The sequence below is a fragment of the Thermobia domestica genome, chromosome 4 (genome assembly GCF_964235325.1).
Source record: "Thermobia domestica chromosome 4, izTheDome1.hap1.1, whole genome shotgun sequence".
Lineage (NCBI taxonomy): Eukaryota > Metazoa > Arthropoda > Insecta > Zygentoma > Lepismatidae > Thermobia > Thermobia domestica.
The window spans coordinates 263,009,218-263,081,306 of NC_137457.1; the positions used below are offsets into that span (position 1 = coordinate 263,009,218).

The following is a 72,089-nucleotide window of genomic DNA, read 5'->3' on the forward strand; positions in this document are numbered from 1 at the left end:
CAGATATGCAACCCAACATAACACGATTATTAATCTCCGTTTTCCAGCGTCCTCCTTCTCCAAACAGTTACTACAGAAACAGCTAACTGAATGGCGCGCCTACCAACTACAACAACGATTTGGACCGTGGATTTATTACTGGCAATTAGAACCTATTCCCACTAAGAGAAAATGGGAGGCTCTCTTAATTGGACAAGAAAACATCGTTGTTTATATTCTCGCCTTTGCCTTCATACTGCTCAGACGTCCATCCAGCGATATAAACAACACAAATGCCCCTCTCGTTTGTGTTATTGTGAAGAAGGGTTTTCTATCGGGCACCTGAGTTTTCAGTGTTCTTTAACGCATGTTTGCCGTCCGATAATCAACACATTCATTCACTCTTTATTTCACTAGTACCCTAACAGCAGCTTTCTTACTCGCTAACAAATACTTACTCGTTCTTTATAATTTGCTTACAATGTTACATAGTGAAGAACTACTATTTATAATGTGGTCAAAGTGTACAACAGTGGAGAACTCTCTTTTCCCACTGAAACATGTGGTATATAGTGTCTCCGACATAGTTAGTATTTCCTTTGAAGTGAGTGGTTATATTGTGCGTTCTCACCACTTGTATTGCCAATTCTGAAGATATAAAATAGCAAGGTAGCAATCTAAAAGTAGCGAATTTGAACTTTTTATAACACAAACAAAAATTAATTTTGTAGCTATACACATCTACGAATTATACATATATAATATTAATATTAATTATATAATATTAATTATAATGTTTGGCCTTGAAATGTTTCTTCCACGTTTCTCGATCTTTAGCTTCCTCTTTTAAATCTCTATATTTTCTTCTATTCTTCAAATCATCGATCAGTTCTGTACTACTTCAGTAGTCATATCGAAATATGTCCACATACCTTCAACACAGGGTGCCTTTGTTATAACAATAGAAACCTATTGTATTTGTAATAGTGAAGCACCAGTGGGGCGCCCGTAGACAATGGGAAGAGAGTATAGTTGTATAGAAATACAGTATTGTTTAAATGACATATGGTGACAGGTAATGGTTGTTGTACTATTGTATGTATAGTAGTGACACAAAAGAGAATAATAAAAGATGTCAAAGTTGAAAAGATAAATGATTTTAAAAAACCTTGGAAACTTGTTGAACAATGGGAAGCTTGTTATAAAGAATAATAAAAGAAAAACCTTGCAGGTGTATGTAAAGAGAAACCTTGCAGCTGTATGCGTTAAAGAATAATAATTTATGTGTTGAACAATACCGGATTGTTAGAAAAAGATTTTTAACCCGGCCGCGGCGGAAACGCGGACGCGGCACGGGAAGGCGCGGGGGCGCGAACGAAAATACCCGCGTGCGCGGGCGCGAGCGCGTGACGTCATTTGAAATTTTTATTTAAATATTGGTTTTAAAAAATAGACATGTATAGTTTTGTTAGCGATGGAGAACCGTCAGTTTGTAGAAGACGTTGATGTGAAGCATAAGTTAGACGGTCAGAATGAATATCCAGATTCTCCAGATTGTACATTTGATGAAAATGAATTAGAAAGATATGAAAACGATAATATAAAAGTTTATGCAAGTGATAGTGATGCGGGAATAGATAATGAAGTGTATGAATTTTCGCAAGATAATTCAGATTTTGAGGCAAAATCAAATGACGAAGTGGTATCAAATGTGGATACGCCGCCATGCTCACCTGATTTATCAGAATTAAGTTGGAACTGTGAATGTGGTGTTAATTATGTGGATGTGAACTGTGTAAGAGACTGCATTGCGAAATGGAAACCAAATGATTATTTAATATGCTATGCATGTTATTGGGATGATACATGTGAATGGTCGCATGAATGTTTTTATTGTAATGAAGACGTTTTAGACATTCGTGTTTGGTCTGTGTTAGTGAATCCTCGTGTACAGGAGGAATTATTTGATATTTATGCAGAAACACATACAGTTATTACACCATTAACAAGAGATTATTTTAATATTACATTTGGTGAACTATCAGTGGATGTGAATGTACGAAAAGAACTTTTAAGTATTTTCCTTGAAAAAGACAGATCGAACGAGTATAGTGAGGTGTGTTAAGAAAACGTACTGTACATAATGTATTTCGAAAATAATTTTTGTGTATCATGTAGTGAAGAACATATTAGTGAAGTTTGTGTTTTAAAAACTATAAGTGCATACTTACGTTTTAATAATAATATTTCTTGTGAACAATGCTTGCTGCATCTTGAACATCAATGTTTATTTCACGATGATATTGGAACTTTTGCTGTAGGATATTTATCCAACGACATAACTCTTATTGATTTATTTGAAGTGTTTGAAGAACACCATAGTGAAATTTCAAGTATAAACTTTATACGCAAAATGCGTGATTGTTTAAAGAACACTGAATTTGTTGGACAAATTATACCATTTTTCTTAGAACGTAAACATAAAATTTCACCATGTGTTAATGAATACATTATTGACATACAAGGTTTTAAGATTTCAAATAATGAATTTATTATACGTGAATTTTGTTTAACTGCGTGTGATGATACAGTAAATTTGCATTGTTTAATAAAGTCACCAGTAGAATACAATATACTTCCATTAGGTTGTCGAAAACAAATTGAATGGTTAACATTAAACTTACATGGATTAACTTGGAATGATAAATGCGGTTATACTGTATCACACATACGTAACCTTATATATCAACTTTGTAAACAAGATGCAACCTTTTATTGTAAAGGTGCAGAAAAAACACTGGATTAAAAATATTTTTGCACTAGCTAATGTTATTGATTTGGAAAGTAAACAGTGTCCACCATTAAACACAATGCAAGCAAACGTATTTAATGATTATTGTACTTTTCATGAACAAAATATTAAACTTGAGAAAAAATCAGGATGTGCATTTCGTAATGCACAACAATTATGTTATTGGTGGAAGTTTCAACGTACTATAACATGAACTAATGCATTTGCAAAGTTGTAAAGAGGATATATGATATGTTCTTGTAAATAAAAATACAAGATTTTAAATTGTAAATAAAAAATTTATTAAAATAATCTACTTGTTTTTCTTTTTCATTATATTGGATACATGATTGAATACAATTTTATCATTTTGTTTAAGATTATTTTTTCTGAATAAATTTAAACATTCTTGAAAGCTTTTTTTTCGTACAATATGATGCAGAAAGTACAACACAAATTGTCCACACAAGATTGAATTATCATCTTGATATGCGGAACTATTTGTAAAATATATTTTACAATTTTTATTTAAAAAAGTTTTTATTTCTTTTGGAAATGGTAAAGCTAAGCTATCGAAATAGTATCCTCTTTGATTTTCATCAATGAATACACACACCCAGTGTGTGCCACCTGAAGATGAATTGCTTAAATTTATAATAAGTCCAGCCGGTGGTTGTACAGTTTTTGGTATTCTATCAATAGGATAAATGCCATGCACATTTGCACCAGTAAGTTTATCACGAAGTAACACTTTTATTAAATCATCCGTGTACATAACTTTTGTTTTTAAATTTACATCACTTCACTTCACTTTACATCACTTCACTTCACTTCACTTTACATCACTTTATACGCGTATATGTTGGAAGACCTAGTGGAGTATATGGAATATTCTCATTAAACGAAATAATATGTTTAAAATATTCATGACAGATTTTTTTATAACTTTTCCAATAACGATGAATGGTGCTAACGCATAAAAAATACTTTTGAGAAACTTCATAGTATGATACCTTGCAACTCTTTGAATAATCAAGCAAAAATATTACAATATACAATGTTTAACACACTTTGTACCAGTAGGGCGCATGTAATTCATATGCTTAGAAGTGAACAGTTATACTTCTTTTATTAAAATGATACTTTTAAAAAGTATTATCAGTATATATATTTCTATCTTTATCAATTTGAATTAAAGAATCCAACTGAGCGTAAACAATACATGTTATAGGCTCAGTTAAATTTTCAGAAAAGGAAACTTTAACATTTACAGGCGCATCACGCACAAGGTCCCAAGTACAATCATCTAATGTTGCTGTAGGTGATAGAATAAATGCATAAAGAGTATAGCCGTGTGGATATTCTTCAGGAGTAATAGTATGTGCATCATCTTTATAATATAAACCAGTACCGGAAAACAGAGAATGGTAACTTAGAAGGTACAAATTGTTTTGAAAATCGGGGGTGAGGGGACTGGGAGGAAAAGATTTTGATCCAACTTGTAGCTGCAGTTTGTTGACGTTAAAGTGTTGAAAATGAAATGGATTTAGTTCAGATTTTCCATTAAATGCCGAATTGGAAACAAACCCGATAACAACACCTTTAGGTACGTTACCCAGAAAAATATTATCAAGATTGTATGAATTAACGTTTGCAGGAATAGTATACGATCTTGATTGTACTCTTGTAAGGGGATATTTTGCTGTTTCATGATTCATATTAGTATTGATTTCCATTGCCAAATGAGGTGCAACATCAATGCGACGTATATGTAGAGTAACATCTTCAAGTTTTACTTTATAAGAAGTATTTGCAGGAGATAATAAACAAAAAGCATCTTTACTACGATGTAATTTTATACGAAGACCTACTTTATTTACAAGTGCTCTTGGTAATCCAGCAATATCTGTATACAGACGACCATACATTTCAAACGATTTACTATTTTTAATATAATTAGCACGTTGTTGAAAACCTACATTAGCATTACCAATGCTATCAAATTCTTTAGCAGTATCTTTATACCACATACCTAATTTCAAATGTGTATCAGAAGCATCACGGGAATAATTTAATAATGTTTCAAGGTACGCACGATAAGCATAAAATCCTGATGAAGAAGTAATTAATTTATCATTTAATGAAATGTCAATTTGACTAAATAATGAATGTAAGAAATTATTTGTTGGTGCTACAACATCAGTGTCAGCTAATGGTGTATCATCAGGTTTTGTAATTTTACAACGTACGTAAAGATAAAGATATGCAGTATGAATGAATTCTCCTGTTTCACCGGGAATAAAAAATTCAATAGGTCCATCAGAACTTAATGTTGAAATTGGACGGTATTCAGCATTAAAGCAAGATTCAATTGCAGTTTGTGTCATTGGAGTACTAAATAAATCGAAATCGTTGGTACAGCATTCCACACTGTTCGAATTAAGTAGTGCCATTATGAAAATATATCTGTAACACGACTTATTTTTCTTTTTACTTTTCTTTTGCTTTTGCTTTTGCTTTTGTTTGTACGTTTACGTTTAGTTGGAGGTCCAAAACGAATAAGTGTCGGAGCTTTACGCTTGCGTGGCCGTCTCTTACCACTTCCAGTTAATAACTGACCAACTTTGTTAGCAGCTTTTGTCTTTAATGTTTCACCAGCTTGTTTTACACGTGCACGAACAGATTCTTTAAATGGTTTATCTTCTAATACATCACCCGCTACTTGTATTCCCGTTTGTAATGCTTGTAACCTAAAGTTTTTGCACCCTGTTTAAGAAATGGTAATGCAAAACGAAATAATCCTTGGAAGAAACTACCTATACCATGTCCCCGTTGATATACAGGTCCTGAAAAGTATGGGATACCATGTCCGTAATGTCGTTTAAATTTCATTTTTAAAATATAATTAATTAATTACTTTTTTATTAGGAGAGCGCTTAAAATGAAGTGTAACACTTAGTGTCCCAGAACGAAATGGCAAATTTCGTCCTGCATGGTCTTTTAATAGTATTTCAATACTGTTAAATGAAAACTTTGCAAGTGGAAGATAATGAATATCTTGAAATGTTAATGTTTTCACTTTACCGTATTTTACATTTGATATTGTTGCAATACGTAATAAAGGTGCTTTTGTATCACCTAAAACTGATATTGTATGATATCAGTATAAATAAAAATTTGATGAGGATATCCAATATCAACATATGGTTGTTTAAATCCACGTTTATACAAGACAAGATCTTTATGTTGACGAAGTCCTAATTGCATTGCTAATGTTGCTGATAATAAGGCCGATTCAACACGATCACTACAATCTACTTGTACAATATTTGATATAGAAAATTTTATGTCTTTTGATATTTTATTTAATTCATCAATGATATGATGTGCAGAGTGATAATATCCACTTACAATTTTACCTTTTTGTGCTTCTTCATTTTTTATTTTATACCACATAACATTTTCTCCATCGTTAACATTATAACATGTTAAAGGAACATGTAATTCACTTATTTCTACATGCCAATCGGTTTCTGATAATTGAATATTATTTTTAGTTGATTAATAAAATGTGTTGGACTATTTGTAGGATATACATCAGTACTTGCGTTTGATACAAGTGTAATGTAAAAACTATCATCAATACTTTCAGAAATCATTTTCGTTTAAAGTGAAGTGTTAATTTTGAAGTTCCAAATTGAAATGGCAATTTTAAACCGTGCTCATCTTTTAAGTTTACTTCAATCGTGTTAAAATAAGATTTTACAACTTTAACATATTGTGGTGTGTGAAATAGAAAACATTTTACATCCCCGTGCTCAATATTATATGCACTAACTTTACTAAGTACTGGTCCAATATTTTCTTGTTGTTTTACAATATCAACACAAACATTAAAAACGTTTGGTATATTATATTCTAAATTGCATGGAAATTTTGCGCGTGTTACGGTTGGAACATCTTCATTAACTGGTTTTACAAAAACAGCATCTGTAAACTCTGTTGTATTTTCATTTATAAATCCAAGTAAATGTTGCAATCCGCGTGTCATTGCAATAACACAAAAATCTTTTAATTTTAAAGAATGTCTAATTCCAACTTGATTTTTATTTTTATAATATTTTAACATGCGTAATTCTTCAGGAATCATTTCTAAAATGGATGTAATAGAAGTATAGTATCCTGGTGTAATATCAACATCTACAATTTCAAGTTCATCATTAACGATGGTTTCAATTGTAATTTTTTCATTTTTACCAACATTATAAAAACTAAAAAGAACATTAAGTTGTGTTAAGGCAACATACCATTCTCCTTCACTTAAGTGAATAGGTTGTGCTAACTTTACTATAAATGAAGAAGTTGTATTATTAGTAAAAATTTCACTACTAGCATTTGAAGGAAGAGTAACATAGAAATCATGTTCTATCATTGAACTCATTTTGAAGACTGAACAGAATTTGTTTTAATCCATGAATTCATACTTGATGGATATCCCAACCACTTTACATACATCATATCTTTTTTTCGTTTTAGTACTTTTTCAATTAAAAATGTTTTGTTTGAATTTACATTTACTTTTTGTAATTCTTCTGTGTAAAATATTCCTTTAATTTCCTCATCATTCCAATCTTTTAATTTATATGTAATAGGATTTGTCGGAATACATTTATCAACAATAAAAATTTCTTGTGACCATTTTGGTAAATATCCCTTTTCTAATTTATGTTTATATTTACTAACACGCACATAATCACCAGGGTGAAATTTACATGTTAATTTGTTTTTATTCGTTTTATCACCGTACAACGTATTCAAAACTTGATCAACATTAGAATGATTTACATTTGCCGGTGCCATTCTAATACTACTATGATACGAATGATTATAATTTTTTACAAATTGATCTAACACATCTATATAACGGTATGTATTTTTAGCCGTAAAATAACGATACAATTTTTCTTTTAATGTTCTTATAAACCGTTCAGCTAATGCACATTTAATTTCTGAATGTACACTATAATGATTAATTTCGTATTCTTTAAATAAACGTTTTACATGCCGATTATAAAATTCTGTACCTAAATCCGTTTGTACATTAAACACAGGTAGTTTAAAATGTTTTAAATTTTTTTGATTGCTTTTGCCATTTCAGGACCTGTTTTTGTTTTTAAGGGAACACAATACGCATACCGTGAAAAAATATCAATACAACATAATATATACTTATAATTTTTGTTATACTTGGCAATATTTTGCATATCTGCTAAATCCATTTGTAATGTTTCATTTGGTGCACTAACATAATATTGTTTACGTTCAAACACTTTACGTGCTGGTGCATGTAATGTATATGCATCTTGAGATGCTAACCAATTTTTAATTTTCTTTTTTGATAATTTTGTTTTTCCTTGTAATGTTTTAATACTTGATAAAGAAGCAGGATTCGTATAATCATAATATAATTTTGACAATTTTCCCATTTTTATTTACATTTTATATTCTTTCCAGTTTTTAAAAATATTTGTTACTAGTGTTGGACTTTGTGATTTTTTAACTTTGCTATGTGATTTCACTATAGGAGTAGAAATAAATTCACGTGGTACATTAAGATCATCCAATAAATTTTTAAACTCGTGAATGCCTATAAGATTTCTTGAATATTTTCGTGTACGAACAACATCATTTATTAAATCAATAATATTAGAACCTGGTATTATTTTTCCTTGAATACGTACTGTTCCTGATTGATCCCAATGAATTTTATTAGAACTTGTTAACTGTTTTAATAATAGATCTGTTTTCCTTCGTTGTGTTTTTGGTACTGATTGTAAAATGTCCGATACAAAGGGTAAAATAGAATTATTTTTTTCTTCTTCTTGAGATAATAATGATGATGTTTGAGGAACATCTTTTTCAATAATAGGTAATGTAATTGGATTTTGTGAAACTGATGAAGTATAATTTAAATATTGTTGTAATGCTTGCTGATACAATTTCCATTTTTCTTCAATACTAAGATTACGACGTTGTAAAATACTATTCATTTCTTCATCTAAACGCGATTGATGTGTATCTATTGATTTTAAATTCGCATGCATTTGTTGCATTGCATTTTCAGGCACTAATATCATTTTACGAAATTCCGACATACTTATCTTCCAAACAAACTACTTGCTACTGCACCAAGTAATGGTCCTAAAATTAATGGTAAAAATGCCCCACCTTTCTGCAATAAAATTTTCTTTTTCTTATTAAGTGCTGTACGTTGTGCAGATAAAGCACGCAAGATCTTTTTATGTCTACGTAAACGTTGCTTCTGACGCGAATTCAATGGAATGTTTCCTTTTATTGTGTTTTTAGCAACTTGTGAAATAGTACGTATTAAATCACCAGATGCATGTCGTATAATTTGTTTTCGCTTTGCGCTTTTGCATTTGTACAAAGCACGGAGAGTATCAAAGTGTTGTTTCACCTTCAACATCTTGAACTAAACTAAACGTAAACGAGTAAATTACTGTCTTTTACATTTGCATATACATGCAGTGTTTCATTAGGAAAAATATTTGTACGTAATCGTAATGCATCATTTGTTTTTTGAGTTAAGTCAAATAACAAATAAGTGTGAGGTTCACGTGTTACATCTTCGAACACATTCACAACTTGTTTACTATGGCATAATTTGTCTTGCTAAATATTGTATTTGTAATTTATCACGAGGATTTTTAAATACTATAATATAATGTGCATTTAAACTTATATCAAAGCATGTTTTCCTTTTGGAAATAAATTTTGAACAATAAATATTACTGTTAATTTTTTATGATGTGCATATTTTGTAAATAAGTTTGCAACATCACCATTGGTTTCAGACATTAAGTCATCTAATATTAATAATGAATTTTCTTGTATTTCAAAATTATTCATATCTGGAATACCTTCTATAAATCGAATTTCTGAACTTGCATCTAAATTTGGTATGACTGCCCCATAACACCAAACAATGTCATTAAATTTCATAGTAAACATTTGATCACGTTCATTTAATAATCGATTTACAAAACATGTTTTACCTGCACGTGAAGGACCAGCAATTAAAATGGTTGATGGATGTTGAAACTTTAACATCTTGTATTAAACTGAATGCATACAATAGATACTTTACTTTATATATACACTCATTCACACACTCACTCACTCACACAATTAACAACATAAATTAAAAATAAATTAAAAATAAGTTAAACAATAAATATTAAAGCTTGAAATGACTAAAATATGAATGAATGACTAGAATAAATGAATGACTAGAATGAAATGTATACTTTGGTTTACAATTTATAAGTTTGCTCAGCAAACGATGAAATAAATAAATAAATAAATAGTCATACTCTACTAATGATCTGTTAATAAATAAATAAATAAATAAATAAATAAATAAATAAAAACAATCACTTATAAGCCAAGCTAAAATTATTATTGTACATATCCATGAGGTAAACTTTTTGTCTTTGGTATTGGTTCGTCACTTTGTATATCGTCAATACGTTTACGTTTTTTGTTTACCTCTTGGTGTGTTTTTGTCTCTTTACGTGAAAAGATAGTGAAGCCCTGTTTTCGCACAATGCTATTTGGATTTTCTATAATTGTACAATTAATATTTCCTGTCACTAATCCATAGAAACTCTCAAAGTTTATTCTTTGAGAGGTTCTATCATTTAGTGTAATTCCCCGAATTTTGAAAATATTCCGAAATTCCCCTGCGGCATTTTTAAGCCGCATACTATAATTTTTTGGCCCTAAGCCTATAAATGTTACAAACTCCCACCCTTCTTCAATTTCATCAGTGAGATCACCCAAATAGCTGCCAAGCTTTAACGGAGGTTCCCTATCTTTTTTACACGTAAACATAATACTGTCTGTGTCACAATAAATTACGTCTTCAGGTCCTACAGTCACAAGTAAATCATATAATTGTAGCCTGGCCCATGAAGTAATAAATCCGGCAAGGACGACATTGGAAAATTGTAGAGGTACATTTTCAGTTTCCAAGTCTTTATATGTTAGAATAAGATGTTCATCACCAACTGGAATAACACTATGAACCTCATATCTCGGTGTAGCAAGGTACCTATGGAACTCTGTCCCACTATCAATAATTACACACTCTGTCATATCTGTACGCTGTCCCCATTTTCCGTATAAGGAATTGAGGTACAACTTCGCGCATTGTCTAAGTCCAGGGTTCGTCCTAATATTATCTTTATTTAATTTTATGCCTTCGTGAGCATAGTAATCGTCAATATATTTATCTTTGTCTTCTTCCGTTTTACACCAAGCAGGATAGCCTGAAGCTTCCTGCTTCATCTGAAGAAACGTATTCACATAGTCCCGGAATAAACTAGGTGAATTCCGATCTTCAGAACCCATGAGTTCAAATTCCCATATTTCATAAATTTTGACGATTTTATATCCGTTTTGAAGAGCACGGTGAAGCTCTGGTGTACAAAAAGTTCCAGTTAATGCACGTTCAGTATCACTATGTGTGCAATTATCAATAGTTTCTCCTTCCATACATAACCTACAAAGTCCAAATATTAATCGGCTTTGTGCTACATACGGTAAGATGGGAAAAAAGAGTTGTTTAGGAGCCAATACAGTACATTTTACAATCCCATGAATTTTTCCCACATCTGGGAAAACCGGCCCCTTATGCACCTTAGGTGCCCCCACCGGAAGAGGTTTCCTTGCCATTACGTAGGGGTATAACGATGTAATATCATAATAAAGAATGGATTCATCGTCCGCACAATTCACATATGAACGAAATACTTCAGTACGGCCTCCGTTGTAGCAACTCTTAGGAATAAGAAAGTCGGCAGTAGTATCACATTGTTCTTTAAGGAACTTTTGTAAATCTACATCTGTGCGTACTTTATTATCCCAAGAGCACTCCCATATTTCATACAAATTCATTTTTAGAATTTCTGTGAAATATTTTCGCCGGATTTCCGTATGTTCGTACCTTTTTTCAAATGTGTTGTACGGACCATGTGCATTATCTATTATGGCATTACGGTTATTTGGATAACACGTTTTACAGGCATGCCAGTAACATCCCATAAATTCCAACACGGCATTATGCTCTGCATTGTATCCGTCAACATTATACCTTCCAAAAGATTGTTCTCCGTTTCGTCCAGCATGCTGGATTTCTATACCCAATTGGTGTTCCATATACTTTAGCCATTTCATTGCTTTTTCACTGGTTTTTGTTTTATAATGGTACCCCAATGGTGGTATAACAGAAATACTTTCTTCTGGAAGATATGATGTACGATATGTTTGCATGGCTAAACTTGCAATCGTAGACGATACTAGAAAACATTGTAATCCACCCGTTTTCTCTTCTATGATATTACTAAATTTAATAACAGCTTCTGTGAGAATTCTCACATCATTTTCACAATACTCCAGCAATTCCTTTTGCAAATTAAATTGCTCTCTCAATTGCACCCGTTCTTGGTGCCATCCCTCCAACCGCTTTCTTTCTTCACCAGTTCGCGATTAAGGATCATAGTACTCTATTCCCGGATATGGTCCTACATAATTTTGGTTCTCTACTGTATTAAACAAGTATGGGAAATCTCCCTTCTTTAAATTTTCTGAAAGGCCTAACGTCTTAGGTAATTTTGATAATTTTACACCAACAAACAAATAACTATCTCTAAAAATGATTTTATTATGAATAGAAATACTAAAAATCTTTTGACCCTGAATTAAAGTTTTTGGAATGATATGCTGGGACTCAATGAGAGATCTCAAACAGAAAATGCTATCAAAACGACTACCATTATGACTTATGACACATACTTTACTAAATTGGGGTCTATCTAATAAAATATGTGTAATAAATTCATCAATGGTTTTAAAAGAAAACGAGCGGTTACCGTTTTCATCACCACATGTACTGCAGGCTTCATCAATGCCTGTGTTCATACATTTATGACATACATGTCTAGCGCATACCAAGCAAACAACGTGTTCCCGTTCCCCACGCTCATTTTCCGGTTTGAGCATGGTTTCTACGTCAAAGACAATATAAAGAAACCTCTTGATATGAGTAAGTTTTACTTTCTTCACATAACATGAGTGACCTTCCTGTACATGTTCACGACATGTACTGCAAAAGTATTCACCACATGTATGATCGGATTTACGTCTTCTTAAATCATAGAGTGCATTACAGTTGATGCAAACTTTCACATATTCACACACATTCTTGCCAAATTTATTACCTTTTAAGTGATTGTCGAAACATTCACCCCTAGTAAAATATCTATTGCATGCATTGCATTTCATTTTATACATCGTAACATCAAGTTTATGCATATGTTCGCAAGATGAACACATTAACTCACACTTATGAAAACGATTGCCACCATTAAAACCCTTTAAACAATGCAGGCAATACTTTTCTTTTCTTAGAAATGACGTTATTGTACGAATAGGACGGAAATGTCCAATATGTCCCCTTTCATCGTAATAAATATAGATGGGTTTTGCATCCTGCAATTCTGGTCTTTGTACTTCTGTTTCCGGATAACGTACTCTAAATTCACGTTTGCTTTCGGGTACTTTTTCATAAATAATAATTTGATAGTTTGGAGTTAAATGTTTCTGAAACAATTCTACGTCAGTAAAATCGCAACCACCTTTAACGCTAACACCTGCCTCACTACAAAGCTCTACCTTTTAATGAATCTCTAGTTGGATCTGTTAAATTACTCAAATTTTGACGTGTTTCGGTATGCTTTGCTATACCCCAAGCAATACTTTTAGGTAAACAAAGTTTTTCTTTATTGGTTCCCGGGAGCTCAACCAAATGTTGTACTAAAAATTCATTTAAAGGTATATATTTGCTTAGTGTGGAATTATTATCACGTGTTCTTCCAGCACCAAACATCGAATTTACTATATGATATCGAAAGAGGACATGATTACCTAAAAGGACGTCTTCATTACTATTTAACACTCTAGTAATGGAAGCTAACACGGACTTAGCAGAAATGTCTTTGCGGCGTCTCCATGGAACATACACTGCTTTCTTATCCTTACTATTGGAGGAATCAATGTACATTCCAACAAAATCATTAGGTCTCGCATTGTTTAGTACATTATCCAATGCGAAGTTCATTAGGTTTTCAATATAGGCCGCAGGATTTCTAATTTCTTCATTTCCCATTGGCCTTACCGCAATTTCATGTCCCACCAAGTTAAACTTAGTGAAACTTTTTCTGCTTTCATGTACTACTTCGAAATTACCTTCCCCTGTATTTTGAACATCTGTATGTCCGCTACGTTCACTTGGAGGAACGTAGCCGGAGGTACTTGGCTGTGGAGAACCCATTCCGTAACCACGAGTATCCCGTGAACATTGTACACTTGATACCTCTACTTCATTATTTACAACATCCACAGGATTTTGTCCGTTTTCACATAACTCGTTTAATAAAGCCTCCACATAATCAGATGTTCCAAACTCATCGGAATTTACTAAAACTGCGGAATTTTCAATTGTTTGTGTACCATCTGCTGCTTCATTTTCTATTTGTTCATTAATAATTTCATCAATTAAATTAAAATCTTCTTCTTGAAGTATGTTTTCCAAGGGTTGACTTTCTTGGTGGACCGAGGTTACGGAATTTTCAACAGATGGTGACACATTATTATGAACCAAAATAAAACGCGATCCATAATTACAAAATTCGGCTACCTCTGCTGCATTCATCCTATCACCTTGTGCACAATTAAAATAATTAAAATGAATGAATTTTTTCATGTGCCCACTGGTACATGATTTGCTCACGGAAAAATCCGTGTACAAATAACTCAACAATGTCAGCACTAGACATTGCATATTGCAATATAAGTGCTTGATTATCGTGGTAAAAATTAAAAAGAGCTGATAACAAGGTATCATACCTTTCACTGCCACGAAATCCTTGGCGTTGCTTATCCATAATTCTCCACCAGGTCTCCAACACGCGTTCCTTTGTATTCAGGCCTTCTATGACACCAGCCAGGTAAATTTCATCAATTTCGTTAAACTCGATTACGTATGATGCACCGAGAAATTCCCTCTGTAAAATATAAAAACAAAAATTAGTATACATTAAAATAAATACAACAATATATAAAAATATAGTGTTATTCAGTTAACAATATTATTTAGTTTTCTTCTAAGAAGCTCTACTTATTTTTTCTGTTAATAGAACACTCATAGAGTGTGATCATCATTAAAATTCTGCAAGAACTTCGTTGTTAAAATAGAGTGTGATCATCATTTAAATTCTACAAGAACTTCGTTCTTAAAATACAGTGTAATCATCATTAAAATTCTACAAGAACTTCGTTGTTAAAATACAGTGTGAACATTTTAAAATTATGCAAGAACTTTGTTCATAAAATAAAGTGTGAATCTATTAAGAAACATGTTTTGCACAATGGTAAAACAAATTTCGTATGTTTTAAATAAAATATTATTGTAAATATTTAACAGTTTACAATTTTTAAAAATAATACTTTATATACAAATATTTAATCAAAGTATAAAAACATAATCATTCAAATATGTATAGTATGTAAATATACTTACGATGATCTTCTATGTAAATCTGCTATGTATTCTAAACTTGATAAAAATCAGGATTTCTTCCTTCCTTTCTTCTTTTGTTTTTTTTCTTCTTTTGTTGTTTTGAATTTCAACAACTGTAACAATACAGTTAATATTAATACTCTTCTCTAAATATAATATTTTAATATTTCTTTTATTATATTGTATAAATTTATTCACTAACTAAGTAAATGTTGTGTTGAAGGTACGGTTACCAACATTCATATGATAATATTTCCTTAGCAACGGGGGTATATATACACAATGCCTAACAAAAAACAATAAAACCAGTTTAAACCAGTTTAAACACCTGCAGCAAAGCAAACAAAACAAATTCCTAGCATTACTAACAAAGGAATTTTTAAACCCAGTAACATAAGGTACAAATTACATTATATTGTGTAATATTACTAATACTAATTTAAAATATGTTAAAGCACCTGCGTACGAGATTACAAAACCAAATGTGTTTGGGTACGAGACTACAAAACGAAATGCTTTTGGGTACGAGACTACAAAAAACGATTTGCGTTTGCGTACGAGACTACAAACTGTGTTGTAGCCTATACAGGTAATAGTGTTATACTCTACGTTAATATTATAATTATTATTTTGGACGGTAATTAAATTATATTTAATGCAAAGTATATGTATACTAAACGTGTACGGTAAATCATAATACATTTTTATGTTTATGTTCGGAACCATTCGTGTAATACATGTATAAACATGTACACAAATTGTAAATAAACTCTTAGGTTTATGTTCGGCAATGTTCGGGAAACTTCGGTTAAGTTCGGAACCATTTGTGTGGTACATTAACCAATATGTACAAAATTGTGAATAAACTCTTAGGTTTATGTTCGGCCATGTTCGGGAAACTTCGGTTAAGTTCGTGTTAACTTGTTTAAATTTTTAATTATTAGTGTTTTAAAAATAATGTATACTAGATTAATGCAAAGAAAACACATTAAAATTCATCCGCCATGTTTGTTTCTTAAAACAACGCCACCTGTACCATAACATTCACATTAGTGTGTATAAGACTGTGCGTGTGTGTACATGTACCATAGCAAGTTACCGAGTGTTGTTTGTTTTTATAACCGGCAATACCTCGCGCAGTTTCCGGGCAACAATATTTTACGCGTCCCGCGTCGCGAAAACCTTTTTCGGGCGCAAATACCGCGCGGCGCGCACCGGTCGCGGTAAAAAACGCGCAAAAATGGTATTTATTTTAGTAATATTATTCATTTTACCTATTCATATAAAAATATATCTTTTAATAAACATATTTCCAAAGTTTCAAAAAAATCGACGCCATATTGTTTATGCAAATTCATTAAATTTTTATTTTAAAGTTACAATGTTCTAATCTGTATAATAATGTTCGTTAGGTCCTAACGATTAAGAAAATATCTTTCTTTACTTTCTACGACCAATAGTTTGGCGTAAAAAGCGAAAAAATAAAAAAACTGTACTTTTGGAACACCCTGTATAAAATCGAAAAAAATTAAAATTTTTCAAATTTATCATGTAGGGTGTCTTTCTATATAGATTTTGACCTGACAAATCGATTTCTGTTGTCCATTTTCACCTACGATGAATCGTTTACGATTTATGACCATTTAAAATTATTTTCAAGTTACATTGTTCTAATCTGTATAGTAGTGTTCCTTAGGTCCTAACAATTAAGAAAATACTTTTCTTTACTTTCTACGACCAATAGTTTGGCCAAAAAAGCAAAAAAATAAAAAAACTGTACTTTTGGAACACCCTGTATAAAATCAAAAAAATAAAAATTGTTCAAATGTATCATGTAGGGTGTCTTTCTATATAGATTTTGACCTGACAAATCGATTTCCGTTGTCCATTTTGACCTACGATGAATCGTTTAGGAGATATGAGCATTTAAAATTATTATACGGAAAAAATCTTAGTCTTTTTGCATCAACGCCACCTATATATCAAGACGTGTCAGTACCATACATGCTTTTGTGCGGTTAACATCAAATCGTATCGGTCTCGTCTTATTTCTACAACCGGCATTTCCTCATACGCTTACCGACAAAATCATTTTGTCGTTTCCCGTCTTTTTTTTCCCGCCATATATTAGTGCTTCGTATGTGCTTCAAACATCAGAAAAGACAATTTATCCTAGGTAAGTATCAACATTTTAACATTTCTATACTTCACATGTAGTTTCCCATACATTATAATGTAGCTTTACATAGACATATCTGATAAATCCATTTCTATTATTTCAAATGACACACATATTTTTAAAGAAAAAAATAGTCACTTATAATCTTAATAAACAGCGCGCATACGCCACTGATATCAACATATAAATTATTCGTTTTCGTTCATTTGGTATTCCTTTTCTCATGGCTTACGAGAACTTTTGCAGTTTCTGTGTTCAAAAAACAAGATTTCACCGTTCCTTTTAAAGACCATAAATTCCATTGCATTCAACTAGAAATAAAGAAAAAAGGCCTAAAGCATCATTCAGGTTAACCTCACCCCTCTCACGCACACCAATACACGTATGCGTCCTTGCACACATTCTTTTTTTTCTCTCTGTCCCTCTCCCTCTCTTGCTCTTATTGTCAAAATACAGGCAGAAACTGCCCCGCACGTCTCCTCTCCTCTCACGCACCAAACGTATACACATACACACACACACACACACACACACACACACACACCAATACAAAAATACATTCTTTTTCAGCATCTATCGTTCGCGCTCTTTCCTTCCTCCCTCCCGCAACACCTACCACTCCGGTCCCTAGCCTGCACTCAGCGTTTATGCATGCTTCCAGCATTTTCTCCCTCTCTCGCTTTGTTATGCTAGGTAAGCAATCTGTCCACGTTGGGCTTCTTGGTGTTTTAAATTGTAGGTAATACACAGCATTTCTGGTTTGCGTATTTCAATCTTCACAAACAAATCTCATAACAACGGTTCTATCTGACATTTGTCCAATAAATAAAAGCAAACACAAGTCATTTTAATTCATGTAAATACATTTAAAATCCAAGTTCAATATTTATATAAATGGTAAATTTTAACTTACCTTTTTCCTTCCTTCCACTAATTCCAAAATTATTCTCCAAACAACACACTCACAAAAAAATACAGAAGCCAAGTTTCCACAACGCTAAAAGCACACTATATAATCTGGTCTCATTTCAACTTCCTTATATATATATATTCGTTAAGCTGGGTGTTTCGAGCGTTCACACACACCCTTCCGTTTTTTCACAAAACAAGTACAAAGCTATTCTTTAAAGTTAACAAGAATCTTTTCCAGAAAAATGGCTTTTTCTTTCTTTCTTTTTTCATTCTATCGGAGTAAAAACAATTTTCTCTCTAACAAGTCACAAAAATCTTTTTTTTCTAAAAAGAGTTACGTTCAACTCGAAATTACAGGGGGTCTCAACCGTCAACAATAAATGTCACATACATTTTCTCAAATAACTTTCTACATCCTAACAACTCAAAAGATCTTTTTTCAACTATTTCAATTCTTTCTTTTCTAAAAAGAGTTAGACATGCAGGTGAGTCGCAACCAACATGACATTTTCTCATCGGCACAAAAAAGTTTCGCTTTCTATTGTAGTAATTTTCTACATATCCCTTTAAATGGTAAGGTTCTTAACTATTCCCACGTTAATTTAAACTGGTCCTTTGCTCAAAAGGACACTACACTTCCCCTATGCAATTATATGCCCCGTCTCTCAGTATGGGGCAATGTAACACGTAACTATCTCTTTCTTACATTCTCTCTCCTTCAGTATAATGTCTGTTATCTCTCCATAGGGTGCAAGTTACAGTCCCCAATTAACCAGTGTCTTTTACTCCACAGGACACTACAGTTCGCTCCCCACCTCCATCACATTGGAACACACACATACAAGCAGGTGTCTATGTTCCTTTCGTTACTCCATATCAATGGGTTCTATCCCTCCTACGCCATTCTTAGCTTACATGTCTGTCTCATGTCCTGCTGTTAAAGCATTGTGCGACATCCATATGTCACTTTCAACTCACACTTTCTTCTTTCTTTTAATGACACAAGGTTCCAATTGTAACAGTGTTACAAAAAGCTTGTCAATTTCAAATTCTATGCTTTTCTTTCATGTTTCTCATGTTTCTAAAATTTATTTGACGTGTCTCTCTGCTTTCCAACAGTTAAAGTATTGTGCAACATCCATATCTCACATTAAATTGACACTTTCTTACTTCCTTAATTGACACAATGATGAAATTACGAGACAGCTACATAAGACCATCTGCTATACATTTAACTCGTTGCTATTCAGTAAACAAAGGAACCATGCTGCGAAAGTATGTGGACAAATTTCGATATGACTACTTACTTCTTCGTATTCCACACTTTCCTTCCAGCATTGTTTCTATGGCGGTATGAAGAAGACAATTTCTTCGCAAGGTGTGCCCAATCCAATTGGCTTTCCTACGAAGGATGTTGACTGAAAGCGTCCTCTCCTCTCCAGTCCGTTTTAAAACCTCTTCCTTAGTTACTCTTTCTGTCCTTTTATCTTCTTCCAATACAACATTTCGAAGCTCTCTAAACATTTCTTCTCTAACTTGCATATTGTACAAGTGTCTGAATCCTACAGACCAGTATTCTATATATCGCACTTCACCAACTTCTTCCTTAGTCCAATTTTAAGTCTGTTAATCAAAGTGGTCTTTTCTTGTTGAATGTTTCTTTGTCAAGAATTACCACAATTCTTGACTCTGTTATTTTGTGCACTAAGAGTCTTTCGTCAAAATACTTCCCGGACAGAGAGTTTTCTCAGCTCTTCAAGTTCTCTTTGTTTTATTCTGGCCCGTAAGAGTGCGTTTTCATGGGATATTTTAATGACTTTCGATTTTTTTATATGTTGATTTCCATGTCAAATAGTTTCCCAGTGTCACCTATTTTGTCAATCATCTCCTATATTCCTTCTTCGATTCTAGCTATAATAACCGTGTCATCTGACACCTGATCTTATTAATGATCTGGCCTCCTTTCTTGAAATGTCCTATTTTCAGTAATACTTCCTTCATTGGAAATTCAGTATGAAATTTGAATAATTGGGGCGACATATTATTCTTGTTTGACTCCTCTCCCAATCTCCATACTATTGTTTTTTCCTTCATTCAAGCGCAACTTCATTCGTTGTCTTATATACAGGTTGCCAATAAGTCGTCTGTCTCTCCAGTTGATCCCGATTTCTTTAAGTATTTTCAGAAGTTTGGTCCAAGAGACCCTGTCAAAAGAAGAAATCGATGAAGCACAAACACATCTCTTCTTTTACGTCAGGAACTCGTTCTGATATTGATCCAATATCATCTCTGGTGTCTCTTCCTTTCCGGAATCAAACTGATCTTCTAGCAACATCTCTTCTATCTTACTTTATAGCCACCTATTCAGTATACATTTAATAATTTTTCCAATGTGGGAAATAAGGCTATCCGCTTTGTGATTGCTATACTTCTTTGCTTGCTTTTTCTTGGGTAATCATTGTAAAATCAAGAAAATCTTTTGTGGACATTTTCCACTGATAGAGAGAGATATATATATGGAGAGATAGAGAGAGAGAAAGATATAGATCTTTACCGATTTAATGAAAACATTTGGAGTTGGAAGTACACCGGATGTCCAGATTCGCAATGATCAGGTAGCGACTGTAGTTTCGGATTGTTGGCGGTGGTGTTTTAGGACAAGCTCCATACTATGTCAGAAGCAGTAAAACTGCAGTGTGCGATGAACTGGGGAGACGATGACAGTATAATCCTGTACTTGTAGCCCAATCTGCAATAGTCTCAACACTTCGTCCTTGATGATATGTCTTTTTAAATGTTTAAATCCCCGTTTTACCGAATGAATTGCTCATTGGACAATTTCTTGGAGCATCAAAACAATGAAGAAAGTCAAGTCACAGAATAATGGTCATTAGCCAAACAATAAAATAACACAAAATAAACAAATGAATTATTTGAGTACAACAACATGGAGTACAAGCCGTTCCTTGCGTTAGGGTATGTTGATCTGTGGTACAAGCTGAAGAGCGAATTGGGATTTTGTGATTTTTAAAGATATTTTTAATGTATATAATTAATTTACAATTTAAAATATTACACTTGAATACATAATTACAAACACGATTTCTTTACAGTAATGTTTAGGACCAATATTTATGATGATACGAAAACAAACTACTATCAAGTTCTACATTAATTACGGTACAAACTATTATTTGCAAACCTTGATTACTAAAAGCGTAATCATGCAATGAATAGTTTCAACGTTTTATTATTTGTGCAGATAGTTAAATATTATATTTGTGTTTTAATGCAAATATTACAAATTGACATTGTTTTTATTTTGGGCAATAATATGATTTACAAAACAGTTGTTCCATGTACAATTCATTAATAAGACATTATGTAAATTTTTATTATATAATTGGCAATAATATACGGTATGCAACTATTCTTTCACTAAAAGGCTAAGAGAAAATCGTAGCCTTCTATATATGTCCCAGCATAGAGAAGGCTGTGGTGTAAATACATCAGTACACTAGAGTGACCAACTGAGGATGTCACGTTTTAAAAACATTATAAACTTTGAAACAGTTTTGATTCCTAACACTTATTTTCGGTTTGAATTTGTGTGGTTTATAATCAGTTTTGGCACACCACTCGAAATAATTGTTGAAAAACTATAATTCTTTCACTGATTTCCTTATTGTATTCCAAAAGATCTGCTGTAGATGGCATGATATTATCTCATTTAGCATAGATAAAATTTAAGGGTTAACTGCTGTATCGCCGGACCAATTTTAGAAAATGTACTAGATGAATTTGATAATTTATTTTGGTTTGTGAAGAAAAATTAGTTAAAAATCAGGTGAAGGAAATAGTTGAAGTTAAATCTTTGAGTTTTACGTCCCACGGTAATGCCGGTTAGCCTAAAGGAGACGGTGATGATGAGTAATGAATGAAATGGTGGAATGAAGGAAGTGGGAGGAAACGGGAGAACCCACGCACACGGTGTTTGTCCACCACAAAGTTCACTTGGCGGGGGCTGGGATCGAACCCGGGACCCCAAGCACGAGAGGTGAACGCTCTACCACTGAGCCACCGCGGCCCCTATAGTTGAAGTTAAGAAAATACTTGTTGTTAGATGTTTTTGATAATAGCGGCACTGTATGTGGAGACAGAAGAGACTTTTGGGTTAAGAGGTAGCACTTGTTATGTTTTATGAGAAAGGCTATGTGGAAATGGTGTGTAAATGACAAGATTGTCACGTATCGTGTATAAAAATAAGGAGTGTCAGTTGTTGAATTTGTGTGAACGACATGGTCTACTAAACAGGCGAATAGTTTGTCGTAAGTTAGAAACGAATTGAAACTACAGAAAAGAAGGGAAATATCTAAGGGGGCATTTAGTATCTTCACTAAAGTTCTGCAACACATAAGCTGTGCATTTTATGACATATAAAGTGTTTTTCACTATCCTCGTTAGTGCATAGACCTACCGCCGCTGGTGTGCGTACTTCCTGCGGACGCGCCTCCTCGTTGCCGCTCGCCTCCCTTTGCTGCGCTCCGTCTCTGACTCGGTTGGATAACATTCGTGCTTTTGGTGACAACATAGCACAAGTTGGTTCGTGTTTTATGCAGAGTTATCAAAAACCATGGTTTTTATTGAAAAAAAAACAACCTTTTTTTGGGGGGGGGGTTTAAACCATGCTTTTTGGTTTAAATAATTTGCTCAATGTATTTATATCACATATGGACAGAAATAATTTTGTTTTCCCTTGATGTTATTATGCAACAACCGGGTTATGTTGGAAGGGGTCGCTTACGCTTAAGGCGGAATCCAACCGCTTCTTGGCTTACATCTGGGGAAACGGTCCTTCATTTGGACTCGAAACCGGGACTAATTGACCACAACTGCGATACGTCTGCCGACTCACTCATGAAGGACTCCTGATAAAAGTACGTTTTACTGATCTTTATATACTTATTAATATAATTGTCAAGAGACATTTCAGAAGGACAAAAAGATAAATAGTTGCACAAGTGAAACCATTATACAGATTTACATATGAACAATTTCAAAATACTGCAGAGTACAAAGAACTAATTTAGTCCAAGTTAGTTCACTACGACTTTTATTATTCCAAGATAAAGAAATACAACGACTTAATATGCGTATCAGTACCAAAAGTGAATAAAAATACGAATTATTCGAGTCCACTTTGGCTCTGACCCATTTATACATAAATAGATACCAAAGATACTTCTGATTTCAAAAATGCCTCTCGTGTGGTTTGTATGACGCCCAAAAGTATGGCATTTCGATGTATTTTATCAATAGTGAACATTATTTGAACGAAACAATATTTAGAATTTTTCTTTGATTGCAACTGTATAATAATAATAACAAACTATAAAAAATCACAAAAGAAACATTCATAAACTTATACAAAAACAAAAGTTGCTTTTGTAGTATAATCCCTTTGAGTAATGAATGAGGAATTTTGGTCTGAATATAATACGAATAATACACGAGAGTTAAATGTTATAACCCACAAATGTGTGTTCATCAAGATTTTACGAACACTTACATTTTTACGAACATTTTTCGTCTTTTCGTTTAAACCAGTTTTTTTTTTTTTTTTTTTTTTTTTTTTTTAACAGCTGGTTTAAACCAGCTAACCCCTGTTTTTCTGCCATACGTCCACAATATATTTCGAACAATATTCACTACCAACTGACCCAGGGTCACAACCTAGTGTTTTGGGGAAGAAATTAAATAATGATCAGTTTTCTGCTTTCGATTTGTGTGGTCCGACGATACAGAAGTAATGCCAAATTTAAAGGGGCTACCAAAAGTAATTCTTGAAAAATTATATCGACTGCAATTCTACGAATTGTGTATAAATGTGACCGATTGTATGCATAAAAATTAGTGTCAAAAACACAAACCAACTTGTGCTAGTTATCCAACACTGCCAGTGGAAAGTAGTATTCATAACAGTTATCTTCGTATGCCCTTACTTATTTTATCCGTCCAAAAGTACTAATAATGATTTTGTAGTAATAAGTCTACATTTGTAAAACTAAAATGCAGCTGAATTACTTCGTATCTAATTCTGGTTCACTCGAGCAAACGGTTCTTCCGAAAACAAAATTTATAGGTAAAATACGATGTGAAACACTTTTCGTAAAAGAAGTAGAGTGTTAATAAAAGTAATTTCTGTCATTAATATCGTATTGAAATATATTTTGAATGTTAGTGAAAGTATTCTAAATCTAACTACTTACTGAAGCGGAAGGCGGAAGAATAGAAGAGAGCGAAGAAGGTGGAAATAAATGGCGCGAATGTTCTGTTCGTGTTAGCAATGGACGTTTGCGATGGGATAATGCAAACATACGATTTTATTACAGAGAATAAGTGTGACAAAGAGCGTCATATTATAAAGGTTTTGCAGCGTCATGGTATGTTGAAACCTAGAATCAACTGTGAGAAGTGTGGAAAAGAAAAAAAAGTTAAAACAGATGAATTTCTCCTCCCAGCGGACCATTTGTACCCGGGAGACCAGTGAAACCATTTTGAAGGTAAGAATTATTACTATGTATATTTCCACTATCCTCGTTTATGCCTATCCCCTCGTCGCTGCCGGGCCTGTTCCCTACGGACGCACTTCCTCGCTCCGCTTGGGCCCCCTGCTGCACTCCAGCCCTGACTCGGTTAAATAGTATTCGTGCTTTTTAGTGGCCACCTAACACAAGTCGGTTCGTGGATTATGCACTAGCTCTTCATTTAGTGCATATTCTGCAAAAACAAAACCTTAAAGTGCAATAAATGTATGAAAACTTAGTAGAACCGTCTGCTCGAGTAATACCTTTAATTCTATCGCCTTTAGAAATGTATTCCTTATGAATGTGTCTTTTCATGCAAAGTATTGCAGAAATTTACCTATAAATTTTCCAAAATATGATGTGGCAAAAGTTGACCTGCACCGTGTTTGAATCATTCTTAATTAGTGGAAAACTACGTAATTAGGCAATTCGCCATGTTCCTTTATATTTATTTAACCATTTCGTATAGTGCCCACGAGACTCATGAAACTACCCATGTATCATTCCGTCATATTCTTGCCAATTCCGACAGTAAACCCAAATACTTGTAGGAGACCGAGGCTCGATTCCCAGCTGGAGCTCATTTGATGTTGAGCCCACTACACAGCGACTAATTGTAGAGGTTTCCATTGAAAATAGCGGCGTTAATAACTATTAAGACATATTTGTGAATTTATTGGGCTCCTGCATCACTGTCAATTACACTTTACATATAACAACGAATAGAACACAGGCACTCGTTGCAATAATTTATACATTTCCAGTAGTAGTGTTTTAAGAAACTTCTATTTCTGTATCTTCTATATCCTGTGAATGAACCTTTATCCTGTAAAGTTGGGGGTTAATAATTAAAGAGGTATTGATATCGTATTCATAAGAATATTTTTTTACCTTGTGCCTCCGTATTTGCTACTTGTATATTTTCTTCTTTGCTGGGAACGTTGTTAGCAGGTTTTTTTAATACTACGTTCCTTATCTTTATATCTCATAGGTAAGATCCAATGATATAGTTGAAAGATATTGATACTAACTCTGTTTCAACGAGGAAAGAAATATACAACTAGAGAAACAAATACGGAGACAGAAGGTAAAACACTTTTTTTTTGTGTGTGTGTGTGTGTGTGTTTCACCTGTGTTTCATTTTTGCTTTACTAATAAAATGCTTTACTGCATTTTTGCTTGGGCTGACAAAAACTACAAAATTTAAAATTGTGCGAGAAATTCTTGGTATTTGCTTGTGGACCAATTTTAAATCTCTTTCCCTAAAATCTTAAAACCTCTTCATAGAAAACGAGTGCCTGTGTTCTATTCGTTGTTATATGTAAAGATAAATTCTTGTCCAACGTACTGATAAATCTGTCTAATAATATAGTAATTAAAGAAATATTGATTTGAGGTCTTAGCTGTTTCATTTTTTATTTATTTTTTAATATAGTAATTAAAGAAATATTGATTTGAAGAAACTGTTTCATTTTTTATGTATTTTTTTAATTTTTATTTTATTCCGTGTAACGTGGGTTCCTGTCACCACGGCCTGGCCCGTCCTCAGGTTGCGGATCGAGGAGAAGGCCTCCAGATATAGAAGTTAGCTGCGAATATACTGAATAAGCAGTCGCGAACAGCCGACTAGGAGTGGTCCTCCAGCTTGGGGGTTTGGGTAAGGCTAACAACCTCATCCTGTTAAAAAAAAAAAAAAAAAAAAAAAAAAGCACTTGTTCAGAAATATTCACAAAAGCCTCGGACAAGGACTGAGAACTTGGCACGACATCAGCAAAAGAAAATGGACATGAGATTTGGAACATGGAATATTAGAAGTCTTTATAGGGCAGGCGCGTTAAAATCCGTAACGAGTGAGTTAGAGAAATACAGGATGGACCTAGTAGGAGTTCAGGAAGTTGGGTGTGAAGGAAATGGATCTGTGAATTCCGGAAATTTTACGTTCTTTTACGGGGAAGGAAAAAAATCACCAGTTAGGAACAGGGTTTTTCGTTCACAAACGAATATTACCAGCAATTAAACGGATTGAATTTGTTACTGACAAACTTTCTTTTATTACTCTTAAGGGACGATGGTGTGATGTTATTGTTGTAAATGTACATGCCCCAACTGAAGGTAAGGATGACGATATAAAAGACAGTTTTTACGAAGAAGTGGAACGGATATTTGACCAACTCCCGCGATACCATATGAAATTCTATTAGGGGATTCCAATGCGAAAGTAGGACGAGAGGATATTTTCAAACCGATTATAGGGAACGAAAGTCTGCATAAGGAAAGTAATGACAACGGTGTTAAACTCGTGAACTTTGCAACATCCAAAAACGTAATCGTAAGAGTACAAAATTCCCACATCGCGACGTTCATAAATACACTTGGACATCACCAGACGGAAAAACACATAATCAAATTGATCACGCAATCTAGCATAATTGATGTCCGATCGTTTAGAGGGGCTGATTGTGACAATGACCACTACCTGGTAGCAGCGATAATATGAGAGGTTATCGTTGAATAAAGGTAATATTCATTGTCCGAAAACGGACAGATTCAATTTTAAAAAATTAGAAGAGAGCCAGGTAAGAGAGGAATACCAGATTGAAGTTTCGAATAGATTCTCGGCTTTAGAAGATTCGGAGTGCACTAGTGTTGAGGATACCTGGATTGAAATTAGAGATAGCATTAAAAGTTCAGCAAATGAAAAATTGGGACACGCGGAAATACGTACGAAAAAACCATGGTTCGACCAGGAATGCATAAAACTAGCAGAGATGAGAAAACAGGGAAAATTACACTGGCTACAAAATCCGAATGAAATAACTACACAAAATTTCGCAGATATCAGGCGGGGAACTTCCAAAACCTTTACAACAAAGAAATGCGATTTTCTGAAAGCTAAAATTAAGGACCTTGAAGATAATGGTAAAAATAAAAACATCCGGGACATGTATAAGGGGATCAGCGAATGTGCTTATACATTAAAGAAATCTGACGGTACAGTTCTCACTGATGCGGATAGCATCTTAAATAAATGGAAAGATTTCTTTGACGATTTGCTTAACACACAACCAAAAACTAATGTGCGTGAAGAAAAGGAGATACACACCGCAGACCCGAATGTCCCAGAACCCAACCGAATAGAAGTAGAAACCGCTATAAAGAAATTAAAGAAACACAAATCTCCGGGTGTAGATGAAATTCCGGCTGAGTTAATTTTAGCAGGAGGCGAAAAATTGTGGAACAAGATACAAAAACTCATTCTCCTTATCTGGAATAAGGAAGAATTGCCACAAGAGTGGAAAGAATCAATCATTGTTCCAATTCGCAAGAAAATCGACAAAACTGACTGTAATAATTATCGAGGCATTTCTCTTCTGTCAACATCATATAACATCCTTTCAAATATTCTATTAGCAAGATTAACCCCATACGCAGATGAAATTATTGGAGATTATCAGTGCGGATTTAGACAAAATCGATCAACTATCGACCAAATATTTACCATTCGCCAAATACTCGAAAAAAAGTGGGAATACAATACCCCGGTACATCAACTATTTATTGATTTTAGAAAGGCGTACGACTCGGTTAGGAGAGAAACATTATACAACGTTCTTACAGAACTTGGAATACCGAGGAAGCTAATTAGATTAATTAAGATATGTTTAAATGAGTCCCAAAGGAAAGTCCGGGCAGGAAAATTTTTGTCCACGAGCTTTCACGTCGAAAATGGCCTGAAACAAGGAGATGCGTTGTCACCATTATTATTTAACTTCGTTCTGGAATACGCTATAAGGAAAGTCAAAGATAACAACCAGGGCCTAGAGTTGAACGGCATTCATCAGGTTATGGCACATGCTGATGATGTAAATTTCATAGGGGATGATAGGAGAACAATAGAAAGAAATGCAGAAATCTTATTAAACGCTTGCAGGGACATGGGTTTAGAAGTAAATGCAGAGAAAACTAAGTACATGGAAGTGCGTTGGGACCCTAATACAGCAAATTATAAATGCGTTAAAATATTAAATAATACTTTTGATAAAGTGAAGTTTCAAATATCTAGGATCAATATTAACAGACGAAAATCATATTCACGAAGAAGTTAAATGTCGACTAAAAGCAGGGAATTTCTGTTATTATTCGGTTCAAAATCTCTTGCCGTCGCAAATTCTGTCGAGGAATGTGAAGCTTAAAATATACAAAACAATAATCATGCATATTGTTCTGTATGGTTGCGAAACATGGTCACTTACTCTGGAGGAAGAACATAGACTGAAAGTATTTGAGAACAAGATCCTGAGACGAATATTCGGACCCAAGAGGAACGGGAATGGGGAATGGCGGAAACTTCATAACGAGGAACTACATAATTTATATGGTTTACCGAACATTGTTAGGGTCGTCAAGTCTAGGAGGCTTAGGTGGGCAGGTCATGTAGCTAGAATGGAAGAAAGTAGAAACGCTTTCAAAGTCTTGACTGGAAGACCAATCGGAAAACGACCATTAGGAAGACCTAGGCGCAGATGGGAGGACAGTATTAATATGGATCTCGCAGAATACAAAGAAACTGGATCCAGTTAGCTAAGGATAGAAGTCAGTGGTCAGTGGAGAGCTTTTGTGAACGCGGCATTGAACCTCCGGGTTCCATAGGCCATAGAGTTAGTTGGTTATTTTTTTTATTTATTTATTTTTTGTACTTCATTGATAAACACACTTGGGCTTTAAAAAAAAGTTGTAAAATTACGCCTAGAAATTTTTGCTACGTATCTTATGTTGCATAAATTTTAAATATGTGCCTTTAAAATCTCAGGTCTCGCCAGTACCTTCAGTCTGTAGGAAATGAGTGTCTAAATTCTGTTCGTAAATTATGTACATAAGGAGAACCCATGTGTTGCACGTATGCTCAAATTAATTGCTCTTTACAATTTCCCATTAAAGTTCCACACCCGGGAAGAAATTATCCTATGTTCAGGTCTCAAAGTGCAGTCTCAGATAAGTTCGTTTCCCAGAAAACACTGGGAAATATAGCTATGTGATTAAATACAGTATGGATCTAATACCTAATGTAGTTCTCTAGTTAACGCCAATAAACTTAAGTTAGCGTCCATAAACGTAATTGACATGCTTAATTTAATTCCCTCACAACTAGCAATGCAATGGACACGAAAGTCTTAAAGGACAACCTTTTTTTTTTTTTTTTTTTTTTTCGACGGTAAGATTTATGAACTAAACTATTTTGAAGTAGCCCCCGTGTAGCGTAGTCGCTAATACTTCAGCATTTGGTGCGAGCCGTCCTGGGTTTGATTCTGGGTTGGACACTAGGTCGAAAACGTGTAAAGGCTTTTTCAGGCCACTCATCCTGAGTAAGGCTTTCTTGGTTCTTCCTCATTCATACGAGGCAAATGCCGGAATGGTGTCTAACATAATTGTTCCAGGCCATTTCCGTCCTTCTCATTCCTTTCTTCCTCCCCAATTCCTCGGTATGTGATCGCCGAGGAACATCATTCTTCATACGTGACGGGCTAACATGACCGTAGTTTCTGAAAGCCCAGAAATCCAATGAGTTTAATTCCATTCATGCAGATTTCATCCAAGAAGTGGAGAGGGAGAGGTTTAGGCTTCCATGTTGATGTTTATATACACATGTTAATATGGTAAATGTTTATTTGACAAGTTTGTACTTTGACTAAGACAATTACTACAACCAATTCGACCGAATCGTTTTCTGGAGCAGTTTAGGAATAATTTCCTAAGGACAATTCAATCATCAAAGAAGTCTGGGAGTCAGTTCCTCAAAACAGAGAACCTGTTACGAAGAACTCACTCCTAGATTACTCCGGAGAATAATTTAAAAGAAAAATGCAAAACAAATCAAGAATAAAAATAATATCAATTAAGAAATAAGCACTCACCGCTAATCATACACAGACCCTGCATTCTGTAAAAATTGAAAATATCGTTCCCCAAGTGACAATTCATCAGCAGACAGTTTTAGTACTTAACGTCTTGGCCATACAAGAAAACTCATGAATAATAAATTCGTAATTACTGATTCCACACACGATAAAATAAGACAAGAACACTTGCTCAATACTGTAGTTCACATTAGTGAAAAATGTTCCTTTTCGCACAGACGTCGATGTATTGAAGTGAGCACATAACAAACAAGAAAAACAAATACTCGCCCACTTTTACTGTAGTTGGAAATAGCTTCAGCCTTCGACCACAAGCGCATAAACCTGACACACACCGACTACAAGTAGATAAGAACAGCTGACGTCACAGTAGCAAACCACCATATGACTGCACATAATAGACAGACATCTAATAAAAAAAAAAAACAATATAAACTACCACTACAATATAAACTATAAAACAATATAAATACAACTATCTTGCAACTAAGGATGTCACATCAAAGGCACAAACAATTCCAGCAAGTGACCGAATCTATAAGAACCGGTTGAAGTCACTGTCTGAGTCAAAGTAAAAACTTGCCGTTTATTTTTGTACTACATCTTCCTCGAGGGGAAAGAGAGATTAAAACCCGGAACCTTTTCACTTGCGTACGCCATGGACATTTACAATTATTTAAAGTTTACTACTGAAATATAATCAAACAAAGAATTAAATTTTCTTTACCTGCACATATATAAATTAAGCGATAATTTCTGAACCATAATATATGAGAAAGAAAGAGCACCACATTTGTATCTAATCAGAGCTAATGTTTGAAAGAATATCTTTTTAAGAACAACCAGTCTTTTCTCTGATAAACATGAATTAGGTAAACATCGCAAACTGATTTGCAAATTAAAGACCGAGAATGAATATAACAAAGATTTATTCAAAAGTGAAGAAATGAGGAGAGCAATTTTTATATGGATGCTAAGGAATCTTCGGGCAATTTGGAGCAGATCAAAAATGAAAAATGAGTTTCTTTACCTATATGCCCGGGACTATGTCAGATTTTTTAAATATTACAAGTGAAGCAGGGATAAAATTCGTTTTTGAAAATGCTAACAAGTTTGAAGAAACAGTGTGAAGATTTAAAAATTAATGTGCAGTTAACTTTTGTCATCAGAGGTTTATGAAAGTTATATGGTCATTCAACCAATGTTAAATAGATACGACAAAAAGCAATATATCAACTAAGGTTAAAGAACATTTCAGTGATATCAAAGAAAAGGAATCGAATACATTTTACATTCATATTCTCGCAGGGGCCCTTCCTTCATTCTTAGAAATTTTTTTTTGAAACCTCTTCATAAGAACTTGAAATCTAGCTTTGAATTTAGATAAAGAGACTTAACCAGAAAATGGGATAGCATATTACCAAACAAATGGATCGTTATTACCACAAATAAACTACGTTTATAACAGGTTATTAGTACTAATTGAATACTTAAAATTTTTATTAACCCTGGATTACGCGCGTGGTGTCTGACATGCGCCGCACGTTTTTTCTTTAAGTCTTTCATTTAGGCGCTCGTTGTCCAGGGTTAACAAATAATAATCGAACCAAAATCCACATTGAAATGCTAAAAATAAATTATTTTAAAATTTAACACGGTGTTAAAATGAGAGTAAGATACACTATAGTTGATGCTTTGAAGATTTTTTTTTTAACTTTATTCACTCCATGTTGATACTTAGTACCGATTTGGAAATCCAGTTATTTCATCGACACAATCTATCAAGTATGAAACAGAAAAGACAAAGTTTTGATTTAAACAGAAAAATGTATAGTTTTCTAGCTATAAATGAAATTTCATATGTCACGTTAACGGTACGGTTGATAATATTCGAGAAACATTTCCGGTAGAGTAAGTTGTAAATAGTGATCTGTATAATTTGAACATGTATACAGCACATGGTTTTTCTTTATTTATTTTAGGAATAGATTTCAAGCAATTGTTTTCCACAGACTGAAGGTTATGGTAAGACTTGAGATTTTTAAGATTACATATTTAAAATTTGTCGGTCAGATGATTCTAAGAGTTTCTAGTCACAGTTTTAAATTATATCCTTTTGCTTAGCCTAAGATTGTGTGCCAATAAAGTAAAATTCGAACTCAAGAGAAACAATTGAAATTTCAAATAAATGTTTATGTAATTATTAATCGCCAGCTTTATTAATAAAGTTAAATTTTTAATCACTACTTTTTCTGTTGTGCTAGCTCTAGTCTTAAAATACTAATTTTATTAGTTTTGGTTTCTAGAAAAGTTTCAGAGTGGTTCTATACTAAGCGTGTAACTTTCATTTCTGATAATAGCAAGGGATTATATATATCTATAGACCAACTCGGTAGCTTGAGGATATGAAAAAATGATAAAAGAGCATTTTGATCGCCAAGTATGGGTTGTCAATCTAAAATGGTGGAGCTATGGAAAAAAAAGGTTTGAAAATATGGGGATTTAGGAACAAATTCTCAATGTATTTTATACGTGTAAAAATAATAAGACTATTGTAATATTCTAGGATTTTAAAACATTAAATTAAATATCGTAGAATCATCACTATTGAAAAGAGTGAACTTACCAAAGCTGTACTTAAAAGTCTTGTTTCGAAATAAATTTCAAGAGCTGTACCGCTCTCTTTTTCAGTACACAACACATAAAAGAACAAATTTGGTATCGATGAATTCGGTTTAGTAACCATATGTATCTTCCACCGACAGTGAAGATTTGAAGATATTTTAGAACGGTCTTGTTGCTGAATTATCATGCTGAAGATTTCTAGTTAGAACTTCGGCATTCTTTTCAGTTATTACAAAAAAAATGTGCCAGATGCATTCGAGTGTAAATTTAATGTCGCTGTTCTCTTTGCAGATGTATCTCCGATAATTGATTTTTGAAAGTAGTATGTGTTGTTTACACGAACATTTGTAAGAAAATCTGAATAAATTAATATTTCTGTAAGTCATGGAGAAGAGGAACGAAAATGAAAATCCAGATGAAGACATATTGGATATTAAAGTGGAATATGACCCAGAGTTCATAGAGGTAAGCGTATAATTGTTGCTTTCATACTTTTTTCCTTTTTTAAAAAATTTTGTTAAGATAGTCCACCATCTTCATTTTCACGCCCATTGATTATACAGGGAAACATTATCTGTTCGTGTAAATGAAGGAAGAGTGCATTGATTTGATTTTATTAGCTTTTTCTTGAAGTCAGTTTAAGTGGCTAATACGATTTAAAAATTAAATTATGTGATACGAGTCCAGATCCATAAGTAACACGCACAATTCATGTAGAAAAAAACATTTCAGGTAATACATCTCAGTTATTATTATTGTCAAGTGTTCTGCCTTTGGTAGGTCCTAGGGCTGAGTCTTTTTTTTTTTTTTTTTTTTTCTTAATTTTAGTTTTGGACCTGGAAATGTTTCGTCCCCGTTCCTGCATTTTCATCTTCCTCTTTTAACTTCCAATATTTTATTTTTCAAATCATTGATCAGTTGTGTTCTTATTATTTCTCGCTTTTCTTCCATCTTTCCGTCTATGGCGATATGAAGAAGACATTGCTTCGCGACATGTGTCCAATCCAGTTGGCCTTTCTACGAAGGATGCTGGCTAGAAGTGTCCTCTTCTCTCCTATCCGTTTTAAAACGTCTTCGTTTGTTACTCTCTTTGTCCATTTTATCTTCTTCATCATCCTCCAATATCACATTTCGAAGCTCTCTTAATATTTCTTCTCTGACTCCCGTAATGTCTAAGTCTCTAAACCATGCAGTCCAATACTCAATGATATAGCATTTGACCAATTTCTTCCTTAGTCCAATATTAAGGCTGCTAGTTCAGTATGTGCGCAATGATCTGTCCAGTGTTTGAAATAAGGCTAAAGTTTCTGTGATCGCTGCACTTCTTTGCTTGCTTTCTCTTGGGTAATGCAATCATTGTAACATCAAGAAAGTCCTTTCGCCATTCTTCACTCAGGTTGATCTTGTTAATAAGTGAAGGAAGTACTTTCTTTGCATTGTGCCTTAATTCTTTGAGCAAATCTGCTGGTATGTCGTAGTTTCCAGTGGCTTTCCTCCTTCGCATGCCTTTGATTGCTTGTACTACTTCAGTTTTAAACATACTATGTCCTTTTTCTTCATGGTCGACCTCTTCCTCTGCTTCGATCGAAAAATTTTTATGGCACTTCTTCTGATCATACAGATCTTTTATGTATTCCTCTCAAATTCTAAGAATTCTTTGATGGTCAGGTTCTACATGACCTTGTTGATCTTCGATTCCAAACGTGCGTATAATTTTGTTAGTTTTTTCTCCAAATTCTTGTGTTTCTGATACATCAGGTCATATCTGCCCCGTTGAAGTTCCATTATTGTTCCACATATCTGTTGCATGTTCTTTTCTTTGGCTTGTCCTTCTCTCTTCTCGATTCATTGTTCACTCTTCTGTATTCTTTGATGTCCATGATTTTCGCCCTTCTCCGTTCCTCCATCTTGCCAATGCTATTTTGGAGTATGTCAAGTAGAATCTGTTTAATTTTTCCCCAACTATTTTCTATATTGCCTACCGTATCGCCAATTACACTGAATGTTTCTTCAATCTCTTCTTTCAGATCACTGTCCATACTTCGTAGTCGCTTTAAGGTCCATTTTTGATTTCTCCTCCCATTTTTCTTGGTTTTCTTTAACCAGGTTTGTACTTTCGCCACTAGGAGGTTGTGATCCGAATTGATATCCGACCCCGGTTGTGTCTTCACGTCTCATACAGTATTCCTGAAACGCTGCTTGACAAACATGTAATTGATTTGGTAGTGTTTCTTATCTCCTGGACTTTCCCATGTGTACAACTTGTTTTTCTTTTTTAAACCACGTGTTCGTCACCATTGTGTCATGTTGCCCACAGAAGTAGATAAGCATTTGGCTTCGTTCGTTTCCTTGACGTAGTTCAAATGGTCCCACCACCTTATTCGCGGCTCCTTCTCCTACTACACTGTTGAAGTCTCCCATTATTGTGGCGTTGACCTTATCTCTTCCCTCCCGGTGCGGTGGCTCAGTGGTAGAGCGTTCACCTCTGGTGCATGGGGTCCCGGGTTCGATCCCAGCCCCCGCCAAGTGAACTTTGTGGTGGACAAACACCGTGTGCGTGGGTTCTCCCGTTTTCTCACACTTTCTTCATTCCACCATTTCATTCATTACTCATCATCACCGTCTCCTTTAGCCTAACCGGCATAACCGTGGGACGTAAAACACAAAGCTTTTTATTTTCTCCTCTGATGATTCTTCCCGGAGTAATGGGAGACTTGGAGATCCGAACGGAGGTCTATTCTACTTTCGGAATGTTTGACCTCAGGAAGAACCATCATTATATTTATTCTCCTCCTTCGTCCCTCCTAGGAAAAAGATAATGTAATAGTATTTCCATTTCCTTTCTACATCTTCATGCCGTTGGCCACGTTGTGGTTCATCTGTCTTTTAGGGTAGTTCTCCTCCTAAGAGTAAGAAGGTGCCCTGACCTCCACCCGCTCATCCACCCTCCGAAAAGACATTGGCATCCGGTAGAGGGGAGTCAATCTGTCCCCACCTGAGCCGTTACCTGCTTTCTCATCCCGCAAGGAGGTGTACGTTTCCCTTCGTTTAGGATGAGACCAGAAGACCTTTCTCAAACCTAAGCTCGTATTAAAGCTACTTATCAACATATCCTCCAAGTCTCTCAACACATTTCTCTCATTGTAGTGCAAGTTTAAAAATACCCTGTTCATAGAACTCCCGTTTTTCCGGAGTATAGCCGTCTAAACATAACCAATTCGACTTTGTTATCGGAATTGAAACTTCGGCAGGACAAGAAGTTCATCATCGAGCCATATATGGTAAATGTTGAATATATTTGACAATGTTTGAAGATATATTTGCCGGTCATCACGAACAGCCTCTTCAATGGCCATGACTAAATTCGCTTAATGATATCACTGGACACTCGGTACTTGGCAAATCCGCAAGGTTGACACTGCACTCTTCAAACAATTTGTACCACCTAGAAATGTTACTATTGTGCATTGTAATGCTCCGAACGTTCCACCATTTTTCGTTCTAATTATTCGTTTATTACTTTCATGTTTGTTATAATATTTATTCTTTTATTATTTATCGTTCTGTGTTCTTCGTTACTCTGTAAAAGTGTATAATATTTGTGTATTGTAAAGTTTGTGGGAGCAAGAAAGCAATAAGCTAGCATCTCTTTAAGATCCCATGGTTCATGAATAATTTGGGGATAAGAAAAGAAAGACACTTTTAGATATAATTCAGATTTAATGAGAGTCTGAAATATTATCGATTTCTAATAACAGTTTATTCTACATACGTCATTCGATTTTATGTGAAAATAGAATTCAATAATTAATTGATGCTATCTGTGTTTTATATATAATCACGATTTTGTTAACTATACTATAGATTTAGTTTTATTTTCTGTGTCTTTATGGTACATTGCTATGGCGTGCTAAAAGCGTACAGTTCCTATGATTCATTACCTTTATTGTATATTATAAGGATATGTATATTATATTCAAGTGGCCCCCCAAAGCTCATGTGACCCCCGTGTTGTATTTACGAATATGCAATATTTTGCATAATTTGAATGCAATTTGTCTTAAAATCCTCATATATATATATTCCTTCTGTATCTGAATGTCCCCCTCCCCTCCCAGATTTACAAAGAAATCGGCGCCCTTGACTGCCTTGTCTTCGGTATTGAATACCTGGTTTCTATTCCAGATGTTTGGATCCCATGTTAATCAGTAACTCCATGCCCTGTATACTTCCAGTACCGAAAAAGGATGTTAAACTCCAAATAACCCTGTAAAATAATAAAGTAATAGAACACAGATAATGTATCTGCATGATGCTATAGATAATCAGTCAAATAAAGCGTATGCTAAGTTAGAAAGTGGCAACTTACCTTGTTTTCTCGTACGTGCAGCCAAATAAAGTAAGTGACCTGCTAACTTAACAAGGTTCTAAGGTATGTGAACAGATAAAGTAAGCACCTAAGTTACGGAAGAGACCAACTTAACATTGTTCTAGAGATATGCTGCCAGATAAAGTGGCCAAGATATTAAACGGACAGACTCCACATGGTTTCACAGATATGCGCCCATATAAAGCAAATGGTCAAATTAACATGATTTCACTTATATGCTGCCAAATTAAGTAGGTGGCCAAGGTAAGAAATTTTGCTATTAGTCTAATCTGTACAGATGGCGTACGTACGAGACGAGTTTTATTGTAATGGGTTTCTGATACTAATTATCTATGTAGTTGTACGGAAACGAAATACAGCCAAATAAGTCTTACATTTTTTTCTGTATTTTTTTTTTTTTTTTTTTTTTTTTTTCAGATCAAAAGAGAAATCAGTCCCCTGGGAAATTTTGTGGATACAATGGATGGTGAATCTGAAGTAACAAATATGGTGCAGGATAAATTCCAAGTTCCTGTACATCCCTTAGATCAAGAGAAATTGATATCGCAGGTTTCGGAGATAGAACGACTCAATAACGCAAAAGAACCTAAGAAACCGAACCCGAGCAGAAAGGAAAGTCAGAAACCTAAATCGAGAAGGAAGAGAGGTGAAAGAACTAAGTGCTCACAACCAAAATTGGTTAATAATATACATAGTGATAACGAAGTTTCGTGTGCAAATTCTAATGTTAATAGTCGTAACAAGAAAGAAGGTGGTTCAGAAAATGAATTGAATTCAGGTGAGAAAAGTGCAGACGAACAGGAAGAAAGTTTATCTCCTAGTGTAGAGAATAAGGATCTCAATACTGGTAATGTAAAAAAGACTAAAGTTAGCAAAAGAATGCTGAAGGAGAGAAGTTTAGCAAGCTACTATTCGATGAAGTGTCATGTGTGTGAACTAGTTTTAAGTACGTGGTCTTCCCTGTCTTCGCATTGTATAAGTGAACATAATGTTCCTGCACAAGTAGAATGTGTTTGTGGAAAAGTGATGACTTGTCGACCTGCATTAGTGATGCATAGAAGGAACCATGAAAATGCAACTAAATTTAGGTATTGGTAATGATTGCAGAAGACATTAGAAAATTTCATAAAACTGAAAGCTTTATCTGAAAATTTAATGTTTAAGAAAAAAAAATCTATTTCATGAGGAAGAAGAGGATATGTGTATCAGATAAAATGGGTGGTTGACTCAATTTACGTACTGGAATAATTAAGGCATGTATGAAATCACCACATGCATAAGCTACTTTCTTCCAGTGCTAGCCGGTAGCGTGGTGCTATAATCCACCTCCCTTGGGGGCGAAAGCAAAGCCAGTCCAAGGGAAAATTCTGGCAGATTTGAGTCTATGACTGGGAGCCCCACCCTCCTTTACCCCCTAAAGAGTAGGGCCAACATTTCTTTGCGCGTGGACGTGCCGCTACTCCTACTAACCGTGCAAAATACATCGCTGTTTTGCACACAGTAATACACTGTATTCCTTTGGTACTGTACTTAGTAATTCCAGCTTTTTTAAAATGTAGAATATGGTACTTGTAAAGTAGATAAATAATATAATGATTACTATGGATGACAAAAGAAACCAACGTGCTTACCAAGCTTGGGAATCGAACTTGAAATCTGTTCAGCACCCGTGCATTGACAGCTTCGCTAATATCAACCTGAGAGCATACAGTGCTATCTATACATAAATGCTGTTTTCCCGCAATCTCTGATATTGCGATTCAAACAAAAGGAAGTTTTTTTACAACCTCACTACAAATAACCGCAGTAAACCTCTATATTAGTAGTTATGGATTAAACAGTGGTAGCTAAAACGTATTATGTTGAACTAGTACGCACATAACATGCACAGAGGAGAAATTCTGAATTAAACACATACATGATCCAATTTATATTATTGATATTCTTAGCTTTCTACATGCCTACACAAAGATTAAAAAAAAAAAATGAATAAAAAAATCTATAACAGAAAAATTAACCACGACATGATGCAGATCTTTACGTTAAACGATCAGCTGGAAGAGTAGTGAATCGCTTTTCCCACTTCTCTCTCGAAACTCCGCCCACGAGTCTAGAACTCAGGCGTAAAATGAAATCTCAAACCCCTCACAATATACGAATTTTTATTCATTTCGTCTGCACATTGTATTCTCATTCGCTGAAACATTATTATGGCGTATAAAAAAGGTATGTGAGAATACGTTATCAGAATAGTACTCACGGTTACGGGTGAGATTCCAACTTGAACAAACAATGCATTATGACGTAAAATAAAAGAAAACGCAGAAATGAAAAAAATATATTTACTTCTTCAAGCCCATTGCACAAAATGAAATTAATTCTCCAGATTAGTTTATAATGAATATCACTATAATAAACACGGACAGTTGTGCTTATTTAAATATATAATAAATAATTAAATTTATACAAATAAACTTCTCATGCTTTTTAGTTTCGCGTTTTGGTTCGGCCTTGCGATTGCTATAAAATTCATCTTTCTTTCTTTTAGATATAGTACAAAATTGATAATAGGTATTTACAAGGCCAAAGAAATAAACTATTACTAAAATATAAGGAGATACAAAATCAACATTGTGGTCACTAAAATATGAACACAAATAATAACGAGACAAGATGCAACTAATATATATATAAAAATGACACAGAGAGTGAGTCATGTCACAGCTAGGATGGTGCAAAGAGCGGGGTCGATGAGCGAGTCAAGTGTTTCCGAAGATGTGGAACAGGTGGTTAATAAATATATGTGTTGTGGGCTTAAATTATTTACATTAAAAATAATTATAAAAATAGAATATTGAATTAAACTCATTATTTCTCAAGTATCAGGATGTGAGTTGGCGCCCGCACCCAATGCGGTCACATCTTTCACATATTAGCAGAAAATGTTGGTGAGCAATTTATACTATGATGATTTGTGCACTCACGAACTGCAGTGGATTTAAAGCCCAGCCTTGGTTTGAACCGACGTTAATACTAAACGGCGTGACAAACATATTCGCATTTGAAGGCGACGCTCCAAGTTCCCTTTAAATGCTGCTAGCAAATGAGAGGCCATCGGTATTGCCACATTTATTTTGCACACATCTACGTCTATCCCCTGCCACCTGATCGCGCTGTAGTTTGTCTGCTTACCCATAGCTACACCCCTTTATCACTTGGTAACGTCGCGCCAGAGCTTGCATTTTATTCGTTTAGCTGAAATGCAAAGATATTTGTCACAGGCTTTAGGTCCTGTCGTTCATAATCTACTCAGACTCGTCTAGTGTGTATATATAAAGCTACGTGAAGCTGCGATAAGATTTACATAAGTATGACGGAGAGGAATATTAAGAGTGAAAGGCAAAGCGAAGTATGAAGAATGCGCCCACTTCTGCCGTATTAGTACATTCTCAGCAGCCAGCTATAAGGTCAGTCAACTTACAATGCTTCACAAGGCTTCAATAATAACTTCTTATTTTAAAAAAAATCACAAGCCCAGTTAAAGGGAGATTAAATATATATTAAATATATTAAAGCTAATAGGGGACAAAGTAGTCTAGTGGTTATAGCGTTGGATTCATGTCTGCGTGGTCCCGGGTTCGATGCCCGGCCGGTGCTTCCCCAATTTCCGGCGTACACCCAGCGTCGTGAGGCAAATTCGGGAGACACGTGAATAAAAGATGTGACGACCACTTGGTCTAGAAAGGTCCCGATACACGGGTTAGCTATAGGGCGACGCGACGCGCTGAACAATTGTTCGTCGCTAGACGACGTAGTTCCACCAGTCGTTAACAGGTGTAGGACCAGTGGAGTGGTTTAGGCCCACAAATCGGGCTGTTACTCTAAGTAGTTTGGTTTTATATTAAAGCTAATAACTACGAACTTCACCCCCAAGCAAATACTTAAGTTGAAGATTCCTACAACATTTCGCTTTTCAAGCTTCATATGTCAGACTTGTTTGTGATCCGTACATTGCTTAGAAGACAATACAGCGTGTAGGTTGAGTCAGCCATCTGTTTTATTTTCCATACTTATCCTCCTCTTGTCTTTTCGTCGTTCGTTTGATTTTTTCTGAAATATATATTACAATTTAGTGATAACGGACGTGGTAGAACTTTCCTAAACACAATTACTAGTTGCCTGTACAGTGACCCACAGAAGCGTCATGTTTGTAAATTACAACCAGCACGGAAAACGCACTCACAAAGAATAAGTAATCTCTTACCTGGTGCAACTGTTTCACTTCAGCAGATAGTCATAATGACTACTGTTTGCGTCAATACAGTTTTGGAGACGGCGAACAAGAGAGTTGTACAGATTGCAGTGTTTCCTCACATGCAGCAGTAATACGTTCTTGTATATTCTCTCGTATTAGGGGTTCGTGATACACTCTATTTTTCACTGCCCCCAAGAGAAGTCTAATGGCGTTAAATCGGGGAGACCGAGTTGCCTATGACACAGTACCACCTCGTCGTATCCACCTTTTTGGAACTTTGTATCCAGAATTGCTATGGAGATATGTGCAAAGTGTGCGGGCCACCCTTCATTCTGGTACAGTCTGCAGCAAAAAAACCTGCAACATGAGCATGTAAGTTTATTGTGAAATTACGCCTAACAGCCAAGGGAATCAACATAACGCCTAAGTGGCACGAATCACGCCAGGAGAAACCTCGGCGTCCTCTCCTGCACACTTATTTTGGAGCAAAGGACTTCGTCGTTTCACAATAAACTTACGTTGCTTTTTTTTTCTTCTTCTTCTTCTGCGGACTGTATCACATTGATAGACGCGTTTCCAAATCCAGGTCCTCTATGAAAAGTCTTGCAGAAAGGATGCATATCGCTGTCCTTCTAATGTTCCCTGATAAAAATACGGACCTACAATACGATTATCAATTGCCGTATCACACATTGACACTCCACTGCCGTTGTTGAGCAACCGCGGGAAGCCTGTGAGGATATTGCATGGACTAATGTTCCACAGATTCATTACCATGAATGGTGAACGAAGCTTCATCCGTAAATAAAGTAGTACATAGAAATGCAGGATTATCTTGCAACCGCTGAAGTGCAAAAAGACATAATGCATGTTGGCAATGGTACGAGGTGAAGGATACCGTTGATCTGGATAGAGTTCAGCGTACAGTGCCACAGCTGTGGTTGTATTTCTGTGACATTCACCGTAAATAAGAAGAATGTCTAATTTTTCTTCATTACTGAATAGGGCAATCAGAAAAGCGGCGACCAACTAGACGAAGTCAAATGTAAAACACACCAAAACAAGGTTCACAGTATCATTACGAAAAGTAGTAATATCCGAAGCGTACGTGAAATTGCGTTACAGGGCGTTCTAATATGTAGTATTTCCCTATTTGACACTGACAGCAGAACAGCAGAGCAGATAAGAAGAAATCAGTACACGGAATAGTAGAACGTGCTGTACTGATATTGATTTGTATACAGCAGGCTTCAGGGATATAGCAAGCAACCTGTAACAGTCAGTCAATTTGTATATTCAAACCCAAAGGAGAAACAAACAAATCTTTGTCTTCCAATAGATGCACCAAATTTGCAATAAGAAAAAGGAAAATCAAATATCAGAGCAATTAGGAACAGGTATTTCACTCAGCTTCCTTAGAGGCTAGTTAGTGTGGGGGCAAAGTCCTATGCTAGGTGCCCTGACATAGTGGTCTCTACACCCGCCATCATTTAACTGTGGTACAGACCTCAGACACAAAACTAAGTCCCGTGCGTACCAGCTTCCAACTCGACTAACATGTAAATATCAAATCAAATCCAAGCAAGTACGTCATATGTAAAACAAACATCTCGTTATTTTTATTTTATTTTATTTATTTTTTTATTTATTTATTTATTTATTTATTTATTTTTCAATGTTGTGCAGAGAGATTCTGCTGGAAAAAGAAAAGTCAGTCTCTTTCCGAATGGGCGGCCAGCATGGATCATTGGTTACAGTGTGCACGTGACACGTCATCCGCAATCTTACAATCAATTAATGAAGAATTTTAATTAAACCTCTGACTCCTCTGGGTCTGAATCGGCGATTGCAGCGCTAGGAAGCATTTCTTAGGGGAAAGGACGGGATGAACACCGCTGCAGTGTATTCGCTTCTCTCCCATCGAATATCGAATCTAGGACTCCGTGCACCAGAGATACACGCAGTAGCCTAGTAGTTTCCAATCTACAGTGTGCACGTTACAGAAATAAAGTACATTCGTCATTATAAATGTTACCAATGTTGTAATACAGAACTGTTAAATTAAATACCCTACAAATATAAAATAGCCATTGATAAGAACTGTAGTTCCGTTAAGAGCAAAGCGAATAAAAGATTACTGAATTACAGTGATGTAGCAGTCTTGCTAGAAGAAATATAAATTTGTTATTATTATTATTATTATTATTATTATTATTTTGAAAGTTTGAGAATTCATTGCTTCATCTAAAATCCCAGAAGGAATATAAGAGTAAAGACGGAAGTATGTAACTAGTGATGTTAAACTAACATCAGACACAAAAAGGCCATTTATGGCTTTATTTTGTAAACTGTATTCTCAGATCAGGGTAAAATGTTTCCTGAACGAAGAACGAGATGTAAGCAAGATTTTATACCACTACAAAAACTGTTTTGTATATGTTTCTTGGTTTATGGTACTTTTTTCTTGCTTGCCAGATTGAATTTAAACACCCAGTAAAATACACACATGTAAAATACACACATGTAGAAGTTGTATAACTTCTAGCTATTTGATAAGATGGTTAGGCACTTGGAGTGTGTGGGTTGCATAATTCACACTGGCTGGCAACAACTGCAACGCCAGTTTGAAAACAAATCGTGGCAGCGAGCTCCGGATTGAACATGTCGTAAACGCTTTCTTAATTGTGGAGTACACTACAGAGAAACAAAATAAAAGTAGTACTTCAAGAAGAACCCCCCAAAAATTCCATTTTAAAAAAATGCCTTTTTATATAACAGAAACTCCATCCCAAAAAGCCGTTTGTTTGAATGGGTTTTATATATACACATACGACCAACAAGCAGGAAGGATGCGGAAGAAGCGTGAAAAATGCAGGATATGCGACGGGGCGGAGTGCCAGGTAAACAAACTTAGAAACCGTTCCTCTAGCTGCTAGGCTAAGGAGAAGAATTATCCACTAGTATACATACAATTAAAACCATATTCTTGTTTTCGTAACCAAGGCAGTGAACAAACTTTCAAGTGCTGTACAGCTCATAGAAATAGGGATTTTTGAATAATAATCTTGAAACATCGTCAACCGAATTTCCTTGTATTGTTCCAGATGTAACGACTGCCCGAAGGGTTTTCAGAGACGTTCAGCTTTGGAGTCACACGTTATCTCCCATTGGCCAAAGGAATTGTGGCCTTTCCAGTGCAATGAATGCGGTAGGCGTTTCCATGACGAGCCTTTGCTTCGACACCATCAGAAGAATCATCGTCCAATTGAGGAACGATACGTTTTTTCCTGTGACATCTGCAGTAAACGGTATTTCATTACTCATTTATTTTTATAACAAATATATTTAAATAGTTAAGTTTAAATACGGGGTTGATTTCTTTGTAGAATCAGCATCAGAGAGATGTTAGGCATATTACAAGGTTTTGGAAAAGCCTCTGTAAATCTTGAAAAGCGATGAAACAGAAAATCATGTGTAGAAAATAAAATTCCTTACAAAATAAATTTTGATACTTTCCAACAGTTTGCCGTTCATTCTGGAGGTCCTCTTTTCTTCTAGTGAAGTAGAAAGATAAATATCGTATCACATGCACTCCAATATATCTGCTTTACAATTTTTAAAAAAAGAAAATAAAAACTTTATTTCACAACCATATTACTTGCAAACGTATGAAACTCATGCTCAGAAGATGTAAATTATGAAGGAGAGAGAAGCTACTTTTTGTTAAACTGTCCTTCTGCTTCTTATTACTACGAGTGCTGTAAAAAGACATGGAGTATAGCAGTACGGACTTTAGTGCTCCATTTTGAACTCGCCAATATAATCTGCTAATACAGGCGCAAAATCTTGGGTAGTCCGGGATTTTGAGTAAGTTAAATTTTGCTATTTCAAGGTTCTTTACCAGCCCACTTCTTGTTTGTATGTATCCCAGTCTTTTTGAATGTTCGCCTTTTGCGTGTTTATTTTATTTATTCATTTATTTTTTTAAAACTAATATAATATGCTTCAAATAGGTTCCTTGCTATGTTAGAGGAGGTCCGACGTAAAACTTTCAAATTTCATATTGAGTGTTTATTAATCTGGAGATTTTTGAAACCCTGATACAGCCTCTTTATACTCACGTAATTCCCTAAAATATTCCTTTAATCTAGCGCTAATATTTATTTTGTTCATTCTTATGTATGTAACATCACACAAACAAACGACCTAGTAAAAACCATTTAACATGTTTATGTCCACGAAATAGCTTTTGTAATGGCGTAATGACTTTCTATTTTAATAGGAGGCTTAAAACTGACTTCGAGATTTTGTCTTGTTACTATTTTTCTTAATATTAAGAGATCCCTTTAAACAGTGATAGGGAGACTCATTTCGACCCATTTGCTTGACAGTGTCTGGTATGAAATCAGGGTGTCTACTGATACTGGAAATACTGAAAATACTTGAGTTATACTGGAATTTAATTTTGATACTGGAAATACACTGTAAGTTTGATCCACATACTGGAAAAATCATGAAACTGGTAATTTGTCTGCAATACTTTTTTGTAATTGTTTTAATAGTCTTGGAAGGCATTTTGTATTCATTGAGATTGTAATTTTTTCCAAAGCAAAACTTGTATACATTTTGTAATTAGACATTTAAAGCAATGGGTGGAGTGGAGGGTTGTGAGGGGAGTTGGGAAGCACTTTAAAAAATGTTTTAAAAAATCATTGTATTTCAAAGAAATCAAGGCTAACTAAATTTATTAAAAATAAATTATTCTTTTGATAGTAAAACAATTACAAACCTGAAATCATCAAGAGTGTGATTATTCCTAAAGAACTTTAAAAAAACCATTGTATTAGGTACTGAAATTTTGCTGCTAGTTATACTGCATATCAGGGTTGGCTGGTTTAAACCAAGGTGGTTTAAACCCTGGTTTAAACCAAACAACAGAAAAATGTTCGTAAAAGTGTGTTTGTAAAATCTTGATGAACACACATTTGTGGGTTATCACATTTCACTCCCGTATATTATTCGTATTATATTCAGACCTAAATTCCCCATTCATTACTACAAAAGCAACTTTTTTTAATAAGTTTATAAATGTTTATTTTGTGATTTTTTGTAGTTGTTATTATTGTTATGTAATTGCAATCGAAGAAAAATTCTAAATATTGTTGCGTTTCAATGTTTACTATTGATTAAAAAAAATCGAAAATGCCGTACTTTTTGTGTGTGTGTGTGGGGGGGGGGGAAGAGTCATACAGACCCCATGAGAGGCATTTAGTGAAATAAGTATCTTTGGTATCTATTTATGTATAAATGAGTTTGAGCCAAATAATTCTCAAATAATAATTCGTATCTTTACTCACTTTTCTTATTGATATGCAGATTAAGTCGGTGTATTTCTTTAATTTGGACCAATAAAAGTCGTTGTTAACTAACTTGAACTAAATTAGTTCTTCTGTACTCCGTAGTACTTTGAAATTGTTCATATGTAATTCTGTGTATGGTTTCACTTGTGCAAGTGTTTATCTTTTTGTCCTGAAATGACTCTTGACAGTTATATTAAGAAGCATGTAAAGATCAGTACAACGTTTTTTTTTTAAGGATTCCTTCATGAGTGAGTCGGGAGACGTATCGCATTTGTGGCCAATTAGTCCTGGTTCCGAGTTCAAATGGAGGACAATTTCTCTCGGATGTAACTCGAGAAGCGGTTTTTATTCCGCTTTAAGCTTATGTGAACCCTTCCAGCATAACCCGGTTGTTGCATAATAACATCAAGGCGAAACAAACTTATTTCTGTCCATATATGATATGAATATATAGAGCAAATTATTTAAACCATAAAACCTGGTTTAAACCAAAAAAACCCGGTTTAAACCAAAAAAACCGGTCTATTTGTTTTTTTTAATAAAAACCATGGTTTTTGCCAACCCTGCTGCATATACTGGAAATATACTGGAATTTTGAAAATGAAACTCAGTAGACACCCTGGAAATGGACTATCGTGTGAATTTGTGTCGTGCTTTGATTTGATTTGATTTAGAGTTTAGGCTATATGAGAGTGGACCTACAGCTTATGTGGAATCCAAACCACATGAGCTCCTGCCGAAAATCGAACCCGGGTCTTCCACCTCAAAGACGCGTACGTTAATCGCTTGGTCAAAAGAGAGCTCACATGTGTCTTGCTGTAAATGGTTCACATGTAGAAACATACTGACATTCAAATGCACTTTTTAACATATGTTTTGTCACAGTACAGTGGATTCTGGTAACACTGCATATTTTTCCAATGAATAAACTTATCTGAGTTGCCAAACAAAGCAACTACCAAAGTGCCATCACTCCTGCAACAGCAGCCGTACGGAACCTCAAGATTCTTTGTTGAAGATCTTATATTCTTTAAATGACGAGATTAAGAGAGTGACCATTTCATCAGATGTAACATAAAATTTTCTTTATAAACAAGTCTCCTTTCATATGTATAAGAAAAACTAAAAGATATTATTTGCGAATTGTGAATATTAGGAGTCCCATTCTTGTTATTCACAAAATTAAACCATGCTTCAGGTCAAAAAACTGAAAGAATCTCTCAGCCCTTTATTTTATTTATTTATTTATTTATTTTTTTTTTTAAATAACATAATCCGAACAACAGATGGGTGATGGATCCAGCAATTTTCTCTTTTCAGATAATGATCTGAATTTATAATACACCTTCAGTAATCAGAAGTTAAAGAAGAAGCTGAACCTAATTGAAAACATAGTATGCTAACTTTTTTGTATCGGTTCTCTTCTGTTCCTAACTCGTGGTGTATTATTTATTTAATTTATTCATTAAGTCTCTAAATCCTGCGAGGGACTTTGCATCTTTTCTTATAAGCAAAGAGATTTTAGTACTTTCTTTTCAATGTATTAGTAAAGCACATACCCAACAATATAGTAAAACGATTTACATTTCCGAAAAAGAACAAACTCTTCTATTGCTTTTGGACAATCATCTTATAATTGGTAGAAGTCAGTCCTTTTGAAATGATATAATGCAATTTAAACTGAACTTGTGTGAAGTTCGATGTTTTATTCATTTTCACAATAGAATAATAATAACAATAGCAATCATAGTTGATCTTTTGGCCGTGTTTTTGTATCACAGAATCATACTGAAATTAGACCCGGGTTCGATTCCCGGCGGGAGCTCATGTGATTCGGATTCCACGTTAATCGGTAGGTCCACGTCTCATATAGACTCGCTGCTGAACGGGACGCTAAACTAAAATCAACTCAACTCATACTGAAATTGTCCTTTTTTTATCCGTAGGTTTGGGACTAGAAACGGGCTAAATGTACATAAAAAGCATGTTCATTTTAACGAGAAGCCGTTTGTGTGTGAGGTGTGTGGCCGAGCCTTTGCCCAGAAAGGAGTAATGCAGGATCATATGGTCGTTCACAGTGAGGAGAAACCTTTTGTTTGCATCCACTGTAATAAAGGGTAAGTGTGTAAGATTGATCAAATGGAAATAAGATGACGGTTATGTAATGTAAGTCTCCAATAAAAATTGTTAAGAGGGGCCGCGGTGGCTCAGTGGTAGAGCGTTCACATCTAGTGCATGGGATCCTTGGTTCGATCCCAGCTCGCGCCAAGTGAGCTTTGTGGTGGACAAACACCGGTGAGTGGATTTTCCCGGGATTCTCCCATTTTTTCCCACTTTCTTCATTCCACCATTTCATTCATTACTCATCATAACCATCTCCTTTAGCCTAGCCGGCATATCTGTGGGACGTAAAACTTCATTTCATTTCATTTCATAAGATTTCATTTTATTTCATTTCAAAAATTATGAAAAGTTCAAAAGAAAAATAATTGACCAAATAAGGTATATAAAGAGAAACGAATTTCTCCGAAAATCAAGCAGCATGTGATTCTCTAAAATATTTCTTCAATCTGGTGCCAATATTATTTTTGTTCGTTCGTACCATCACACAAACAAACGACCTGGTAAATACCATTTAACGATATATGTCTACGAAATAGCTTTTGTGATAACTTAATGTATAGGTCCGCAGTTCACTATCACATCTTGAAGTGTTTATAGAAAGAACCAAACAAATGGAAGTCGAAGAGACATCCAGCTACCAAGTGGTTGTCAAAGCATCGTTACTTTGGAAGAAGAGCGATTGTTTCCTAGGATAAGTAGTTGATTATTATTATGTTTCGCACATCAAATAGCATGGTGAGGATCTGTATCACACCATATTGTCTGCTGGGATAGAGAAATATTCGAGTTAAAATGCCATTTTGCCTTTGATTAATTGACCAGTTGCTGATAGTTGATTTGCATGGTAATACAACTGACACACTACTACATTTGCTGCTTACGGAAAAATGCACATGTCCATGTGAACTCCTATAGTTGACCGCTAAGACCTTAGTTCTGTACGCTTGGCTGCCCATAACCTGTTGCCTAGAATATGTTTTACAGATTTTATCACCTTTCCATTTGATCAAGTCTTGTAGTAAAGCTTCTATTCAAATAATTGATTATTTACGCTTCTACATGTCATTAGTATGATTCTTATGTCTATCTCACTCATAATTATATATATATACGAGAAATATTCATTTAAAATTTCCCCTCCGTTGACTGAGATAAACAAAATTTCATACAGATATTAGTCTTTCTCTGTATATAGAAGCCTCCAATGGCCACACACTTTCCCTCATTGCTTTTTGCACTTGTGGAGACCTCGTCTCTGGAACTCCGTTGAATATTTCGGAAGCCATGACTTGACCCAGGAAATCAGAGTTTCATTATCTTGGAAATTCTTCTGTCCCGTCAAAAATTACTTTATGGTTGAAAAAAAGGAAAGGACAGATAACGCAGAATTAGGAGAGTATGGGAATATGTTTCATACTCGCAGAATCTTGCTTCTGTGTGAGCAACATGCGAGCTGTAACCTGGGGCGTTGTTTTGAAAGATATGGACACTTTTGATCAATATTCCTCGGCTCTTTATTTAGATGGAATCCCCTAATTTCTCCAGCATTAAGGCATAGTACGTCGTTGTAATTGAAATCCATCATCATTGCTCCGTGCTGGTCTCAAAACACTTCAGCATGACCTTGTCCGCTGATGGTTGGACACGAACTTATTTTCGTGCTTATAAGTATGCTTCCATTGCTTTGGCTTGCATAAAGATGGATCCTTGTTTCATCATGACTTATGGGTCTGGTAAATAAAATCATGGTTTTCGTGGTACAGGTCAAAAATTTTGGGAAGCAAGCAGGGGCGTCATTTCATACTTCGCTTGGGGGGGGAGGCAAGAGCACCACCGACATAAGACTTTTACGTTTAGTACTAGTACATTAGTAGACATTCTATTGAAGTATATGTATCCCTCAAACTTTGGGGGGGGGGGGATTGCCCCCTCCTGCCCCCCGTAAATGACTCCCCTGGAAGCAAGGGACCGTTCTTAACTTATGCATGTGCAAATGCTCATAGATTATTTTTTCACGAACCCCACGCCTATCGTGACATCTTCAGCTAGTAGGCGAATGGTTATGCGGCGATCCTCCACAGTATCACCACATTTGAACTGACGATACCAGTGCTTCACAACGTCATATAAATAGGACTGCCTCGCCATAAGTATCTTTCAGCTCAACAGATGTTTCCTCTCGTGTGCGGTTTTTAAGTACAGAAACTTGTCTCCACCTGGGATTCAGTTTTACCTGTCTTTACACTTACTTTCACTTCAGTATCTGTAACACAGAAAATGTTAAAGTAAAAGATGAAATTTTCCGTATAACCTATAGAGAGAATGTATCAATACATATGTAAAATTTCAGTATCCTACATTAACAACTAGGTGAGGAGAAATCTTTAATGAATATCTCATTGAATATATATGTGCAATGAAATTTTAGTTTAATGTCCCACGATTATGCTCTTCCTTAGGCTGAAGAAGGTTAAGAAAACAAGATGATTAACGAAAATGAATAATTTCGATTTTTTTTCCTGGTCTTCCACTGGAATTGAACCCGAGATGGGAGCGCGGTGGCTCAGTGGTAGAGCGTTCACCTATGGTGCTTGGGGTTCTTGGTTCGATCCTAGCTCGCGCTAAATGAACTTTGTGTTAGACAAACACTATGTCCGTGGGTTTTCTGGGGGTTCCCCCATTTCTTTCATTTTATTCATTCTACCATTGTATTCATTTCCCATCATCACCGTCTCCTTTAACCTAACCGGCATAATCGTGCGACGTAAAACTGACATTTCACTTTTTGAACCTGAGACACGTGCACCAAAGGCGTACTCGCTAGCCACTAGACCAGTAGGAAAAATATACCTTGATACGTCCTTATAACTTTTAAACTAATAGATACATAGCACAGGTATTTCGGACCTTGCATATATCGACAAAGGGTCATTGTTTAACTTATTGTGGAATTGAACCAGATTAACATTGTTTCCAACCCAACTTATAGGTTTTCAATACGTCAGGCTATTACATAGTTCAAATCTACGTGTTAAACAAGCTTATACCACACTTGTTTTCAGTGTTGCAAACTAAGGACGCTACAGTATCACAAACATCAAAAGACAAACTAATTTTCGAGGGTTCTGTAACAGTAATAAACGCAAGTAAAACGGATAGGTCAATGCACTTCCAAAGCACCTTACTGTGGAATACTATGGTCATCATTTTATTCGCACCAGTAGAAATAGTTACAAGTTAAAAAATTAATGTGTTTCAAAGAATTTTATTTCGAAAACGTGTTCAGATAAATATCACATCCTGTTACATAAGATGGTTTTCAATAGAAGAAAATATTGTATGCCGTTTACACCAATTTGATATCTAAATCCATTTCAGATATATGAAGAAAATGATAAAGATTGCTGTATTACCTAAAATGTGTATTTGTGCAAACTTTTAAAAATAATTGTTCCTTAACTTTGCTTCTGTAATATTACAATACTTTTCGGTAGGTGTAATTACAGCAAGTTCTCGGAATCACATAATTTAAACAGTGTTGCAAACTATTTATCAGCGTTTATCTCCAGAATAGTTTGAGATATCGAATCGTTGTAAACGTCACAATGATCTTCACACTTATTTAAAACCATCTATGCGATTCTATGAGGTACTTATTTAAGCAGCTTTTCGAAATAAAGGCTTTTGAAAAAAAAATTCAATCCCTCTTAACTTCGTTCATGCGAATCAAAATCTGTTGTATTATAATCATAATAATAGACACTAAAGTACTTTGAATGTACATTGCCCGTCCGTCTCACTTACACTATTATTGCTATGGAAGACTTCATTAGTTTAAAAGTTACAAAGACGTATCAAAATAAATGGACCACCCTATATAGAGAGCGATACATAGATGTACACAATACCCTGGCATGAATAAATGGACATCTGCAAGGCAACAGGATTTCGTGGTAACACCGAATAAATACAAACGGCTAATGAGTATCACGGATGATGGTGCGTGCGTGCGGTACAAGTGGCATTATAGCTCGCGGATGTAACTACAAGAAGCTAATAGTTTACCCAAGATCGTATACGTGGGTATTGGGAATTTGATACGAAACAGCACACATCAGTGGTGTTTTCGTTAACAGGATTATAAAGCAGTTTAAACGGAACAAGAAGACATGCGTAGACCCGAGATTGTATCCAACAGGATCAACGCAACGCCTAAAACATATCATCATTTGGAATACAAGGATTCAGTCATCCAAAACTGCCACTGGCATCATAGTTGACAAATCAGCACGAAACGTCTAGCGCCATTCGCATAATGCGGGAAATATTTGCACATTGCTAAAAGAAGCCTCTGCTTACAATATAACAGATGACAGGGGACATTGAGACACTATTTTTTCACCAACATGTGCAACAAAATCCACAACTTTTGGAACCATATTGCATTGTCTAATAAATATCAATGTTGCCAATTCTTGGGCAGCTATCAACAGATGAGTCAAAGCGATCGACATACTTTGATTCACCTCAATTCTATCCTCCTGCGGTGAAATCCTATGGCGGCGCCTCATCAATACTGTGAATTATATCAAGGTATTGCAAGATAGATTGCTACCCGTCTTTGAAATAGGAAAAATATTGCTGGATGCTACGCAATTCATGAATAATGGGCATGAATCATGTTATAGGATTTCTCGCTGACCATCCGCTTGAAGAGGCAAAATGGTATGTCGAACATTTTCTATATTAATCCAATAGAAAATGGTTTGACATCTCCTACAACTAAAATTACATCAAATAGTTGCATAGACCCGTAAAGAAACAACATTACTGAGACACTCTGTGACGTGTGATAACAGTTGTAAGGATGCCATTGATGATTTACTGGATACCAGGCCTTACGTACTGACAAAGAGTCTCTATCAAATACTAGCTCCAGCATTGGGAATGTATTTTTCTTTGCACTGATGTGTAAGAATGGCCACATGCTAATTTTTCAGGTGTCCTATTTGTTTACGTCAGAGTTAACGTTATTACTTCGTCCATAACAAAATAATGAATAAAGAAGCATTTTGACCATTCAGGTTATCACAAATGACAACGTAGTTATTCTGACCTACAAATTTAGTGAAGGGTACAAGTACGGTACAGCTGACGTCCCTATTAAACTGTAATCAGTCAAACAGTGAAAACTAGAGGCAGAGTTTCTCGCAATGCGCGATAAAACGAAATGCGTCAGAATTAAGTAATTTTCAGTTTCTTGATGTTTTATGATATTCTGTGTGTATTTTCATTGTTTTCCGTTGCGCGATAAAACGCGAAGTTTCTAATAATACGCGAAATAACTCAGAATTTTAGAAATGCGTTTTCATTAATTTAAAAACGCCAGTTTTTCGCTTACGGGACGATAGAACATGGCATGAACGGTGCATTTTGGATGATTCGGACACGGCTATAGAGAACATGTTGCGTGTTAGCTATCACCATCACCCGAAGTGATGATTGATTGAAGTTTATTGTAAATGCACTTACATATATATGGCTTCCAACAAGCAAAGTCAGTTGTGATTTTTTTTTTAAAGTATTTACTGATGATAAGTAACAAACGTACAACAATGGAGGAGGAAAATGTGGAAACATGTAACATGCTTATGTTTAATGCTTAAATGTAACTTGTGCCTATCTGTTTTCAGAAGACAGCAAAACTTCCCTCGAAAAACTCAGTAAGCTTAGTTACTGATTTTCCTTCAGTTTGATTAAAATAATATAATTTTCTATATATGAAATTTACAATGTCAAGTGAAATATTCAGTATATATATATTTTTTTTTTTGGGGGGGGGGTATTTAATGGTTTATTTCTGTCATGATCTATGACTAAGAGAAACAATTGTAAAAATGTCAGGGAATATTTTTTTCACAAGAGCTACAGAATGCGAAATTTTATCTGGAAAATGTGACAAAATGCGAAATATGAAAATAGAAACGCGAAATTTTCAAATTCTTAGTGCGAAAAACTCGTGCCCCTAGTGATAACCAAATGGTGGTCCAGGAAAATTTTTAATCCGGACCGCGACAAAAGCTATGATTTGTTCCTTCTTTAACTTCGTAATAACAATGGACTTGAATTGATATTTAACTTTCAACTGAAAATATTTTCTTTAACTTTTTGGTTACCTGGCTCGTTCTGGTAAGGTTGTTGGTACCGACCTATTTTTAGAGAAATTCAGATTTCATAGAATTAAGTGTACTTCCAAATGTTTGTATTTCCAACTTAAGCCTTAATTAGCCTAGACAGAGGATATAAAAAGCAGGATACGCAGAATACAACATAGATAGAGAAAATGTGTGACTTACACACATTCAGCTATCCGACAACTTGGAAAGAAGAATGAAATGAAAATGGCCTCGAAATAGTTCTTATTGCCTCCTGACCCGCACCACATTATAAATTGACCATCACTGGTCTAGAAAATATATCATCATACAAAAACACTGCCAGCTCATTTTGCTTAATTAGTGCTTATGAAGTAGTGATTGGAATAAGTTTTATTTATTTATTTATTCTTAACAGATTCAAAACCAAACATCGCCTGAGAACCCACTTAGATGTCCATGAAAAACAAACATATCAATGTCTACAGTGCGGCGCTCAGCTTTCCTCACATAGGACATTTCGGAACCATTTATTGGTTCATAGAGACAATCGACCTCATAAGTGCTCCATCTGCGGGAAGGCATTTCGCAGATCCTGTCATTTAAAGGTAAGGAAATAATAAACTCTTGCTAGTTCGTGTAGAGTAATTTAGTTTGAATAGTAATTATATATATACGTACGTACATTTACTTTCGCGGTACAAATGTGATATTTATGCGAGCGTTTAAAAAAATGCAATATAACTCAGATTAATAGTTCTCGAGTCACAGTGTCGCTCACTATAAAGTATGTCTCGGATTTTTAGTACGCGTAATGAGGATCTTCGACGAAGGTATTATTTGTCACGCACTCGTGTCGCCTGCTATGTTATTACTGCCTTGATTTGTTGTTGTATAGATAACATAGAAAGATATCCGAAGTTTCAGTGCCACATTGGACGAGTTCTTTGTGATTTCTGTTTCTGGAGTTGTCTCGCTCATCACTTCCACATTTTCTTCTGTACATTTTTGATTATTTGTTCGTATTTAGTCCACAGTTTTTATTATTCAGTCACTTACTAACATGCTCGTCAGTTTCACGTGCTTTTGGAACCCGCTGATGTTGTTGATATAACAATAGAAAGAAATGCAGAGGCCTTATTAAACGCTTGCAGGGATATGGGTTTAGAAGGAAATGCAGGAAAAACTAAACACATGAAATTTCACCGTTATCACAATACTGCAAATTATGGATGCGTCAAAATATCAAATAATACTTTCAATAAAGTGATATTTTCAAATATCTAGGATCAAAATTAACAGACCAAAACCATGTCCACGAAGAAATTAAAAGTAGACTGAAAGCAGGGAATTCGTGTTATTATTCAGTTCAAAGTCTCTTGTTGTCGCGAATTCTGTCGAGGAATGTGAAACTTAAAATATACGTATAAACGATAACCATGCCTGTTACGCTGTATAGTTGCGAAACATGGTCGCCTACTATGAGGGAAGAACGTAGACTGAAAATATTTGAGAATAAAATCTGAAGGCGAGTATTCGATCCCAAGAGGAACGGGAATGGGGAATTGCGAAAACTTCATAACGAGGAACTGCATAGTCTGTACCGTTTACTAAACATTGTTAGGGTCATCAAGTGTAGGAGGTTTGTGTGAATAGTTCATGTAGCGAGAATATAGAAAAGTAGGAACTCTTTCAAAGTTTTAACTGGAAGTCCAATCGGAAAACGTCCATTAGGAAGACCTAGCCGCAGATGGGCGGACAATATTAAGATGGGTCTCGCAGAAATAGGAACACAAAGTAGAAAGTGGATCCAGTTGACTTAAGGATAGAAGTCAGTGGAGAGCTTTTGTGAACGCGGCATTGAACCTCCGCGTTCCATAGGCCATAGAGTTAGTTAGTTATACCTCGTCTGTACATCTATCATCATCATCGTCATAGGTATTCTGTTATTATTGGCATGTCATTTGCCGCAACGGAGAAGCTTCCATACACCACGGTTCTCAGATAACTTCATCGTCTTCACGATGGATTTTTTTTGTTTCGATAACTGTACCTTCCTTTGATCTTTACTTCTCTTTCCTGCTACTGTACCCTCTAACACATCCCTCATGACACAGTTTCTATTCAGCCAATATGCCAACCAGTTTCTCTTTCTCTTTTCAGTTACTCCTAAAGTTATTCTTTTATCTCCTACTGTTTCTAACATCTTGTCATTAGTTTTCCGTTCCACCTAGCTAATTTTCTCCATTCTTCTCCACACCTATATTTGGAAAGCTTCCAGCCATTTTTCATCGTTTTTGCGTGCTGTCCATGTTTCTGCCTCGTATAGTACAACACTCTCTGCGGAACATTTTATGCGTCTTTTTCTAAACTCTCTTATTAAAGTAGCCATAGAAGAGATTTTTCTTCCTAAAGGCTTCTTTCGCCTTTACAATCCTTGCTTTCATTTCTTGTTTGTACTTCATATCACTACTAATAACATTACCCAGGTATGGAAAACTAGTCACTGGTTCTCCTCTTCTACTTCAATATTTGACACCGTCTACTTCGTTCCAATTAGGAAATGTCCATCTAGTGGTACAAAAATAGAAAAGTATTTTTCGTGCCCTCTTCCCTACCCTTTCATCATAAGGATTCTGTCGTCACTGGTAGATCGCTTACCGCAAATTGAGAAATTTCTATGCACAATGGGCGTCAAATAACTTAATTTTGATGTAGGAATTATCTACTTGAACTTTGTCCATCAAGTGTACCTTTTTCCGCTTCCCTTTTTCCCTTCCACCTTACCTTTTGCCACATTCCAAAGGGCACCCTTCCTTCTCGGCTATTGGCAGTACTTGAAGTAGTTACTTTAAATTGTTCAGAAAAATTAAAGGGCCCAAAGCACTCAATATTGTATTATGTCTTCTTCAACGCATTAATTTACCTAGATATAAGACATTAGTCAAGATAGCTGCTTCTTTTTCTTTCTTTCTTTTCTAACATTCGCTGATGGTTTTTTCCCCTTTTGAAAAATTTAGTGGAATTTTGTAAAAATATATTAAATCATGCAGACTTTCCTCATCCGGGAAAACATTCTGAAACATTAATTCTTATATACATTAATAAACAAAGCACGTGTACTTCGTAAAATCTAGTTTCAGTCTTCATATTAATAAAGGTTTTAGTAGAGATTTTTCATTAAATAATAATATTTATTTCTTAACTGCTAATTTTAGTTGAATTTAAGTAGAGGTCGATTACAGAAGAAAAAAAGTTAAGAATTATGGATTTGAAACAGGAGCGTCATTTCAAATTTTCCTTGCGGGTGCAAGACCCCTTGATATAAGTAAAATTTCGCGTATTTCACTGATTTACTACTATTTTATTGATAAAATCTATAGAAAGCTCAAACTCAGGGGGGGGGGGGCAATTGCCCCTCCCTGCACCCTATATGACGCACCTGATTTGAAATCTTTGGATTTGTCACCATTTACTCACGAGATATATTTAAAAGAATACGTCCTTAGTTTGTACTACTTACATAATATATTGGTTGAACTCAAATGTTAATTATTAGTGAAACAGCTAATGTTTTTGTCTTCTTTACAGAATCATGAGAGTGTTCATAGTACAAGTCGCCCGTGTCATTGTCAGTTCTGTCCAAAAACTTTTTCTAATACCATGAACTTATATAATCACCAGCGAAGGATGCATGACGAAGAATTAAAAGCACTGAAGTTGGTTCAAGCGACGTCTAACGTGAAAAATAACGATGAGACAGCATCTTCATCTGACACGCTTCCGAATACTGAATTATTTGATGGCGATGATGGTAAAATGGATCAAAACAGAGACAATAGTGAGGTGGCATTTTCAGATTCCAAATTCAGTGTAACTCAGTTCTTGGACAATTCGCTACTTCGTAACAAGAACTTCAGTGCTACTATCGTGACTAACAATGAAAAATAATGCGTGTGTAGTCGTAACTTTTTATTTATTTATTTATTTATTTATTACTACATGTACATACTTAAGCTAATAAACGAAAACTTTAGATAAAAGCTCGCCTTGAATTGAGTCTTGTGCCAAACTAGTCAGAATTGTTATTGTTTCACTTCTCTTACATCCTACTTGGTATCTTACTTTTTTAATGTTTGTGGTCTATTTAGGAGACACTTATTCATAGTTATTCACACTTTTAATTCTTCGATGTACTATTACTATGGTAAGATGACCAGACGTCCTGTTTTTAGACGGATTGCTCTCTCTCTCTCTCTCTCTTTTTTTTTTTTTTTTTTTTTTCCAAAAAGTCATCTGGTTCCCGAGAAAAATACAAATGAAACCCAAAATGTCCCTTTTAAAGAAATGTCCCATTTTTGGCTCGTAGCTTCGTGGTATATTACTAATTTCTTGTATGGAGTTTCCCTACAAGAAATCGAGTCAGCAGAAAATATAACATTTAAGAGACAGTCAATGCCCCTAATCTTGGTTCTTGTTCAATGTTAAGAGGTAATTCAAGAATTAAAATTGGAATAAGGTTAAATAAATAAAAATCTGGTTCCTGTGAAAGACTAAAGACTTATTTCTCGCTGGGACGAGTATATTTATTTATTTATTTATTTTGACTCATTTTACATGTCGAGGTTAAGGCTATATGTAGCCTTATCTACCACCTAAACATGACACAAAATTGAAAAATCAAAGGATATAGCTAACAATAGCAAAAGAAAAAAAAAAGTTAGAAAGTAAAAAAAACACAAGAAACAGACTGTCACTTGAACACACACACACAAACACACACACAAATATAATATACTGCTACACGAAAGTACATACATGTTATAATATGTAATAAGTATTGGGTTTCATATCTTTATGACAAGCTTCTCTATTGGCTCTTCTGTCTCTGTGTCCATTCAACCCTGCTTCGATAACAATAAATTATAAACTGCTCTTTTAAAAGATGCTTAAGATTTTGACTCACGTACCGAGGTTGGCAAAGTATTCCAATCACGACACGTCGAAATTATAAATTATAAATGATTTGGAGGAATAAGTTGATCTATGAATAGGAATTGCAAGTATAGACATAATAATAGCTATATCGGTAGATTGTCAAATTAGGCAAGTTTGCTGAGTGTACCGTTTATATACTGTGGAACCGCACAAGCAGTGTGCGAATTATATTCTTGATATTGAGGGGATAAAATAAGGTTCAATGATATAGAGGTCTAAAAATGCAATAATTAAAAAAAAAAAAAAAAAAATCTCTGATTTCGCAGCAGAAACAAAATATTATCTGCCAAGAGTAGTAAACAAAAAAATTATTAAGTAACTTTGTAAGTTAACCATGTATTGCCTGAGATACTCCAGTCTAGCCTTTTCGAATGGACCGTGGACCTCTCTGCTGGTCTATTGACTAGCCCGCGCGCCTTGCACGGGTTCGATTCGTGGTGGAAGAGCATTAAAATTTGAACACGCTACAGTGATTCGAATTCCAACTTAAACTATAGTTCCTGTCGCATAGCCTTGATACTGAAAGGAACGCTATATTCTAGTCTAACAAGAACTTTCCGATTGTATTTGCGTACAGGATTCAAAGTATCTTAGATTACATGTGAACAATGTAAAACGTTTGCAAATGCATACATATAACGTCGTAATTTGTAGTTAGTATAACGTCGCCATCCAATCTTTCATTTCCAAATACAGTTAGCAGAATACATGAAAGATTAAAAAACAGTGGAATTTGACAACATACTCAAACTTTTTATCACTAAACTCTTTGGGTGGATCAAAATGTGGTTGACGGGGAGAAATGCCTCGGTAATTCACACCCTGCAAATAAGCATTCCTCCCGTGTTTTCAACGAGTACGCACGTAGTTCTTACCATGCCCCAAGTGGAGACACATTCCGCCATTTACATATCTATTTAATAATTACTTGTAAAGGATTAGCAAGGTTGTTTAGAGAGGAATTCCACTACATAGCGTACCTACGATCTGATTGATACCAAATGAAATGTTATTTATCAGATTTTGTAATTGTTAACATGGTTAAATTTTTGCATTCGTTTAAAAAAAAACTGTGAGAGCTAAAAGAAAAAGATACCATTACATTAATTTTAAAAGACACTTCATTTAGAAGTTTTTTATTATTATTAAATTAGAATCGAGTGTAGCTTTAGAAGATTAGATTGAATAGTAATGTGAGGAGTCGAATCGAAACTGATGTTAGGGTGTCAGTAGGCGCCAAGGACGTGCCCCTTTTATGTACGTAGTTAGTGATGCCAGCCACCGCGGGTAACGATAATTTCGGGAACGAGCATCGTATAAGGCGCCAGAGGATCGCTCTTGGTAATTAAAGATGGGATAATGTGTTTTCCACCATTGATTTGATTTTTTTTTAATTTCCTTCATTTTATCTGCATTTACCTCTAAAGCGATTTCCTTCCATGTCGTTAGAAATATATCCGCGTTTTCTTGCTTTAATCCTGTTCAGTCTGTTTCAGATATATATGTGATCCACGGACACAAAGAGTTGTTTCAGATCTTACAGTGGTAGCCCTCTGTTTTTTATGTAAATATGTATCTGATAGCTTAAGATATTATCTACAGGATATGAAATCATGACAGTCAAAGTGCGTGTGTGCGGAGTGAGTCAGAAGTGTAAAAGAAAAACTCTTCCCATTGGAATGTTTCGACATCCAGAGTTCACTTATTTGGACATCCATAATCATTAAACTGTGTAAGATTAGGAATACCGCTAACCACTAGTTATCTCGTTAATTTCATTTGAAATATATGTTAATTATATCAATTACTGTAATTTGCAAACCTTTAATAATAACTAGTTGAACCTGCGCACTGTACACATCGCATGATTCAGATATGAGCATGAATCTCCTTGTCATTCCTAACAACATCTGTACATACCCCTTTACAGACACCAGTGAAAGATGTCTTGATAAAAATCAGCAAGGCGTATCATAAAGGGGAGTTTTATTCGAATATTTTTTTTTCAATATCTCGTACTGTTTGCAAGATTTAAGCCTACTTTCGGTTGGACTTTCTAATTCATGTATGATCAGTGTTTTCTTTCTTCTTGCATGCAGTATCTAATAAGCAAATACATCAGATATACAATTAATTATAATGCCAGTGTTATTTGGTGTTCATTAGGCAAAACATTCCAAACAATAAAAAATCATCATAGCCTGGAGAAATGGTTATCCTTCGTTTCTCATTATCATTTGGCCATGAAACAAACGCCTGAGAGATAAACCCCTGTATATAACTATGGTTTTGTTAGAATGTATAATTCAGGATATGATGCTTTTTTCTTTTTTATTTCACCAGCTCCAGTGTGCCCCTAAACAATATAACGGCCACGTTTTTTAAATATTCAATTAGAACGGGACAATCTACACAAAATTTGGAATGGACCAGCTAAACCGGGACGTTTCTAGCACTTGTGGTTTTCGAGATCTCATTGTCGAAAGGATTGGAGACAAACATAAACTTTTCTTTGTAGACAAACATGTAAACTTAGCATTTTAATATATAGATAGTCACTTTATTCACCCCCAGTAAGCTATTACTGTAGTAAATTTTCTTTAAACATGTTAAGGGGAAAATTTCTTCCTAAACTCCCTAGGATTTCGTTGCCTGGGTGTCTACTTATAGACGTAATCACGTTTGTACTTGTTTGCAATTTTCATCCATGTAAGACAATTTCGAGATTCGGTTATGTTTCTTTATAACTCAAGAATTAGTTACAACAAAGCTAGTAAAGATGGATGAAGTGACCACCAATTTTGGGTGCAATATTTTCCTTGTTCGGAGCGTACATGATGTGGAGTAAAACAATTATGTCTTCAACACACATGTGTTACTATATGTTACCAAGTATAGAAAGTATCCACCATCTTAATACGTGTACTGAACCCTTTGAGCATTATTATAAATCAGTATATGATTCTCTCAACTGCACTTTATTAAACACACATGGAACTACAACCGACCAGAGTATGTACTACTTTATTAAAATTAAATTAATTCGTAAAGTTTCCATAACGTAACGTCTGAGGAAGATAACATTACGTTATGGAAGCTGTTACGAATGAATTTAATAAAGAAGTACATACTCTGGTCAGAAAAATATTAATAATCTACGTGAATGCACTTGTCCCGACGGTCGTCCAGTTTTTCTCACCCTCATCAAGAAAAACAAAGTTTTTTTTGGGTATGCAACCAATCATTTTAGATGGTAAGTCGGATGAATGGTGGGAGTGTTGGATCAGTTTAACGCCACCGACATGCAGTTAGTGTGTGAAATGGCGTGTAATCATGAAGAAAAAGAACATGCCGTTCCAGTTTGTCAGAGTGCCTGAACTCAATCTTCTGTCGCAGACACTGCGACGAGTTTAAGTAATAATCTGTATTAATGGTCTGTCCTTCGGCCAGAAAAACAATGAGATGATGATTCTGTGCGTCCCAAGAAACGCTCTTATACTATAATCGTCACGGTCACGCGGAATATTGGGAAGAAATCATCCTTGGTGGAGGAGATGAGAAATGCTTTCACTGCCGTGATTGCTATTTTGCCTTTGGGTCCAAATTGTGACATCTTTCTCCATCTTGAGTTCAAACCTGCTCAGAAAATTCTCACGGTCTGCCTGCACGCATGCAGTGCAAATTTGCATATGAAAAAACACTCCTTCATATTTTTATCAACTGTTAAAGGATCTTATGAGGTTGTTCGGCGAAAAATGAAAGTTGGAATTAATTCGAAAATATTCGAAAAATGAAAGTTCTAATTAATTCAGGTGGAGTAATTTAGGTTTGAGGAATTACTTCTTAGAAGAAAAAATAAATAGAAGTTTCATGATTGCAAAACTAACCACGGTGAAGAACGAGAAAACATTCCAAATTTTAAAATGAAATGTACGACAAGCTGCTGTCACCCATTGCTGAATTTCTCAGGTAACATGACAAATTGGTTATAGGATTTTTATTCTTCGCTACTGAATTTTCGCAGAGGACCCATAAGGAGCCCCTGCCTTCTTGAAATTATTTGCTTGTTCCAAATACCAGCCTTTATTTGGATGTGATATTCCCTCCAGTGTTGTCATTGTCTCTCCAGCCGCCTACGAATCACACGAATGCGCTCTCTTCCTTTGCTGTGACAGGATGATGCAGTGTGTATTTTACGCATTATTACAAAAATGTGTTTATGGGAACATATTATTATTAAAAAGTGCATTTGTGATGTTAAGGCAAATAAAATTATTAAATTGAAAAGTTCAACGAAATTAACCAAATTTTAAATAACGTTTTTATAGGACTATATGTCAAATCACACAGTGATATCACTCCACCTTTTTTCATCACCATGGGCAAAGAGTTAGATAACCGCCTTTTGCTAAGTGACATGGTGAGGACATAGCAGAAAAGTTTTATTGAGATCTAAAGTGTCAGCATTTATAAGTTAAAGAAAACGTTAGTGTTTAAGCATCGAAATTACTAAAACGTCCCAAATGAAATAATTTGCTCTTCAAAATTATTTCGCGCGTTTGCCACGCCGTGTTTTAGAAACTTCTTAGTATGCGTTTATTCCGTGCGCGTTTCGGAATTTTCAAGGGCCATTCTCCTATTTCAAAAATAATAGTAATACGAAAGTGTAATAGTAAAAACGAAATGAAATTAAAATATTCGTAAAGTCCCTTTGGAGAAATTGTGAAAATTACGTAATTTTTCGTGGAAAAAGGCTATATGATCTATGTGAAAATTGCTTTTTTTTAAATATTAATGGAATATATGAAGTGACAATTTGTTTATCATGTGCCATAACTCCGTTGGCGTAGCTAAGAGCCAGGAAGTTTGGACGAAGGTATTAGCTCAACATTATATGTCACTAGTGCGAAATGCCTATTGTTTTAGGTCTATTTGCAGTGGTGCTATTTTTTAACAACCGGTTCTCTCTCTCTCTCTCTCTCTATATATATATATATATATATATATATATATATACCCATATATATATCAAATTCGGGCCAAGGAAATTTTTTCCTAAATTTTTCATAACACTTTTTTAATTAAAATAAGATGAAAATAATACTCCAAAAAGTGATTTACTTACTTTTGTGCAGATAAATAGTAGTAGTAGGAGGAGGAACGCTTTAGAAGCCGCCACAGGGCTCGTTTTGTTCCACCTTGACCCTCCATGATATAAATTTTGTGACCGGCTAGGGTAGCGCGTAAAACAGCTGGCTAGGATGACGCGCTGAAAAACGTACTTCCAGGAGTATTACTCCCCCGAGGGGGTCGTCGAAAATAAGTTGCACTTCGAATATCTTGGAAACAAATTATCCAAGAAAGGTGGTTGTCAAAAAGTAGTTAAAAGATCTTAATTTAGCAATGGATCGACAATTGTTAATAACGGTATGTATGAGTTTCAAATATAAATAACCGTCAATACTTCACTCATATGATCCAGTTCTCATTCTTGATATCTGAGCATTTGAGATTAAGGAATAGACGTCTATACATTCTACTGTGAGATAGTACTTAACTTCGTTGCTTAAGAATTTCTAAGAACAAAGACATTTAAAATAAAACGTACCGTTCCCCCAGCCCTCCATTAATCTTCTCGTATGCAGTGTTTCTTCCAGACATGTTTCTAGGGGGCACTGCCCCCTGAGAAGACCAAAATAATACGTCTATAATAATAGAATAGAACCAGCAGTGCCTCTGGTACTATATATATAAAAATGCGGCATATTCCAAAAGTAAGGGCCGTTTGATGATTAAAAAAACAGACGCGCGTGCGGAACGGGATTTATTGCTACTTTACTTTTCCACATGCATCATCATGCCGTTCCAAACACTTCTCGTAACGCTGCACCATCTTCAGCGAACCCTCTGAATAGAAGTTTGTTGCGTGGCATTGGAACCAGTAGGCAACGGCAGTCTTGAGATCCTCGTCGTTTTCAAACTGTTGTCCACCAAGCCACCGTTTCAAACGCAAGAAGAGAAAGTAATCGTTGGGAGCAAGGTCGGGACTGTATGGAGGGTGGTCAGGTCCTATAGAAAATACGACAGCAGTATGAGGATGCGCGTTGTCGTGAACGAGGATGACTCCGGACGACAGTTTCCCTCGGCGTCGATTTTGAATCTGTAATTGTTGTCCCACATTCCAAAAAAATCAACCAACAGAACGCCCTTCTCGTCTCAAAAGACGGTAGCCAACAGTTTGCGACTCGAATACGAGGATTGCTTAAACTTTCTTGATTTGGGGGGAACCTGAATGGCGCCACTCCATGGACTGTTGTTTGGATTCGGCGTTGGTGTACGAGATCTACGTCTCGTCGTCCATCACAATGTGGGGAAACAAATCATTTTCCTGTTGTCGATAGCGATTCAAAAATTGTCGGGCACTGCACATTCGTTGCTATTTGTGCTGGTCCGTTAGCATTTTCGGGACCCACCTTGCACTCAACTTACGATATCCAAATGTTTATGTGACAATCATGTAGATGGTGGTTCGCGCTACATGGGGAAAGTCATGAGTCAGAGCACTGATCGTCAATTGCTGAACACTTCGCAGTTTTTGTTTCATTTGCTCCGCAAGGTCATCCGTCTAAACACTAGACCTGCCACTCCGGTCTTCATCGTGCACGTTGGTGTGATCATTTTGAAACTCGCGACAACATTTGTGAACCTTTCCTGCACTCATTGCTGTAGGTTCACACACTAGGCACAATTCGCGATGAATATCAGCAGCAGAAGTTTGCTTTTTACAAGCAATAAACATTCACACCACGCACTTCACAACTAGCGGGAGAAACAATTCTCGCGGCCATTGCGATCTTCCTTCCTGGCTGCCAAACTCCTACTGACTCAAGACAACCACTGCAGTGGCCTCGTCAATAGTCCGTCGTTGGCGTTTCATACGTGAAATAGTGTTCCTGTCCATCCCATTTCACTATACGTCGACGGTCCTTACTTTTGGAATACGTCTCGTATACGTATATATATATATATATATATATATATATATATATATATATATATATATATATATATATATATATATACAGGGTTCATTATGAAAGTAATGAGCGTGATGCTACCCTGACTCAACAATCCACCGCAGCGCGCGCTGCCGGCGCGGAAAAAGTAGTGAGTGGTCTGTCCTCCCAAACGCGCCCGGAGTCAGTCTGCTGCAAGCAGTGACAGCGTGTGGATATCGATCCGCGTGAAGCACGATTTTACAAGTTGTAACATGGCGCGATGGAGGGTTCGTTCGGACAACGCTACGCCATAAAATTTTGCGTCAAGTTGGGTAAGAATGCTACGGAAACTTACCAGATGCTGAAAGAGGCCTACAAGCAGGAGTGTTTGTCAAGGTCCCAGGTCGGAAAATGGCACAAGTTGTTCAAGGAGGGTCGGGAGGAGGTCGCCGACGAGCCCCGTTCTGACGCCCAACAACGGCCAGGACCGACGACAACGTTAACCGTGTGCGTGAAGTGTTGCGCTCAGACCTGCGTGTGAGCATTCAACAAATCGCGGACACCCTAAACATTTGCGGTACATGGGATAGTGACCGAGGACCTGCAAATGCGAAAGGTCTGTGCGAAGCTTGTGCCGAAGGTGTTGACTAACGAACAAAAAGAACTTCGAGTTTTGCGCTGCAAAGAGTTGTTGGCATTGTGTGAAAGTGATCCGGACTTTTTAGACTCGGTCGTAACTGGAGACGAATCCTGGGTGTTCGAATACGATCCAGAATCCAAAAGGCAGAGTGCGGAGTGGCACACCTCATCCTCCCCCCGCTCCAAAAAGACGCGCATGAGCACATCCCGAATCAAAACCATGCTCATTGTCTTCGACGTTCGAGGAATCATCCATTTCGAGTTTATGCCACCAGGACAACCTGTTAACGCAGGATTTTATCTACAAGTGCTCAAGAGACTGAAACGCAGGGTCGTCCGCGTTCGAAGTGACATCAAAGACTCAATGAAACTCCACCACGACAATGCACCAAGTCACACCGCCTTCACCGTCGTCGACTTCCTGGCCCGGAGCAGAACCCCAGTGGTCCCCCACCCCCCTATAGTCGTGACCTGGCTCCTAGTGACTTTTTTTTTTGTTTCCCCGCTTGAAGAGACACCTCAAAGGAAAACATTGGGACTCCGTGCAGAACATTCAAGCTCATGTTACAAGGTTTTTAAAAGCCATTCCAGCCGATTACTTTAAAGATGCTTTCCAGGCGTGGAAAACACGTCTCCAGAAGGGTATCGATGCAGAGGGAGCGTATTTTGATTAATTTTAAAGATTTGTAACAATCGGAACAATAAAACAGTTTTTCTAAAGCAATGCTCATTACTTTCATGATGAACCCTGTATATATATACCTTCCTGTACCATTAAACAGGTACCTTATGTTCATGCCAGAGACTAATTCCAATGTATGATATATTCTAATGATCTCTGCAAACACGCATAATATTTACAAACCAATGATCGTTCTCGTTTGCACACAAATAAGATTTCAAAAATGTGTTCTTGGGCGCTGTTCCCATGTTACCTCTGTGCTTCGGTATTTAGCGATTGATAGATACAGGTCCTTTCCTTGCCGCTTATTTGAACCATCTTTTCTTCGACACCAACGAGATCAGTGAAGGTAACGAATCTGTCCTTAATTAGAATATTGGAGTGAAATCAGAAGTGTTCACTAAAATTTCGTCAACTCCGATTCTTTTTGTCATTTATTTTATTACTTTTTTTAATCAACTAAGACTTTCCATAATTACATGATTCAACTTCAGCCAAATAGAGTTCGAGTGAGGGTGCAGAAGCAGCGCTTAATTATAGGATTTTAAGTAGCTCCCTGGCATGAACTTTTAAAAAACAATGATGTGGTTATTCTAAAAGAATGTGGCTCGATTTGCAGTTTTTTTTCGTTAAATGTTACTTATGTACAAAAGAGAATGGTCACCAATCTGATTGGCAACTATTATTTGCAATAGAAGACAAAATTGTACAGTCATCCACTGAAATATACGTACATATTGCATAGGAGTAATAACACTCCATTCTCTCTTATGGACAATAAAATTGACCAATGAGAAAACCTGAAACAAACTGTCTACCAATCAAAGTAATTGAAACGTATTCCCAGTAACTCCAAAATGGCTGTCGTTACAGACTTTAGAAGAGTTGTCAAATATGTTTTAATAAAACTTGCGTATCAATTATTTGAAGAAGATGAAGACTGTTATTTTACTAAATATTTGATTTTTTTTTTAAAGAAAACATAGTCCATTTTAATTTATTAATTCTGGTTATGCTAACTTGTGGAGTACTTGATATGAGGTTGAGATCCTTTCAGTGTTATGCAATTACTATACGGTGTATATGATTATCTCGTGCAGTAAATTAACAGTATTTTCTTTAAAAATAGTGGTGCAGATTTTCAGTAGGGATCCATCTATAAAAATCGTTGCATTTGATTGCCTTTTCATTGAGGGTTGCTTTGCTTAACCGTCTTTGCTATAAATACAACACAAAACAGCGCATTGCACAGTCAACTTAACTGAAGCATCGCGAACATGTTTACGAACTCTGAAGGGAAAGAAATACCGTACATCCGCCTGGGAGACAGGTATTGCCAACTAAGAAAGGATTAACATAAAAAATAATAAAAATATTATTCTAAATTTATATCTGTTGCTCTCTACGTATTATCGTCTTATAATTCATAAACTCTAAAATGAGTTTGCTAGTGTGCTGATAAAGTTGTGTCAAGAAGAATAATGAAAGTAATTTTGCAGTTGTGAATTCTGAAATCGAGAGAAATTTCCATTAGAAAAAAATTCTAGATGTGATTACCTACATTTTGGCGTCCGCTCTCTGGTTCGATCTCCGTCCGAGTAAGCTTGTGGTGGACAACATCGTGTCCGTGGGTTCTCTCGGAGTACTCCTGTTTCCTCCCACATTCTCATTCCATCAATTATTTCTTCATCATTCACTTGCCTTAATCATAGGTAAGGCACGTGGGATGTTAATTATGTTAAACTGAAAGTTTTTTATTTCATGTTGTCGTTCAGAGTGCAGTGTGAAAAATATATTCGTCAGCTAAGCGGAGTGACGGATCCATCAGATTTCAAGGAAACTGAAAAGATTCTGTGCATAGGGCAGAAAGGGTAGAAAAATGCCAGTGAAAAGAGTTACAGTAGTATAATTTAAAATTAATTTTATATTGAGTTAAATTTACAAACGAATTAGTTCTTGTCTATTTATGATTGAAGGCTGGCAGAGTTACTGAAAGATGTTTGCATATATTATTTCCAACCTTTGACATTCTCAGCTATAGTGTGTGATACGTACTTCGCTTCAATCTTAGTTTTTCTGTCTTTTGGATTATGTTCAATTGTCACTGATTGATTTAGAGTTTGTGTCCCGTTCAACACCTAGGATATGAGACGTCCTAAAGCTTCATATGGAATCCGATTCATATAACCTCCTATCAGAGTCTCCCGCGCCGAAGACACCTATGCTACCCATTTAGTCATGAGGGAATTTAATTTTCAATCTAATCAGGAATGCTTCCCGACGTAAAATGGATTTTTGATAATCTGAAAAAGAGACTTAGATAGCCTATCCGAAAATGTAACACATTTCAAAGTTGTAGGTATCAATGGACATAAGTAATTAATTTGTGCCACAGTAAAAATTTGAAATGAAAATGAAATGAAATCTTTGAGTTTTACGTCCCACGGATATGCCGGTTAGGCTAAAGGAGACGGTGATTATGAGAGATGAGTGAAAATGGTGGAATGAAGAAAGTGGGAGGAAATGGGAGAACCCCGAGAAAACCCACGAGCACGGTGTTTGTCCACCACAAAGTTCACTTGGCGGGGGCTGGGATCGAACCCGGGACCCCAAGCACCAGAGGTGAACGCTCTACCACTGAGCCACCGCGCCAGTAAAAATTTGAGAAAAGTGAACTCACACAATAGTAAAACTTTAAGGGTGCAGTTTTACTATACGGATCCATAGATTATAAAATGCACGGGAAAATGTGGGGAAGTCTTTAATTTCCCATTTTACGAGGTAGGATCAAATGAAAACCTTAAAAGTTTATTATAAATTTCAAATGTTGTGCTATTGC

General features: G+C 35.4%; 1 protein-coding gene across 4 annotated transcripts; it reads left to right on the plus strand.

Annotated features, from left to right (window-relative positions):
* The first annotated feature begins 21,376 nt into the window (after positions 1-21,376).
* On the plus strand, positions 21,377-60,011 carry LOC145684036 (uncharacterized). 4 transcript variants are annotated; one of them, XM_081755861.1, is made up of 8 exons: positions 21,480-21,498; positions 26,659-26,766; positions 33,941-34,114; positions 38,457-39,127; positions 45,399-45,602; positions 49,601-49,771; positions 56,352-56,541; positions 59,525-60,011. In XM_081755861.1, exons 3-8 carry the CDS (start codon positions 34,034-34,036, stop codon positions 59,882-59,884), a joined length of 1,677 nt encoding a protein of 558 aa, XP_081611987.1. In that variant the 5' UTR covers positions 21,480-21,498; positions 26,659-26,766; positions 33,941-34,033; the 3' UTR covers positions 59,885-60,011. The 4 variants fall into 4 exon arrangements, with proteins under 4 accessions (XP_081611988.1, XP_081611987.1, XP_081611986.1 ...); XM_081755862.1 differs by lacking the exon at positions 26,659-26,766 and having other exon boundaries at positions 21,377-21,498; XM_081755860.1 differs by lacking the exon at positions 21,480-21,498 and having other exon boundaries at positions 24,171-26,766.
* The last annotated feature ends 12,078 nt before the right edge of the window (positions 60,012-72,089 follow it).

Excerpts from the sequence above, each read along its gene's own strand:
- LOC145684036 (XM_081755862.1), top strand. The coding sequence starts at position 34,034 with ATGGAGAAGAGGAACGAAAATGAAAATCCAGATGAAGACATATTGGAT. Across the intron at positions 34,115-38,456 it reads ATGACCCAGAGTTCATAGAG|ATCAAAAGAGAAATCAGTCC; the intron begins GTAAGCGTATAA and ends TTTTTTTTTCAG. Across the intron at positions 56,542-59,524 it reads GCAGATCCTGTCATTTAAAG|AATCATGAGAGTGTTCATAG; the intron begins GTAAGGAAATAA and ends TCTTCTTTACAG.